The 72,089-nt window shown below is 46.4% G+C and overlaps 1 protein-coding gene and 2 pseudogenes across 1 annotated transcript; all 3 read left to right on the top strand.

Moving 5' to 3' along the window:
* Positions 1 to 4,294: 4,294 nt before the first annotated feature.
* On the top strand, positions 4,295 to 5,312 carry LOC123062682 (gamma-hordein-3). Its single transcript, XM_044486350.1, has one exon. The coding sequence runs from the start codon at positions 4,528 to 4,530 to the stop codon at positions 5,146 to 5,148; it is 621 nt and encodes a 206-aa protein (XP_044342285.1). The 5' UTR covers positions 4,295 to 4,527; the 3' UTR covers positions 5,149 to 5,312.
* Positions 5,313 to 22,844: 17,532 nt separating this feature from the next.
* On the top strand, positions 22,845 to 23,736 carry LOC123062760 (gamma-hordein-3-like; annotated as a pseudogene).
* Positions 23,737 to 31,196: 7,460 nt separating this feature from the next.
* LOC123071444 (uncharacterized) lies at positions 31,197 to 42,029 on the top strand (annotated as a pseudogene).
* Positions 42,030 to 72,089: the final 30,060 nt, after the last annotated feature.

The following is a 72,089-nucleotide window of genomic DNA, read 5'->3' on the forward strand; positions in this document are numbered from 1 at the left end:
CGGATGAGCCAGGGCCACCCCGCCCCCCGCCGGCGGCCTCTGACCAACAGCCGGCACTGGCGGCAAAGCCGGCCCGCCCCTTCCTGCAGAATTGGTATTCGGTGGAGGCGGCGGCGCAGCCCCGCGGCCTGCCATCGCAGAGAGCGGCCGGATCCTTCTCGCCCGCCCGGCGCCATAGACCGGGAATCCTCTCTTCCCTAGCCTGCGAACCCTAGAACCCTTGAGAGACGGCGCAGTACAGGAAACATGAATGCCCTCGTACGTGCATGGCGTATTGCTATGGGCAGAAGGTCGGCCTGGTACAGCGTGGGCCTCATACCCACCTGACCCCGGCCCAACACTTCGCGGATCCATCCGAACCGGCCCAGCCGACCCCAAGAGCTGATTCAAACGAAGCTCTCTCGCCTTCGAGATTTCGGCCGCCGACACGGCCATCGTGGACGCCACCGGCGCCTGACGAGGGACACTCCGCCTCGCATTCTTTCTCTTCTTCACAGTAACCCAAGACTCCGGTTGAATCATATCGAATAACGTAAGGTTTGGGAGACTCACCTTAGGTATAGGACCTTTCCAAGGCCGTATCGCCGACGCCGCCGTCTTGCGATGAACGACTCGCCGGAGCATCTCGATCTTCTCGCCCGCGTGTAGACCGATCCGTGCCGGATCCTCCAGCGGCAGGACTCGATCGATCGTAGTGGCCACCTCATCTTCGCTATAACCTGACTGCAAAAAATCGCAGATGATGTCTGAAGGAGTTGGAGATATCGGCGACTCCACCAGTGATGCATCTACATCGTCGTCCGCTTCCTCCTCGTCGGATTCGGCGAGAGCCGAAAAACGCCCGCCGACTCGCCGGCGACCACCGTTTATGGATGGCACCACCGCGGTCGGGCGCATGATCGCCCGCCCAGTCGCCCGTCCCGTTGCCATAGCGATTCCAGTGCGCTGCTCCAGTTTAATCTTCCCCAAAGGCGAGGTCGCGTGTGGCTGAGCCACCGACTGCACTGGGCATTCTTCATCCGGATCTTCTTTCGCCGGTGTTACCTCAACGCCCGCATCAGCCAAAACAGAAACTCATCCCCCGAATTGCGGTTGTGATCGCTTGGGATCATCCGTGAGATCGATGACCTCGGTATGATCATGCGTCTCCGGATCTTCCTGCAAGAATGAACAAATGGTAACATCGAAATAATCAATCAACAAACGCGTACCTTCAGAGATCTCCTCTTCCTCGTTCAGGTAGCGGCCGCCTAGGATATCATCGTCCAGGTCGCGCAGCACCATCCATCTCGATGGGTAGTACGTAAATAGGATTCCCTCCGATCGGAGACCGATTGCCTGAACATCCTCGAAGAGAATTCTCCATTTTGCAGGATGCAGGAAACCCCCGATCTGCGACGTCGACTCCGGATCTCGTGAATCGCCACAGTCCGGCGATCGCGCCGGCAACTCTATCGCCGGCGATCCCTCGAGGGCTTCCGTCGTTGGCCTAGATCGCTCCCCGGGGCCACCCTGGCCCCCGCCCCTCGGCGGATGAGCCCTCATGGACCTCATGGACTGACCGACTGAACAAGGGCTTCCATACATCATGTTGTTTTTATTGTTGATTTTCATATCCAGCCTCATAGTCAAAGGAGAAGCAAGAATTTATAAAGTCGCCCCGCAAGCAAAAGCCAGATTTCTTTTCTTTTCAGAGTTCACATACAGCCAAGCAATTGTTTCTTAACCAAGAATTGCAGGGACAGAATAAACTGCCCTTGTAGTCTGATGCAACGTCATTAATTAGAATATTTCAAGATAAAACGTTGTTTGTTGTCAGTAGAAAAAATCAAGATAGTCACTGTGGGAATTGAAGATCAATGTTACAGATTAGTAAGAAGCTTGGCGTTACTAATGCACATCCAATTTCTATGGTTACTGATGTTAGAACTCGCGAGGCTTGGAATGGAGCAGCGACGAATGTGCCTTGTTGAGGAGGTCGATGACGGTCTGCAAATCCTGGGCATCGAGCCAAGCCTGACCGCGACCGCCTTGCCTTATCATGCAGCAGGTAAGCCATGAGGCGGCAGCCGCTTGGCTGCCACCCCTCTTCCAACAAAAGGTCGCCAGTTATGATTACCGTTTGTTATATGCATGCATGAGCTGTGCGTCTACAAACAATTGTATCTAATAACATCCAAATACTCCTTTTTGACAATATGTGTTATGTTGTTGGAAGGCAAACCACGCCAGGCTCTTCCTTGCCTTCCGAGAGAGAATCGCCAAATGTGCCACATGCTTCTTGAAATGTATCAGAATTGCAGTTTGTATGTACCATTTTGTTGTATTAACGTACATGTGATCTCACTTTTAGAATCGTCCGTGGAATAATCCTTCGGTCACTTAGTCCAACCCCAACTAGCGATGCATTCGTCCGATTTTCTCCATTTGGGTCCGTGCGGACAAAAACCGTGGCCCAACAGAAAGACCCATTCCCATTTTTGTTGAGTCCTTCCGGACCAATTTCCGTCCCAAATTTTCTCGTCATTTGGGTTCAAAGCGGACCCAAACCGGACGTTCTTTGTGTCCTCCGCGTCCGGATGTGTCCGCTGCTTCCAGGCCCTGGCCGGTCTGTCATCGAAACAAGGGGGACCCACCCCACCCATCTATCCTCCTTCTCTCTCTCTCCCCAACGACGCGATGGGCGTGGCGGCTCCAATGGCGACTCGTCAGCGCAAGGTAAGGCGGGGCGGAGACACGACGGCGCAGAAAGGCAAGGCTGGTTGGCGGCGTGGGCGCTCGGGGCCACTCCGTCGCCCAGCTCCATGGCACTGCCAGCGCACACGTGGCAACGAGCGGGCAGTCGGCGACAGACGCAGCTGAAGTGAGGGAGATGAGCTCTGCGCCATTGGCACGAGCGCGGGCAGCTTGTCGGAGGCAGCATACTTGGAGAGTAGCACAAGGGCAGCGAGCCAGCGACTGCTTGAGGCCAGGATCCGGTACAGCGTGGGGTGATCTGAACGGTGGTGCGGTTGAGGAGGCCGGCGTCAACAGCGATGGTTTCAGCCGTTGGCGGCGTACTACGGTGGCGGCGGTGCTCCTTCCTTCTCGAGAAGAGAAGAGAGAGGGAGGTGAGATGAGGAAGAGAAAGAGGGAAGCAAGCAGAGCAGAAGAGAGCAGGCGGCTGCAACCTGGTGCTGTTGTGGGTCACCGGAGGAGCCAAAGGCGACCGTGCCGAGTGGCTCGGGCTGTTCTCGGGCGCGTGGAGGTGGTTTGCCGGCATGGCCGCGGTGCTCCTCTCGGAAAGTGATACCGAGGCTTCAACAAAACCGTGTCTGTTTCAATTGGGTCTTCCGCGTTTGGTACATCGGTGGTGTCCGGCTGTCCGGCCGCATCCGGTTTCCGTTTTAGCGACCCAAAATCCGTGTTTGTTTGGGTCGCTGCATTGAAGTTGGCCTTGTGCTATTCGACAATATGCTCAGCGCACTCTATAACTCACATAGCATGCTATTACATGTGTCATTGTATTTGGTACACCGTGTGCAATATGTTTTTTCTGGTGACTATATATCTACTATCTAACCAAGTATAAAGCTTCTTCAAAAGGTTTAATCATGTGCATGGTGTTCCCGTGGAAATGGATGGGAATCATCTTAGTGTCTATTAACAACTCATACGATATTACTAACATTTACAAGAAAAAACATAATTGATGAGTCATGTATGCTTGTTCATCTTACCATCATATTACACAAAACTACGAAGTTAGTTTAGAAAGAAGCAGTCTAGAACAATCTTCACATTAATAGCATGATCTGTCTTAACAACGCCAAGCAAGACTACAAACTTAGTTCCCCACAAGCTATGCCAACCTGGATGTGCCTAACAACTTGTAGAACATTATGAACTTAGTTTTAGAAAGGGGATGTAATCTAGATAAGTGTTTTGCATGTAAAATGAATATGATGAGTCATTTGGATTATCAAGCTTTCCTGACACTCCATGGATGTGTGCTACCAGAAAGCAACTTTGGCGATCAATCCAAAAATTACACTTGTAAGTAGCGCCACCGAACAAAACATACCAAAGAATCAGTTTGATACGAGTAGAGGAACTTTACAAGAAAGCAAATGTGAAGACGAAGAGAAATCATTTCATGGCCGCTATAAATAGCCATACACCATGAAGACCCCCTCCCATCCTCCATCCTTCACACATTTGGAGCACAAACATTCACACTAAACAATCAAGAGTAACCAAAAATCCACCATGAAGATCTTCTTGGTCTTTGCCCTCCTCGTTGTATCAACGATCATCACCACCGCGACCGCGCAGCTCGACCCTAGCATCCATGTACAAGAAAGGCCACAACAATCGTTTCCGCAGCAGCAACCACTTACCCAACAACAACCATTCCCGCTGCAAGAGCCACAACAACCACTATTCCAGCAACAACAACCGTATCCACAACAGTCACTTCGCCAACAACAACTTCCCCAGCAACATTTATTTCCGCAGCAACCGCCGCAACAACAATTTCCATAGTAGATGCCACTTCCGCATCAACAACAAATATTCCCGCAACAACAACAACCCCCACAACAACAACCATTTTACCAATATCAACAACCATTAACACAACAACCATACACGCGAGAGCAACCATTGCCACAACAACAACCTTCTGTGGAGGAAAACCAACAATTGAACTTGTGCAAGGAGTTCCTGCTGCAGCAGTGCAACCCGGAGGAGAAAGTGTCATTACTGCAGTCAATGATCCCGTTCCTCCGACCAAAGACCTCGCAACAGAACAACTGCCAGTTGAAGCGGCAACAATGTTGTCGACAACTTGCACATATCAGCGAGCCGTCCCGATGTCCGGCCATCCACAACATTGTGCACGCCATCATCATGCAACAACAACAACAACATGTGGATAGAGGTTTCGTCCAGCCTCAACCACAACAGTTGGGCCAGGGAATGCCCATGCAGCCTCAACATCAATTGGGCCAGGGCTTAAGCCTACCTCAACAACTAGCCCAGTTCAAGTTGGTTAGGTTACTTGTGATTCAGACCTTGCCTATGTTATGCAATGTGCATGTCCCATCTGATTGCTACACCATTAGTGCACCATTTGGTGGCATCACTGCCTACAACGGTGGACAATGAAATCACAAGAGTTGTACTACTATATAGATGGAACTTCATTGTTTACTCGATTGGACGATCGATGTAGCAATGGAAAAATAAAATGTCATGCACCATCATATGCGTGACTGACACCAATACAAGTTCAAATTTGGGAATAAAGGCAAACAAAATATTGCACGTCATGCCCATCTAATTCAATAGGAACTGCAATCCATCAATTCCATATCAATATTTCACAAGTATATCAACTCAGGCTCAGCGTGCAATGTGAAAAAAGGAGCCTCTTGATCCGGAAAATTTAGTTCAGGGATCTCGCGCCCCTAATCACCCCCAGCCACCAAAGTCCATCGACGGCTGCCAGGAGGTATGATCTCAGGGTCATGTCCTGGGTCGATGAGTTGTACCAGCATGTGTCGCCGTGTGACCTTTTCCAAAAAATGTGTCCGTGTGTGGGTTCATTGTATAGGAATGGGTCCCAGAGGGCGGTGTGTGTGCGAATGGCTTTAAAGGCCAGGACCATCTGCTTCGAGAGGCATGTCAATGAATGAATGTTCTGAATCCCATCTGTGTTCTTTTGGTCCTCACCTCCTTTCTCTGATTCCTCACTCCAATTCTCTCAAAATATCCCAAATCTATCCAAATACCGAGCTCATTTGTGCGATCTCGATCAACGACCGGGTCGTGACACTCAGCGATGGAGCGGAGGGACACGTCCGAGGGAGGAGGCGTTGCTCATAGGGTGGCATGAGGCTCACACTGGCTCGATCGCGGATTTGTGGTGGAGGGCGTGGTCATGGCCACGGCGTCATCATGTGCGTCCATGTATGGGCACGAGGCTGAGCCGTTCCTCCTCAGTACTGGCTGTTGCGCTAGCCTGGGCACCTCCTCGTTCCCAACCCATCCTCACCCATGCAGCCATCGGCATGGCCGCCCGTAATTGCAGTGGTGAGCGGCGCCGGGAGTAGGGGTCATGTCGTAGGGCGTCTTGTTGGGACCTACCCGGACGAACCTCTCTCTTTCTCTCTCTCTCTCTCTCTCTCTCTCTCTCTCTCTCTCTCTCTCTCTCTCTCTCTCTCTATCGGACGGAGATGGAAGATGAAGAGGACACTGGATTTTTCTCCGGCGACCAACGCCATGCCGCACGAACGGGCCCAATCGGCTTACTGCTGGCCGATAGGCGCCATTTTTCTTTTTCTGTTTTTGCTTTTAGTTGTTGTTTTCTATTTATTCTAGCTATCAAATGAATTTGGTTTGTGTTGAAACTTTTTACATAAATTACAAGCAATATTAACAAGCCACATGTAAATTTTCATAATTTTTGGAAGATCATATATTTACAATTGTATTTGATAGCTTCTGGTGAATATAGATAGGATTTAAATTTATTTATCCTAATTGATTTTTTTTATTTTTATAAAGTTAAAATATTGAGGAGAATGGTTTACACATTTTTGTGAAACAATTTGAGAAAACTTTTTTGGCTTTTGCATTTGAACTTGAGCCAAGTTCAAATGCAAAAGCCAAAAAAGTTTTCTCAAATTGTTTCACAAAAATGTGTAAACTATTCTCCTCGATATTTTAACATTTATAAAAAAATAATCAATTTGGATAAATAAATTTAAACCCTATCTATATTCACCAGGAGCTATCAAATAAAATTGTAAATATGTGATGTTCCAAAAATTAGGAAAATTTATATGTGGCTTGTTAATATTGCTAATAATTTATGCAAAAAGTTTCAACACAAACCAAATTCATTTGATAGCTAGAATAAATTGAATACAACAACTAAAACCAAAAACAATAAAAAAAAATGGGCACATGCACCTATCGGCCAGCAGTAAGCCGACTGGGACTCTGGCTGACTAGATCTTGACGGTCCCAAATCGGCCATCTGGTAGCCGACAGGGCACTTATCGGCTTCCTCCTGGCCGATTGGACCCAGTTGGCTACCAGATGGCCGACTATGTATTATTTTAAAAATAATAATTTTAGAGTAATATTTCTTAAAATTAATTAAAAATGTATTATTTTTAGAAAATTAGCTCTTTCTTAGAGCTCAAACTCTGGCACACATACATGGAGACCGCCATATGGTGAGCACACATACGCTCCCAGGGGCGACATCTCTCTCCCTGGCTCCTATACCCTCTACACAACAATACATGGGTTATATAGCCGGACTCGCACCAGGTGTTAGAGCATCTTCAGCCGTTCGGCCCCCCAGAACGTCGAAAAAGCGTTGTCTAGGGCTGAACCAACGTATCTTTTAGGTGTGGGGGGGATTGTGTTTCCAGTCGCCGCCCCCAAGTCGCCCCCCAAATTGGCGCAAACAGGGCGCAAAGTCAGCGATTTGATACAAATTTACACAAACACAGCATAAACTCGGTGATTTTCATTCAGATTTGAACAAAAAAATAGAGAAGAACTACACCTACCCTAGCCTAGCCTACTACACCGTTGCTGCCTTCTACATCCTGAGAAGCCTGTAGAAACGGGTGTAGTCGCCGCCGCCGTCGTTGTCGTCATCGCGCGCCCTGCTGGACGGCCCTGCTGCACCCCTGGCCAGGGTCGCCGACACGCGGTGGGGCGCTGGACGGCCCGGCCTCGTCCTCCTCGTCGCTGTCGAGGACGATGACGCCGCCCTCCTCGCGCTCACGGCGCCGGGCCTGGAGCTCCTTGTATGCTCGGCGCTGGTGGCACACCAGCTCACGGAGGTAGTCCTCCTTTGCCTATTTTAGAGCGGTCTCGTCGTTGCGGGCTCCCACGCCGACGTGCTCCGGCTGCAGGCCCGGTGTCGGTGTCAAAACCGGCGGATCTCGGGTAGGGGGTCCCGAACTGTGCGTCTAAGGTGGATGGTAACAGGAGGCAGGGGACACGATGTTTTACCCAGGTTCGGGCCCTCTTGATGGAGGTAAAACCTACGTCCTGCTTGATTTATTCTTGATGATATGAGTATTACAAGAGTTGATCTACCACGAGATCGAAGAGGCTAAACCCTAGAAGCTAGCCTATGGTATGATTGTATGTTGTCCTATGGACTAAAACCCTCCGATTTATATAGACACCGGAGGGGGCTAGGGTTACACAAGGTCGGTTACAAGGGAGAAGATATACATATCCGTATTGCCTAAGCTTGCGTTCCACGCCAAGTAGAGTCCCATCCAGACACGAGACGAAGTCTTCAATCTTGTATCTTTATAGTCCAACAGTCCGGCCAAAGGATATAATCCGGCTGTCCGGAGACCCCCTAATCCAAGACTCGCTCAGTAGCCCCCGAACCAGACTTCAATGACGATGAGTCCGGCACGCAGTGTTGTCTTCGGCATTGCAAGGCGGGTTCTTATCCAATTTTCAAGTGTTCGTAAGCAGTGTCCGGCTCCATAAATGTTGAACCTCTTGGCTTCTGTGCCCAACAAGGGCTTTCTCCCACGCGTCGAATGAATACGAGGCACCAGGGCATTTTTACATTCGCCCCCCTAACCGGATAAATAAATTGTCTATTAAAGGGATGGGGATTCTTAGATCCGATCCATACCATCCTCCCCCAGCAAGAATCCATCAGAGCGCGTTTCGGAAAGATCCATTCCAGCATGGCCGACCTCCGCAGCTCCTCCTCCCGCCCCCGTAGCCCTAAGCCCGGTGATTGGGAGAGGTGTTCAGTCCCGTACAGTCGATTAGTCGAACTGCAGACTAAGGGATTTCGCCCTCCGGTGTATATGGTGCCCGTTTGAGCCGGGCTTGCCACCTACAATGGCGGGGAGCAAGCGGAGAGCTTTTCATGTCCCTCCATGGGGGAACGGGTTTGCCTTGTTCCTTATTTACTAAGGGGACTCGGATTTCCAATTCATCCGTTTCTCCGCGGGCTCCTGGAGTTCTATGGACTCCAATTACACAATCTCACCCCTGCGTCCATTCTACATGTCGTCGGCTATGTTACTCTCTACGAGTTGTTCCTGGGATGCGAGGCTCACTTCGAGCTGTGGAAAAGGCTATTTTGCCTCGTCCCTCGCATACCGGATACCTGTCCAGTACCCCGAAGAAGTCTCCGAAGACTGGGCTTTAGAATGGTTTTATATGGAGGACGTTCCTGTTCCGGACCCTGTTCGGCGGGATCTTCCTAAGTTCAACAATGCTCCTCTGAAGAAGCGCCGAAGTTGGCGCCCACGGAGCCCCCAGGCAGAAGACAACGGAGAAGTCCTCTATCTGATGAACCGAATCAAAGCACTGGCTCAATCAGGATCGACAATAATCGAAGTTATGTCGATTTGCATAATGCGGGGAGTGCAGCCGATTCAATATCGTGGGCACCCCTTGTGGTGTTATAACGGGGCGGATGACGCCACCCGCTGCGGGCGTAAGGGTCCGGACAATGCTGCCGCTCTAGCGAAAATTCTGTCCGAACTGTTCAAGGGTGAGGAAGAGGAGTTCACCCGCATCAAGCCACGAGATGGATTCTCCATGTACAATCCTCCAAGCTAGGTAAGTTATATCTCCCTGCTCCCATTTTCCCCGCATTCTTTATCGTAAGTATTCACCTTGACACTTTGCGGCACGAACTGCGAAAAGCCATAAAGGAGGTCAGCAGCCCTTCTCCACAACCAGAGGACCCTGACCGGGCCCTCGACTCCGAACTTGAAGAAGATTCGGTTATATTCGTGGAGTTGATAGACCTGCAGTTCTATCAGTTAAGCTGCAACGATGCCATGGTGGCCATTACGGCCGACTATCCCGGACTGCTCCCTGCGTCACAAGTAAGAAAAACCAAAAATCCCAACTCCAAAACTAGGATCCCCGTTTAGACACTTCACCCACCATATACACATGGCATTTTACAGGGAAGGCATTCGGGATGCCCTGCCGAACCCACGTCAACGCGCCAACAGGAGGCATTGAGGCCGGGTAGGCCAAAAAGGAAGGCGGTCGGGACGGAGCCGCGGGCGCAAAGGTATAACAAACCCCGCTCCGTGGTTGTCGTCTTTCTCGAAATGTAATGACGCCCGTGTTTCTTTAACAGAAAAAACGCTCGCCGGAATATGTCCGGCGATATTGCCAATCACGCTTCCACCAGTCGGGCGCCAGGACCGGACATGGAGGCAGAAGCCGATATGGGGCAGGCGCCGGATAATCCCCCTACAGAGGATGCAGATAGATTATCTGCTACAAACTCGGAAGTGGAAAGCGCCATGAATCATAGGCGCCGCCGGGCCGTACTCCGTGACGCTTGTTTCTCACCAGATGCGTTTGACGCCTTCAATTCTGGAGAGGCGTACCTCCGTGCTGCTCAAGATGGTCTAGCCAGAGACACGGATCAGTATGTAAAGGATGTACGGGTGAGTAAATCTGACGATTTATATATATCAGTAGCCCCTAAGACTTGAAACAGATAGCAGAACTGATTTAAGGATCATCTTTATTGTGCAGGTTCTTACAGAGAAGAATACTAGGCTGTCACAGGAGGTGGAGGAATGCAAGACCCAACTGCGGCCTGCTGTGGCCGCATTGCAGGAACCGAAAAAGTCACCTGCTGGTAATATTTCCTTTAAAGAATGATGGTTACCATATAACGTGTGGCATGACTGCAGATCTAACAACAGATGTTGCAGATGAATCCGGAGAGAATCCGGCGGACCAGCATGTTATGCGGCAGCTAGAGGCTGGCAAACGCGTGCTGACTGAGGTTAGGCGGGAGAAAAACAATCTCCAAGATGCCAATATTAAGCTGAGCGTGGAACTAAAAGACGTTCGGGGCCAGCTTGCAGACTCCGAGAAAGAGAATAAGCGGCTTCGGCACGGCATTTTCAGTAAGTGCTTGAACAAATCCTTTTAAAGGAGTTCGGCGAAGAAGCCGACTAACAGCGTTATGTCTGTAGGTATGCTGACGGGTCGTCCCGCAGAGGAAATGCCCGGGTCTGCGGGTGATCTTCTGTCCGAGCTGTCACATCTGCACGAACAAGTTCGGCAGGTGATGCAGGGTGTTGCCCAGGCCTTGTGGCCGTCCGTCTCCCTGCCAGAGGGTGTTGTCGAGCTTGCGGAGAAGCTCAAGGGAGCACGGTGGCGCTTCCGATTATGGAAGATATCAGCCTGCCGACAGGGTGCCAGAGAAGCCTGGGCCATGGTGAAGACGCGGTATACCAAGGCAGACCCAAATCACATGGCCGAGGTCGGACCTGTGGGGCCCGACGGAAAAGAGATCCCCATTAGCTTAGTTTATGGGCAAGTAGAATTAGCCGCAAAGTATTCTCAACAGGATTATAAGCTAGACCGCTTGTTGGATGGTATAGAAGAGGAATTCAGTCAGTCTGCATGACTATGTAATTAAAGTGACATGTATAATGCCTTTTAGCCGGATTGTAGATCATTTGTCGTTGCGGACCTTTTCGCTTCAACCTCCGGGCCCAATAGTCCGGAGTGTATCCGAATACCCGCTCAGTTATATAAGAACCGGGGTATGTGTGGAGACCAGGCGTAGGGGTCATTAGCGCTTTATCAGACAAGTGCCCAACTAGTTATGTTATATTACATGGGTAGTAAGAAACATCTTCCAGGGAGAATAGTTCCGTTAAGGGTTCCTTTCCCTGGGTAAGCATGCCCTAAAGTGCATGTCCGGATTGCGATAGGAAACACAGGAAAAACATCTGGGGGCAGATATGGATAATAAATAAAAATCATCTTTTGTTCACCGACCAAATATTCCCTTAAGAACGCTAGATTTCGGCTTCACCCAGTCTGAGGTACACATCCGGCTGACCCGGCAGTAACAATCGCAGAGGTGCTCCCCTTATGCCCTAGCCGAATGAACGGGAATATAGGGCATAAATACAAGAGCCAGGCAACCTAGCTTGGCCAAAACTTAAATCATATCGATGCATATAATGGTGAAAAAGGTACATGCGGAAGTATAACACATGTGTGGGGCATGAGGCCCAGATAAATAATTTAAGCTTCTGTGAAAGAAGCCCCCATGTATGAAGAGTGCGGCTAGCGCATCTGTAATGTGCCAGCGAGGCACAAGGTGACCCTTGAAGGCCTAGAGAAATAATAAAAGAAAGAAAGAAATAAAGAGAAACAAGACAGATAATGTATATGTGAAAATGGACAAAGGGAGGGGACTAACATAGAGTACGGTGCTAGACGTAGAATCTTCGGAGCTTGGCCACGTTCCATGGGTTCGGCTCGAGTCGACTAGTCGATGCATCCCGCATTCGGTACGCTCCACCGGTCAGAACTTGGTCAATAATGAAGGGACCTTCCCATTTGGGCTTGAGCTTGTTCTTTTTCTTATCCGACAGGTGTAGAACTACTTCACCAACGTTATAAGTTTTGGCCCGTACTTCTCTGCTTTGGTATCTGCGAGCCTGTTGCTGATAAAATGCGGAACGGGCTTTTGCTACATCGCGCTCCTCCTCCAGGGTGTCCAAACTGTCCTGCCGATCGAGGTTGGCTTCTCTTTCTTCGTACATGCGCACTCAAGGTGAGTCATGAATTATGTCACAGGGCAAGACCGCCTCTGCGCCGTACAGCATAAAGAAGGGTGTATGTCCGGTACTATGATTCGGCGTGGTCTGCAGCCCCCAGAGTACAGAGTCGAGCTCCTTTACCTAGTGCGTGTTAGACTCCGTTAAGGAGCGCACTAATCTGGGTTTAATGCCGCTCATTATAAGAACATTTGCTCGCTCGACTTGACCGTTGGTTTGTGGGTGATAGACTGAGGCATAATCGAGCTTGATGCCCATTTTGCTGCACCAGAGTTTTACCTCGTCGGCCATGAAGTTCGTGCCATTATCAGTAATGATGCTGTGGGGAACGCCATAACGGTGTACAACCCCGGATATGAAGTCTATCACCGGTCCAGATTCGGCTGTTTTAACAGGTTTGGCCTCTATCCATTTGGTGAATTTATCCACCATGACCAATAAGTATTTTTTCTTGTGGGTTCCCCATTTAAGGGGTCCAACCATGTCAAGCCCCCAGACCGCAAAGGGCCATGTAATGGGGATTGTTTGGAGGCCGGTAGGTGGCATGTGACTTTGATTTGCAAAGAGCTGGCAACCGGCGCAGCGTTGGACCAAGTCTTGTGCATCTGCCCGGGCCGTTGGCCAATAAAATCCTGTACGGAAGGCCTTGCTTACAAGAGCCCGGGCTGCGGCGTGATGACCGCCGAGTCCGGCGTGAATTTCTGCCAAAAGATTCCGCCCTTCCTCTTCGGAGATGCACCTTTGAAGGACTCCGGTAGTGCTTTTTTGTACAATTCTCCCTCATGGACCCTGTAGGCCTTGGATCGCCGCACTATGCAGCGTGCCTCATTTTGGTCCTCCGGGAGTTCCTGTCTAGTTAGGTAGGCCAGGAATGGTTTTGTCCACGGGGAAATAATGGTCATTATTTCGTGGGCTGAAGGTGTTATTTCGGTGGCGGAGCCTCCGATTGTGTCAGAAGTTCGGTATCGGGTATTTTGGCCGGGTCCGGACTGTTGTTACCGGTGTCCCCTTCCCATACTACAGATGGCTTGAACAACCTTTCCAAAAATATGTTAGGGGGACCACATCACGCTTTGCACCGATGCGGGCGAGGATATCCGCCGCCTGATTGTTTTCCCGAGCCACATGGTGAAATTCGAGCCCCTCGAACCGAGCTGACATTTTTAGGATGGCGTTTCGATAGGCCGCCATTTTCGGATCCTTGGCGTCGAAGTCTCCATTTATTTGGGATATTGCGAGGTTTGAATCCCCACGCACCTCCAGGCATTGAATGCCCATGGAGACTGCCATCCAAAGACCATGCAACAGAGCTTCGTATTCCGCTGCATTGTTGGAGTCTGTATACAATATTTGCAATACGTACTGAACGATATCTCCGGTTGGGGACGTCAGGACGACGCCAGCCCCTAGACCAGCCAGCATTTTAGAACCGTCAAAGTGCATGATCCAATTGGAGTATGCGCCGTACTCTTTAGGGAGTTCGGCCTCCGTCCATTCGGCAACGAAGTCGGCCAATACCTGCGACTTAATGGCTCGTCGAGGTTTGTATGTTATGTCGAACGGGAGGAGCTCAATGGCCCATTTGGCAATCCGGCCCGTAGCGTCGCGGTTGTTTATAATATCATTAAGTGGCACTTCCGAGACTACTGTAATCGAACACTCTTGAAAGTAGTGTCACAGCTTCCGTGATGCCATGAATACCGCATATGCTATCTTTTGGTAGTGTGGGTACCATGATTTGCATGGAGTGAGGACAGTGGATACATAGTATACCGGCTTTTGAAGAGGGAATTTATGCCCGTCTGCTTCCAGTTCGAAAACGAGCACCGCGCTTACAACTTGATGAGTTGTCGCAATATACAATAGCATTGGTTCACCGATGTTTGGCGCGGCCAGGATTGGGTTGGTTGCCAAGATGGTCTTTATTTCTTCCAATCCGGCTGTGGCCGCATCCGTCCACTCGAAGTGTTCGGTGTGCCGAAGGAGGCGATAAAGGGGTAAAGCCTTTTCTCCTAAGAGGGAGATAAAGCGGCTTAGAGCTGCCACGCATCCAGTTAACTTCTGGATTTGTTTGAGGTCTGTTGGGGTAGCCAACTATGATAAAGCTCGGATTTTGGCTGGATTAGCTTCAATACCTCTACTGGAGAAATGAAACCCAGGAGCTTTCCGACTGGTACGCCGAAAACGCATTTTTCCGGATTGAGCTTGATGTCGTATGTTCGGAGGTTGTCGAATGTGAGCCTCAAGTCGTCTATCAAAGAGTCGACGTGTTTGGTTTTGACGACCACATCGTCTACGTATGCCTCTACTGTTTTGCCGATTTGTTTCTCCAGACATGTCTGAATCATGCGCTGATATGTTGCGCCGGCGTTTTTGATCTCAAAAGGCATTGTGTTAAACTAGAAGGGACCGTATGGTGTGATGAATGCCGTTGCGGCTTGGTCGGACTCCGCCATCTTGATTTGGTGGTAACCGTAGTATGCGTCGAGGAAACACAATGACTCGTCTCCTGCGGTAGCATCAATGATTTGATCGATGCGTGGGAGGGGGAAGGGATCCTTTGGGCAAGCTTTATTGAGGTCTTTGAAATTGACACAAAGGCGCCAGGATTTGTTCTTCTTTGATACCATCACCAGGTTTGCTAGCCAGTCTGGGTGTTTTATTTCTCTGATGAATCTGGCCTCCAATAACTTGGCTAGTTCCTCTCCCATGGCCTGTCTCTTAAATTCGGAGAAACGCTGAAGAGCTTGCTTGACCGGCTTAAATCCCTTTAGGATATTGAGGCTATGCTCGGCCAGCCTACGTGGGATTCCTGTCATGTCTGAGGGATGTCAGGCGAATATGTCCCAGTTCTCGCGCAGGAACTCTCATAATGGGGTGTCCACATCGGAGTTTAACTGTGCCCCGATAGAGGCTGTTTTTGTATGGTCCGTTGGGTGGACTTGGAATTTGACTATTTCATCTGCTGGTTTAAAAGAGGTGGACTTCGATCTCTTGTCGAGTATCACGTCGTCCCTGTCCACCGTGGATCGTAGCGTGGTTAATTCCTTGGCCGAGAGAGCTTCGGATAATGCCTCGAGGGCCAATGCGGCTATTTTGTTTTCGGCATGGAGCGCTGTGTCCGGATCACTGGCGAGAGTGATGATTCCGTTGGGCCCGGGCATTTTAAGCTTCATGTACCCGTAATGGGGTACGGCTTGAAAGATTGTAAATGCCTCCTATCCTAAAAGAGCGTGATAGCCACTGCTGAATGGGGCCACTTGGAATGTTATTTCTTTGGACCTGTAGTTATACGGCGTGCCGAATACCACGTCTAGTGTGATTTTCCCAGCACAACGTGCTTCTCAACTGGGGATAATTCCTCTAAAGGTTGTGCTACTTTGCTAGATGTGGTTCCAATCTATTTCCATCTTTTGAAGAGTTTCCTCATAAATGAGGTTTAGTTCGCTGCCGCCGTCCATGAGTACTTTGGTGAGTCGAAAGCCGTCCACGATTGGACTGAGGACCAGTGCGCCTGGTGCTCGGGCTGTTCAGAATTTAGGTTCGTCACTGGCATTGAAGGTAATAGCCGTGTCACTCCATGGATTTATTACTACTACGTGGCAGATTTCGGCCATGCCGCGGAGTGTTCGCTTGTGCCTATTATTTGACGCGAAGGTCTCAAACACTGTTAACACCGTATTGTTATCCACGGGATGGTGGTCTGTGGTATTTGGGATAAGAAGATCCTCACCACTTTTTGCCACCTGCCGGAGTATCCAACATGCTCTGAGGCTGTGCGTTGGTATTATATCCGCTGTACTATGAATTTTGCAGGGTTCGTTGAGCCATCCCTCTAGTACGGTTCCATGCCCTGTAGAGGGTTTTTGTTTCTTTACAACTGGCTCGGGGTGTCTTATGATAGTGCACCCTTTTACTTCAGACTGGGTGTATATTCAGAGCCGGATTATCCCAAAATTTCGTTTCGGTTTTCCAGGCGCTTTCCATCTCACAGTACTTTCGTACTATGGACGCCAAGTCAGCGAAGCGTGATATGTCACGGCGACTTAGGGCGTTAAGGATTCCCTTGTCCGTGCAATTATTGCAGAAAAGTGAGACTGCATCTTCCAGGTGACAGTCCTTAACCTTGTTCAATAGAACGAGGAATCTGGCCCAGTAATGATGTACTGTTTCATGGGGCTCTTGCCTGATGTGGGAAAGATCGTTTATGTTTGGGTGGGTGCGTGGAATTGAATTCTAACCCTTACCCGATCTGGGATCCAGGGGCCGAGGAGTTCCTAATTTTGGAAGTTCCGGTTCTGGGGTGCTACCCGATAATCCTGGCCCGCTGCCTGACTCTAAGTTCAGGGATTGGATGTTGTCCTCCCGCGAACGGGCGTCCAGCTCGGAGAGCTCGGGAATCCGGACATAGTTGGTCCTCAAGATAGAGGAAAGGTCGCCGCATTGTTCCTCCATCACCGCAATATGATGGGTGACCGTTGGAGAGTTAATCTCCCTTTGATCGGGTTTAAACCCAATCCGGTCATAGTCCGTAGCGACTCCCAAGGCGGCGATGCGATCCAAGAGCTCGTTTAAGGAGGCGAGCTCCACTGGATCCATCTGTTCGGCGAGTGCCGATTTGACGTGGAGGCTGTTTTTGATGACCCGAGAAGCCATCGTCGGCGCGGCGGCCGAACAGGCGGTCATGATGAAACCGCCTAGCCGGAGAGTTTGGCCGACAGCCAAAGCTCCCCTAACAGTAGTACCGTCTTTAAAGACGAGACCAGAAATCCTTCCTTCTGGCGACGGCACAGAGGAACTCTCAATGAAAGCACCAATGTCGGTGTCAAAACCGGCGGATCTCGGGTAGGGGGTCCCGAACTGTGCGTCTAAACCGGATGGTAATAGGAGGCAGGGGACACGATGTTTTCCCCAGGTTCGGGCCCTCTTGATGGAGGTAAAACCCTACGTCCTGCTTGATTTATTCTTGATGATATGAGTATTACAAGAGTTGATCTACCACGAGATCGAAGAGGCTAAACCCTAGAAGCTAGCCTATGGTATGATTGTATGTTGTCCTACGGACTAAAACCCTCCGGCTTATAGACACCGGAGGGGGCTAGGGTTACACAAGGTCTGTTATAAGGGAGAAAATATACATATCCGTATTGCCTAAGCTTGCCTTCCACGCCAAGTAGAGTCCCATCCGGACACGAGACGAAGTCTTCAATCTTGTATCTTCATAGTCCAACAGTCCGGCCAAAGAATATAATCCAGCTGTCCGGAGACCCCCTAATCCAGGACTCCCTCACCCGGCTCGGGGTTCGTCCGGACTAGGCAGAGGGAGCGTGGGGAGGGACGGGAACCCTCGTTGATGACAAGGGCGCCGCTGCGGGTGCGGCGCCGGAGCATCGTCTCCTCCGGCTCCGGCTTGACGGGGCAGAGTGCCGGTGAGCCGGAGCAGACGGAGTCGGAGCCCGACGACGAGGACGCCCCTGGCTCCATTCGCCGTGGCGTCCAGGAGCTGCCACGGTGGCGAGAGAAGGACGGGCGAGGCGGGTACTCGAGGCGCGGCAGTTGGCGGTCTCGATGTAGTCGAGGACGGCCTCGAGCGTGCGGCCTAGCACGCCCCACCACTCGCGCCGCCCGTCGGCGTTAATGTGACCGCAGGGGATGACGCCGTTGGTGGAGGCGATCTGTTCTTCACGGTGGCGCGCGAAGTACATGGTCCACATCGTGTGGTTGTCGGCGGCGTACCTTGACTTGTTCCGCTGCTCCGGCGGCAGGGACGAGCGGATGCGGGCGATCTCGGCCCGCCGTGCCGCCCTTCGGGCACCGGTGGCACCGGGACGCCGGCGGCGCTCAGCCTCCACGTACCCGGCACACGCATGTTCGGGGGCGCCGGATACTCGGCCTCGTAGAGGAGGCACGCCTCTGGCTCTTGGAGATGGCGGCGGACGAAGCCGTTCGTCGCCGCGCCGTCGCTAGGGAACCTCTCAACCATGTGCTCGTCGCTACGATTGCGCGAGGACATATTTCCCTTCTTGAAAACACTGCTGCCGAAGAAGTCGACTTAGTTTTATTTCATATCTTGTAATGGTTTGACCATGGTTGCCTTTGTTTTATATTCTACTGAATAATTAATAAATATGGTTGTGTGCATCACAATGATGCAGAGGTTAACCTACGTTTAAATAAAATCAACCTAGTGTCTAGCAGTATTCTCCAACAGAAACTACAATCCATCATTTTTCTTTTGCACATCTTCCCCATCTAATTTCCGTGTTGATGATTGTACTAGTTGATTTTACTCTACACTTGTCAGCCTGTATAACTAGTTGATATTATTGCACGCAATAGGAAGGAATGTAGTGCATATAGGTAAGTCTGTAGCAATCCTTTTCTAATAAATATTGTACTACTAAAGTAAGTTGTGAAGACTAATTGCTATTCAACACTTTGATGGCAATGCTAAGGAGTTGTGTGAAAATCTTGAATGATCTGCTTCTTGTATCTGATTCTAAATAAATAGTATACGTTAGATTTTATTGTAAAGATCAGCTGCTTCTATCCTTATACTCCAGCATCTTCCTTTCTGAAAGTGTGTTCAATAAATATTTCTCCACGAAAATGAACTTAAGTGGACAGAAAATATTTTGCAGCTGTTCACTACAAAGGATATTGTGCAACTATCCATTCAGAAGAAAAAATATGTTCTACAAAACATAACTCTGTCTAAATTTAGCCAGTTAAGATCCCATCTGAGATGGTTAAGTACAACAGCCAAAATTGCGTTGCTTGTACGATCCTGGTTACTTTAGCCATTATTAGGGTACATGGAGTATAACTAGACAGTTTCAGCGCCTCTTCTTGTCTGCTTTTGCATCACCAGATTTCGATGGGCTTGCGACCAGGTAGATAAACACGCCAACAAAGGAAACAACAGATGCCAACGTCCCATATTTCCCAACAATGCTCTGCAGATGAATGGTTGATCCGTCAGTCGCTAAATGACGGTTGATTCAGGCTTCCTATTTGGATGTAATACTAGATAAGTTGGTCCAAGAACAGAGTATAGTGAAACTACCTTAGCCTGAAATGTTCCATGTGCCAAATTAAGGTGGATACCAATGAGTGAAGTGTCAGCACCAAAGATATAGCATATCCAAATATTAGAATCATGAAAGGTTTCGTTTTGAACTGAATGCAGCGATATGATAACTAACCAATTCAAATTTCTGCTGCGGAGGTTTCTCAGCAAGAATATCAAATGGAAGGACGGGCGTAGAATATGCCTCCTTCAATAAAGAAAAAGAAGCTATTAAGTTCAGGGAACATAATATTAGAAAATAGCACAGCACATAATGAGAATTAGCAGAAAATATTCAGCTTCTCACCAGTCACATGTTCTACTAACATATAAAACAATCAGAATCCTGATTGATTTTTGGTACAGTGTGACCAATTATCTGAACATGCCAGTTGAGTTTTCTAGTCAGACATAAAGCTTTCACCGCATAAGTCGCATAAACTGGAACAAAGCTAGATTGCAGCCTTCATGACTCAAGATGGCAACGGGGACGAAACCCATCGGGTTTTGCCTTCCCAAACCCATCCCCACGAAAAAATCATAAACTCGTCCCCGTCCCCATCACCGTGTGCGGGGCTAGTTTTCTGCCCGTCCCCTAAACCCATCGGGTTTCAGGGAACCCACGGGGAACCCACGATAAAATCAAAATATTTAAACAAACATAGTGGTGACAAAGAATAACACTTTAGCAGCAAAACAGGCACATTTCAGCAGCATAAATTGAGTAAATTTCAACAAAAAACAATAGTAGATGGTTCAACAGCTATATAAGTTCTGAAATAGAACTTTTAGTTCACAAATCACTTTAAAGTTGGAATCATTATGGCATCTTTCACATCTCCAAGCCTCCAAACAATCATCTTCAAATCTTCCAATGCCAAATCAAAGTGCCAAGTACTAGAGAAGATCAAAACTCGCTCAAGCTAAAGTTAAACATGAGAAAAATATGCAGATTAGTATATGAAATTTGCAAGTACTTGTACTTCAGCTGCATTCCCTCTTGAATGTCTTGAAGACAACTTCAAAAGCTTTGTCCTTATTCATTGTCAGCATATATGAGAATCATATAAGTAGTAATGAACATCTTATGAAACATTGCAGCAAGATAATGATAAACTTTATGATGATATGTAAAGAAAGACACACCTTTATATTTGTTTCTTATCCAATCTTGTGAACACATCAAGGCCTCTTAGATTTCGGGGGTAAGATGACTACGGTGATAATAAAAATAATGTAATTTCGCGGGTATTGCCGGGTTTCGGCTTCGAGGACTACCGAAACGGGTGTAAACCCACGAAACGTGTCGGGTTGTATAATGTGCCCAACAACAGCCCCGCGGGGATGAAAAGATGCCCATCCCCGTCCCCTAATAAGGTAAAAACAAATGGAGACGCGGGTTTCGGGGCCCCATTGCCATCTTGAACCACCTCCGTCGAGAGCCGCTTGACGGCCACCTCCGAACGCGCGGCTGCAGCCCATCCATGGTGTCCGTCTAGAGCCTTACGATGGCCACCGTCAAGCCGGGAGCACGGGATCCACACCTCCGACGGGCAACGAGCAGTGCCAACCCTCCTCGTAGTCTGATGAGCCACCGTGGGTTCACTGGCCACAGTCCTGTGGCTCCCGGTTGATCGGGGGATGAGCCAGCTAGCCCGAGGTGAACTGGACGATGCGTGCACGCCAAGTGACCACAGCACCGGCTGGTCTCTTAGGCCAACTACCACGCGTGCAGGCAGTGCCGTTTCACCATGTGTCCGCCGCGGCTGTTGATGACCTCCCGCATCAATCTGCCGGTCGGCTGGATACGGCGACCCTGCGATGCACACATTGGGAGGAGGTGAGCGGGCCGTGGTGGGGAGCAGGAGCAGCTGTGGTGTGAAAGGATTGCCGCTTCCAACGCAAATCACACCAAAATCCCTCAGATGAGCTTAACGCAGTTCACTTCGCCATTCTTTTGCAATGTTTTTTGATGATTCTGTGATCCTGACCAACCACTTCTGTTTAATTCGATACAGTCCTACAAGACTCAAGATGGCAACGAGGACGAAACCCATCGGATTTTGCCTTCTTAAACCCATCCCCACGAGAAAATCGTAAACCCGTCCCCGTCCCCATCACTGTGTGCGGGGATAGTTTCCCGCCCGTCCCCTAAACCCATCGGGTTTCAGGGAACCCACGGGGAACCCACGAGAAAATCAAAATATTTAAACAAACATAGTAGCGACAAAGAATAACATTTCAGCAGCAAAACAAGTATATTTCAGCAGCATAACTTGAGGAAATTTCAACAAAAAACAATAGTAGATGGTTCGACAACTATATAGAGTGTATTTCAGCAGCATGATACCACATTTCAGCAACAAAGATGATTAGATTACAGCAACAAGGATGATCGTATTTCAGCCATACATGGTTCAACAACATGTGCAATTACACAAGTTCTAAAATAGAATTCTTGGTTCACAAATCACGAGCACAAACGAGACGGAGCAAGCGATACTGGCCACCCAGCGAGGGGTTGGTTTGGCCTTCTATGTTGGGGGTGGGGGCTCGGTAGCTTTGGGTTGGGCCGCGTAGGATCAGATCTTGGTAAAAAAATGTATTTTGTCGGGTTTGCTGGGTTTCGGGTTCGGAGACTACCGAAACGGGTGCAAACCCACGAAACGTGTCGGGTTGTATAATGTACCCAACAACAGCCCCGCGGGGATGAAAAGACGCCCATCCCCGTCCCCTAATAGGGTAAAAACCCACGGGGAAGTGGGTTTCGGGGCCCCATTGCCATCTTGATTCATGACAACACGGCATTTGATAACTGCGGGAGAACCCTGAAACTTGCCCTGCGCTTTGGTCTCCACTCTCCAAGACAGTTGTGGGATGTCGTTGAACCGCTGGCCATACAAACAGAAGGTACATACCAAAGCGACTTTGCCGCTCAATCCAAAATTACACTTGCAAGTAACTCCACCAAACAAAACATACCAAGGGATTAGTTTCATAAGAGTATTAGAACTTTAGAAGAAAGCAAATGTAAAGATGAAAATATATCATTTCATGTCAGCTATAAATAGCCATACATCATGAAGACCCCCTTCCATCATCCATCCTTCACATATTTAGAGCGCAAGCATCCAAACTAAACAGTCAAGCGTAACCACAAATCCACCATGAAGATCTTCTTGGTCTTTGCCCTCCTGGTTGCCACAACGATCAGCATCACCGCCACTGCGCAGCTCGACCCTAGCGTCCATGACTTAGAAAGGCCACACCAATCATTTCCACAACAGCAGCCACTTCCCCCGCTACAACCATTCCCGCCGCAAGAGCCATAACAACCATTTCCGTTGCAGCAACCACAACACCTGCAACAACAACCACTTCCCCAACAACATCTATTTCCGCAGCAACCGCCACAACAACAATTTCCACAGCAACAACAAACATTCCCGCAACCTCATCAACAACCACAATTCCCGAAACAACAACCATTTTACCAATATCAACAACCATTTACACAACAACCATAACCGAAAGAGCAACCATTGGCACAACAACAACCTTGTGTAGAGGAAAGACAACGACTGAACTTGTGCAAGGAATTCCTCTTGCAGCAGTGCAACCCGGAGGAGAAGGTGTCGTCACTCCATTCGATGATCCCGTTCCTCTGACCAAAGACCTCGCAACAGAATAGCTGCCAGTTGAAGCGACAAGAATGCTGTCGCCAACTTGCACATATCCATGAGCAGTCTTGATGCCTGGCCATCCAAAGCCCTGTGCATGCCATCATCGTGCAACAACAACAACGACGACAACAACAACAGGTTGATAGAGGTTTTGGCCAGCCTCAACCCACCACAATTGGGCCAGGGAATGCCCATGCAACCTCAATAGCCACTGGGCCAGGGCTTTATCCTACCTCAGCAACTAGCCCAGTTTAAGTTGGTTAGGTCACTTGCGATTCAGATCCTGCCTATGTTATGCAACGTGCATGTCCCGTCTGATTGCTACACCATTACTGCATATTTTGGTAGCATGACTGCCTGCAGCTGTGGACAATGAAATGACAAGAGTTGTACTACCACACAGGTGGACCTTCATTGTTTACTCGATTGGACAATCGGTGTAGCAATGAAAAAAAAATGTTGTGCACCATCATATGTGCGACTCCAACCAGTACAAGTTCAAACTTTGGAATAAAGGCAAACAAAATTATTGTTTGCACAACATTGCTTGTTCATTGTGACTTTCATGGGATGTTTAGCTGTTCAATCCTAACCACAACCTCAATCATCTATATTAACTACTTGTTCATGTAGAATTAACAAGTGTGAAACTTGAGTTCAACTGAAGTACCAGTAAAGTGAGGCTTAAGGAGTTATGGCTAATTGCACCATGTGTGGTTAACCTTGGCATGGATGTTCACTTTAGTAGCTACAATTGCAAACAGATAAGCAGTTCCAAAACTTGGCACCAAGCTTGCAAATATGGTGCTAGCCACGACGGAACGGGATGGCTTGCATAGATGTGGCCAGTGGGTCACACCCAGGCCCGGCCCTGAGGGGGGGCAGGGGGCGGCCACCCCGGGCCCCCAACGTCCAGGGGCCCCTCCCCAAGTGTGCTGCCTACAGGTTAGTAAGAAACTATGGGCCGTGGCCCAGTCAATGGCAAACATAGCGATTCTTCCTATTCCTTGACGAAGCAATCCCAGATCCTACGCCGTTCTTTTCGCGATAATAAATACGGCAACAGCATCATGTTCCTTTTCTCGTAATGTCATTCCTAATTCTGATCCCTAGCTCGCCGTCTCGTCGATGCCGATTTCTGTTCCTGGGGCCGGTTCAGTACTCGGTACGCGAAGCCGCTTTGCTCTCTCGCCTTCAAGCACTGAGCATGCAGACACACACATCGCTGATTCGCCGATTGCTACAGCCAGATGCGAGTCCACATCGCGTCATCGGCTCATCGCTGAAGGCCCTACAACCAAAGCTGATTGGATCCATCCAAGGTAGTACGCTATATTATTACTGTTCCCCAGTCTCTGCTCCCTGTATGTTTAGTACTCCCCCCGTAAAGAAATATAAGAGCGTTTAGATCACTAAAATAGTAATCTAAACACTCTTATATTTGTTTACAGAGGGAGTACTTACTATTACGTAATTTATTCTTCGGATATATGATGCATAGTTGGCACCGATCAACCTTTCATTCCATTAGTGTGTGGATGACTTGATACAGTCAGAGATGTGCTCTTGATAAAATTTTCAAGAGTAATACTAGTGCTTCATTGAACTCAGATGGTGAATTACAATAGTTGTTGTGGAGTAAGAGGAACAAATTGATGGGAATTCTGAATCAGAACAGGAGGAAATGTTGACATCAATACCGGTGATAAAAATGTAAGTTCTCCTGGGATTACAGTTATTTCAACAGGTGCACATATATACACAATCTGCTAGTGTTGATGCACATCCAGTTTTGCTTTTTTAACTAAAGATTATGAAATTCGCTTTCTCAGATGGTGCAATGTATACTATTGTGTTTTTCTAGCACACGAGGGAAGTCAATTTTTATCCTAATGCTTCTATAATCTAAAGCTTATCATCTTATTTACAATAAAGTTAAAATTATTGAAGAACTATTTGAGATCAACGATGACTCAAGAGATTTTAAATAGTTTGCTAACACTATGCATCAGCACGAATTTACTGGAAGAGATTGACGTCGACCCCTTCATAAGTGACTTTGCATTGAAGACTGTCATAATTTTTAAAAGGCAACATGTATAATTATCTGATATATTAGAACAAAATGTATTTTTTATATGTATATTGTTTGGATGCATTTAAGCGTTTATTCATAAAATTTCATATACATACATAGTCATTATTATTACAATATTGTTTATACTAAGGGCCCCAAGTTTTGGTTTCGCCCTGGGCCCCCAAAATCTCAAGACTGGCCCTGGTCACACCTGTTAGTAGAAAGGTAAAATTGACAAAACAAAAGTGGTACTGGAACAGGAGACCCCAATATAGCCAACACGACAAGGAAGCCATTGCCCCAATTCACGTTTTGATGTATATAAAGTAATGATAAAAGGGTAAATTGTGACATAAAGGAACATGCCCGCGGGGTTTAAATGGCACATAGTAAGTGCGGCCCATTTTACACATGTTATTGTTTTTTTTTGTAAAAAGTACGTAAAATATAATGACAATAATACAAACAAAGTTCAAATATTTGTGTGCTACAAATATTATACAAAGACATAAGATAACTTATTTAGAAAATATTGGGGTAACTTTTAAAAATGTTCATCTATTATTTAAATATCATATAATTAATATAATATTGACAAAATATGAAAATGTTTGTATAATTTAGAATAAAAATAAATTTAATATTTAATATTAATGAATGTTATTTTTATTACACAAACATTTGAATAATTATATACACTTATAAATTATAGTTATGTTACCAAGAAAATGTTTATATAATTATAATTTTTTATAATTATTCAGAATTTTTATTTTTACTTTTTTATAATATTCACTCGTGGCTTATATTTAGATTACATAAACACTGTGAATATCTTGTATAATTTAAATACAAGCATGAACAGTTAAAATTATTAATATCGAATAAATTGAATATAACCCACAAGTGTATAAAATGTCTAAAAAATGTAAATTCTTGTATTCACAGAAAATTTTAAGAGCTTGTATTTAGTAGACGTTTCTTAATATAATTGATATGTGAATAATGAATGTTTTTAAAAATTACATGATTTTAAAAAATATTTTATTTTCTTGGATGATATTTATAACACATGAATATTTGAACTTTATTTTTTATTTTTGTCATTATAATTAATGTACTTTTTACAAATTTCAAAAAACAATCAAGAAACTAAGATGTGCAAAAGGGCTGGGATGACTGCAGCTCATTTAAACTCCACGAGAATGGAGAGCAGCGATTCAGTGCCCAGGCTCATCTGCACCCTCGATAAAGAAAAAAAATTCAAAACAAATAGTAGAAAATTTTAAATTTTCTGTTTTTTGCATGGTAGATAATTTGGTGCGTGAGATGCGCTCCAAATTTAGATCATTTGAACATCTGAGTTGCTCTCAGAAAAAATATAAATTTGGGATATGTATTTTTTTTTTTACTATTGATGCATTGTTCTGACTCAATTTGTCGTTTTTGCTAAGAGCTACTAATATGTCCAAATGATCTAAAATTCGGAGCGCACCTCACACACCAAATTATCTAACGTGCATAATTTTTGTATTTTCTTGAATTATTTATGAAATGTTTTGTTGACCGGGTGTAGATGAGCCTTGGCTCAAGAATGGATTTTTTTTCCGAAAAGGGGGTATCGCCCCAGCCTCTGCATCGGAATGATGCATACGGCCAATATAATTAATAAGCAAAAGGTTCAACAAAAGTCTTCAAGTCTCGAACAAAGAAATACAAAAAAGGCTCACGAAGAGCAAAGCAGAAAAAAGAAAGGCCACAACCGGCTGGCAAAAGGTAGGAGCACTACATGCCTATCCTATTACACGGCCGTCATCCAAACCGATTGAAAATATCCCGTGCTACCATCTCCCATCGGGTAGACCTAGTAACCAAACGCTCCATGGCCACCATCGTTGTGAGTAGCGACCACATACGGATCAACGCAGTGGTTCTGAAGATAACCTGCAAAAAATGAATGTTTGTTGTTCTGTTAAAGACCAAATCATTTCTGCAGTTCCAAACTGCCCACAATAAAGCACATACTCCCACACGAATGTGTCTCGCTGTAGCAGTATCTATCCCATCAAGCCACGTCCCAAATAACGTGTTGATAGAAGTCAGTGGAGTAATGTTGAAAGTTATGTGAACCGACCGCCACCTAATTTTTGCCAGAGGACAGTCAAGAAAGAGGTGTTTGACTGATTCATGTTGGTCACAGAAACTACATCTTGTAGATCCTGTCCAATTGCATTTTACCAAATTATCCTTTGTTAAAATAACTTGTTTATGCACAAACCACATAAACACTTTGATTTTCAAAGGTACTTTAACTTTCCAAACATGTTTCGATCTAGGAATCACGCTAGAGTTAATCACATCCAAATACATGGATTTAACCGAGAACTCTCCATTCTTAGTTAGTTTCCAGTATAATTTATCGGGTTGTTGAGACAACTGGATGTCCATCAATCTTCTCACAAGATTAAGCCAGGCTTCCCACTGGTTACCCACTAGCGTCCTCCGAAATTGAATATTGAGTGGAGTGGATTGAAGTAATGTTGCGATGTAAGCATCTTTATGCTAAACCGTAAGCGTCTTTATGCTGAACAATGTTATACAAAGAAGGATATTGGAGTGCTAGGGGCGTCTCCCCCAGCCACGTATCCTCCCAGAACCTCATAGCAGTACCGCTTCTAACGATGAACCTTGTCCTATTGAAAAAGAGTGACTTAACTCTCATCAGTCCTTTCCAAAAAGGCGAATCAGTCGGCCTCACTGTCACTTGGGCCAAGGTTCTAGAGTGGAGGTATTTGTTTCACAAAATCTGAGCCCATGTGGCCTCTGTCTCGACAGAAAGCTTAAACAGCCACTTGCTAAGGAGACATATGTTCTTCACTTCCAGGTTCTCAATACCTAGACCCCCTTGGTCTTTCGGCCTACAAATGATATCCCATTTAGCAAGTCTGTATTTTCGCTTCAGTTCATCACTCTGCCAGAAGGAGCGTGATCGATAAAAGTCTAACCTCTTCCGGATTCCAACCGGTACTTCGAAAAAAGAGAGAAGAAACATGGGCATACTCGTGAGGACCGAATTATTAAGAATTAGGTGTCCTCCGTATGACATCAGTTTGCCTTTCCAGCAACTCAATTTCTTCTCAAAACGGTCCTCAATGCACTTCCATTCTCTGTTGGTCAGCTTACGATGGTGAATTGGTATACCTAGATACGTGAAAGGTAAAGCCCCCAATTCACAGCCAAACAATTGTTTGTATGCATCTTGGTCATCATTAGCTCTCCTGAAACAGAACAATTCGCTCTTATGGAAATTAATCTTTAACCATGTCAATTGTTTGAATAAGCATAACAGTAGCTTCATGTTTCACGCTTTTGCTAAATCGTGCTCCATGAAGATGATAGTATCATCGGCATACTGTAGAATGGATACACCTCCGTCAACTAAGTGCGGGACGAGGCCACCTACCTGACCCGCATCCTTTGCCCTTCCTATGAGAATTGTCAACATATCGACCACTATGTTGAATAGGATAGGTGACATCGCATCTTCTTGCCTCAGCCCTTTGTGTGTTTGGAAATAGTGACCTATATCATCATTCACTTTAATCCCAACACTCCCTTTTTGCGTAAAAGAGTCAACCTGGTGTCTCTAGGCCCGATCAAAACCTTTCATATGCAAAGCCTGTTGAAGGAAGGGCCATTTAACCTTATCGTATGCTTTCTCAAAGTCCACTTTGAAAACAACTCCGTCCAGTTTTTTTGTGTGGATTTCATGGAGCGTTTCCTGCAGGACAACAGCCCCTTCTAGGATGTTTCTGTCTGGCATGAAAGCGGTTTGGGACGGCTGCACTACAGAGTGCGCAACTTGCGTAAGCCTATTCTTCCCAACCTTGGTGAAATTTTTGAAACTGACATTAAGAAGACAGATAGGCCTGCACTGCTCAATACGAACGACCTCTATTTTCTTAGCGAGTAGATTTATCGTTCCAAAATTAAGTTGAAACAACTGAAGTTGTCCAGAGAATAGATCATGGAACATCAGAAGCAAATCCCCTTTGATAATATGCCAACATTTTTTGTAAAACTCCGCCGAAAAACCATCCGGCCCTGGAGCCTTATTGTTTTTCATTTGTGAAATGGCCTCAAACACCTCTTTCTCCGTAAATGGGGTAGACAAAATATCATTCTCGTCTGACGCAAAGTTGAGGGACATCCTCAACCCTGGACTCATCTAAGGACACAAAGTTATCCTCCAAAGGCCCAAACAACTGCTTATAGTAATTGGTGATATACACTTTCAGATTCTCTTGTCCTAAAATTGTCCCTTCGTCCTGCTCTAGCTGAAATATCCTCTTCTTGTGGTGTTTTCCATTTGTAATCATATGGAAGAACTAAGTGTTATCATCCCCTTGGACGATTTTGCAAACCTTAGCTCGCAGCGCCCACTTCAATTCCTCCTCCCGAAGTTCTTTCAGTCTCAACTCCGCCTCCACCTTAGTGTCCAGCTCTCCGGTATCTAAGATAGTGGACTCGGCTTTTAAATCTAGGGATTGAATAAGAAAAAGGAGCCTTTCCTTCTCAGCCTTATAAATCCCATGCGTATGTTTAGCCCATCCACGAAGGAATCTTCACAGGTGCCTAATCTTATTCTGCCACCTTTCAACAGGCGACCTTCCTCCTGAATTTTTTGCCCATTCTCTAGCAATCAAATCAAGGAACCCTTCTCTATCAAACCACGATAATTCGAAAGAAAAGGTGTCCTTATTTCCCACATGGGTCGGATCGCCAGAGTCAACAAGCAACGGGGTGTGGTCCGAAATTGCGCGTGATAACGCCTGGACTGTTATGAGTGGGAACTTCTGTTCCCATTCGATGCTAGCCAGGACACGGTCCAACTTCTCAAAAGTCAGATTAGTTAACAAATTGGCCCAAGTGAATTTCCTACCAAACAGCTTGATCTCTCGAAGATCCAAGCTTTCGATTATAGTATTGAACATAAATGACCATCTGCCATCAAAATTCTCATTATTCTTCTCCACCTTCCTTCGAATAATGTTGAAATCGCCCCCAACGAGGATAGGGAGCTGTTCGCTACCACAGATGCGGACAAGATCGGCCAAACAATCTGGCTTAAGTTCGGCTGCGCGACACCATATACCGCCACTAAAGCCCGGTTAAACCCATCTGCCTTTGATCTGACCCAAAACTTAAGCGCAAACTCTCCCATGACCACACTCCAAACTTCCAACGAGTCACACTTAACCCCAAGTAGAACCCCTCCTAACCTTCCTCTCGGAGGTAAGCAGTGCCAGTCGAAGTCAATACCCCCCGATAACGTGCTAAGAAATTGGGGGGGGGGGGGTGAAATTATCCCTTCTAGTCTCGGACAGGGCAATAAAATGCAGTTGATATTCAATAGATGCTTCCGCGAGAAACCTTCTTTTAGCCAAATCTTTAAGACCTCCACTATTCCAAAAAATTCCTCTCATATTTCATCATGAAATTTTTTAGAGGTACGGATCCTAGAACTTCTACGCACAGCCGAAACTGGATAAACCTTCCGTTTCCATTTCCGCTTAGGCTTATTCTGATCCTCCCGCCACTCCTCAGAACCGGGCTCTGGGGAGGTAACCTCCGGAATATCAACATGGATCGAGGCCGTAGGGGACCTGACTCCCTCTAATTCTTCTGTCTCAGGAAGTGAAGGGGCAAGTGCTACCTCTTAAGCACTGCGTTGGTTTTCCCTTGAAGAGGAAAGGGTGATGGAGTAAAGCAGTGTACACTACTAGGAAAACCCTTATAAATAGACATTTAGTAGTAGCGTGAGTTATTTGACCCGCGCTATTGCTACTTAGTAGTAGCGCGGGCAAAAAACGCGCTACTGGTATGGCATAGTAGTAGCGCGGGCACAAAAAACCTACGCTGCTACTAAATGATTTCCACCCTGACTCCTCAACAGACAATAGTCATAGCGTGGGGTATAAAACCTACGCTACTACTAGATGAATAGTTGTAGCGCAGGTGAGACACACCGCGCTATTGCTATGCCACAAACCGTCCACTCCCACGCCACCCACCCGGATCCAGATCTAGATCGAGACCCCCTCCACCGGCGGCCTCCCGTCCCCCCTTGCTCAACCTCATCTCCTCTGTCAGAGCAACTGTTCCACTCTTTGAGATCTCAGCTCCCCATCCCCCTCCTCCTCCACCCCCGTCTTGCCGCTGCTAATCCTCCTCCTGCTGCTGCTGCTGCTCGTGCAGGGGATAGGAGGCCACGACGCCATCACCATCGCCACCCTGGACATGGACGTAGACATGGGGGTGGAGGCGGCGCAGATGGGCGCGGAATCGGTGGCGCACAGGCGGCTGCTGTCGGCGACCGGAGGGGTGCCCTACTACAACTGCCGCATCAGCACGACCGCCAACCCCTACACCCACGGCTGTGAGTCCATCACCCACTGCCACGATGACGACCCTTCCTAGGTAACTACAATAGTAACTGATTGCCAAAGCTGCTGGATCCAGCGGGCGTCCGCTGCTCGTTTCGTGTGTGTTTTGCTTGCTGGGTCAGTATAGGATTGGTGCTCTTGGGTTTGTGTTTCACACAATTGTGTCGGTCTTTGGCCTATTGTAATTTACAAAGATGTTTGCTGTCTGCTGACGCATAGGTTCATTTTCTTGATGCCTGAAAATTCACGAATTTTTTCTGGCACGCATCATGCTGGAAATTCACTAGTTTCGTTTTGATGAACAGTCAATAGTCTGGTCTCCTAATTCATGAGCAACCATTTTCAGGTTGTAAACAGAATCCAGAAATTACGGAAGACTGCTCAGCTTGAACCTACAGACTTAATTGATGTTTACTACGAGTCTGTAGACAACAGCAGCAATACACTTGAAGAAATTTTGCAGTCATAGGTCTATCGAATTGTTTCAGAAAAAGTTTCCTGTTTCAGAGTCTGGAAGTTTTTTTTTTACGAAAGCTATTATTATTGTGTGCAGGATCAGTGTATTAGGGACGTGCTTGCCAATTCACTAGTTCCAAAGGCAGCGGCAACATCAGATATGGTGAGCTTGGATTTTCAACCTTTAAAACCTATATCAGTCATCATCAAATGATTTTAAATTGCACATCCTACTAAACCACTTTAAATCGTTAATACGTTTTTTTGTTGAAGTATCTCAATAGTTTACTGTACACTGAAGTTATATACTTTCTTCTTTGGCAGACTCTGGTAATTGGCCTAATTAAATATTAAGTTTCACATCATAATAAACACCAAAGTTGGCCAGAGGTTGTATTGTTGGCCAACCTGAGAGCATAAGGAGCTGGGGCAGTGTTTGTGCTGTTACGTTTTGATCCTATCCTGTCACTACTAGGAAATAGCTTATAGATAGACGCTTACTAGTAGCGCGCTATATTGACCCATGCTACTGCTAATTACTAGTAGCGCGCTGTATTGTCCCCTCGCTACTAATAAATATTACTGGTAGTATATGGCAAAAAATACACGCTATTAGTAATATCTCCCATGGTCAAGACGTAATAGTAGCGCATGTAGTAAAACCTGCGCTATTACTAGATGAAAAGCTATAACGCAGGTGATACATCCCACGCTACTGCTACCCCAATCCACTCCCACCCCACCGAACTCTCTTGTGAATCTATACTACTTATAAAAGAGCAAACATTATCTTCTCTAAGTGCATCCCACAAAACGTACACGAATACATTACCACCGTATGATTAGTCTCACTAAACTCAATCTAACGGCTAGCCTTAACCGAATCTGTTCTCTGTGTGCACTTAGCAATTTACATTGACTGACCGTACTCCACCGCGGAGGAAAATATGAAAGTTCATGACTGGTCAATTAGGAAACTATAATCACGGACACATCCTATTAAGAAACTAATCACGGGAACATCTAATTATTAGGAAACTAATCACAAACCCATCCTATTATTAGGAAAAAAATCACGCGCTCATCCTATTATTAGGAAAATAATTACGAGCCATCCTATTAGAAAATTAATCACGGACGCATCTAATTATTGGGAAACTAATCATGGATGCATCCTATTAGATAACTAATCATGAACGCATCTAATTATTAGGAAACTAATCGCCATCGCATCCTATCGTCTCCTATCAGGGAATCGTGATCGCGAGTCGCCAGCCGTCACCAGCCCACCACCCATGCGAGCCACAATGGGAGACACGCGAGAAGGAGGTGCAGCTTCCTCCGAACACACTTCTACTGACTGCAATGACTTCGTCCACATCCTGGGCATGCTCTCGGGAACCATCGGCATCCGCGTCGACTTCAGCTCCATCCACAACACCCATGCTGACAACCACCCACCGTCGAGGTCCTTCAAATGGGGGCAACGCTGAGTATCTTGGATCAGTATAAGCGGGCCAAAAAAATCTGCCCCCACAGCCATGCATGTAGATTCGCCTGATCGCCAACCATCATCGTCCCCAGGGCGGTGCAGGTCTCGACCACTGTGCAGCAGGTGAAGCTAATCACGGCCCAATCTCACTCGCCCGAAGCCACCGCCGACTCCCTCAGCTCTAACGCGTGCTGCTCCGTTGGACACGCTTGTCCGGTACTCGCGCGTGGACGACGTCGTCCAAAGCTAATCCCGGTGCGTGGAGGCCGCCGCCTCAAAGCTGGACGATTGACTCACGTGCGTCAACAATGCCGCCCAGCTGGTGAGAGGACAAGGTCGCCGCGGCCGCTCGTAGGCCTGAACGATGGAGACGCTTGCCTTCACGCGAACGCACCACACGCACGCATTAATCAAGTAAGTATCGAGTGCTGTTTTTTTACTGTCATCGCTACCTCGCCGGTGGTGACACATCTAGAAGTACAGGAACTAGAGATGAGGCAATGAGAAACAGAGGAGCGTTGGAGCACACACAGAGACGTTCGCCTTCTTTCTTTCTTTATTTTTTCACTGATTTTCGCGTACCTGCAACAGACATCCCTGTTTTTTTAAGTACTGACTACCGGTTATTACATGGCAACTCACAACTACATAGTGAACTCACAGACAAATTTGCTGAACCAAGACCTTACTTGCAGTCATGAAATTACGTTTCACTGAAAAAACCCAGAAGTTTGCATAAGTTTTAATGAAAAAAACTAAAGTTCGCATAAGTTTTACTAAAAAACCTGAAGTTTGCATAAATGTATTTGTTTGTTCAACAGATACATGGCAATTGTAATTTTACATGAGCATTTTTAGACCGTCCTTATCTACAGTTGTGTTAACATGTTTTCTTGATAGAAAACTTGGACTACATACAAGAGAAGCAAAAACTGCATGTTGATTATGATGATGATGAAAGTAGGATATTTTATGGTCATGGTAAATTTCATATCATTTAGTACATAAATAATATTCACAATTTTATTTTATTACCATCAATTGTGTTGAGTTTCTTTCATATATATGTATTGACCCTCTTCTTTAAATTAGATGTGACAGATGCGGAATGAACTCATACCACATGATCGCACACGAGCAATTCAAGAGGAATTGGCGGGATTCTTTCTTGACCATGTCATACATAAAGACGGAGAATGCCATGTGGAAGTTGAAATTGATTTTAGATGTTAGGGATTATAAGAGATGGTATATTGTATATATGTAGTAGTGTCGGATAGATATATATAAAAACTTGTTGTTCGATCAATCTCGGAGAAAGAGAGGTCACTTCTCTCTGTATATGTTCATGACGATCTTGTGTAATTCTTGACTGGAATTTGTTGGCACTGAAACGGTTCCTTAGCTTGTCCTAAGTGACATTTTCATGTGTGACTATACTTGCATAAATGTGTGCATATGAAGAATCATGATGAATCTTCTAAATAATTTTGAATTTTATACATTGAAAAAAATGGGGGTGGTCTTTTAATACAGGAGACATGTTGATTAAGGAGAAATGATATTTCAAATTATTTGTACGAGTTGGAAATAAGAGATCGTGTACTTTATAGGGAAATTTCAAATTTATGAATAAATTGTCTTGTATTAAGTTTAGTATAATATGTTAATCCAAATAGATGCGTATTGTGTGTGGACATTTATTAGTTCAAATAGACGTGCATTGCGCGTGCACACTTACTAGTCCTAAAAAAACTCTTGCGAACCTCACCCCCACCCCTTGGTCGACCTCTCCTCTCCCGCACGATCTCTTCCCCGCCGCCGCCACCCACGCCGGCCGGTTCCAGCGAGCTCCGGCCGCGCGCAACACGCCCCCAAGCTCCACCCCTCCCTCCCCCTCGTCCAGATCCGTGCCTCAAGGCCTGCATCCTTGCCCGCGGCTAGGGTTTCAGGCGCCTCCTGTGTTCTTGCCGGAATCCACCACAATCGGCGATGGCAAGGCCGGCGCTTGCGGGATCCGTCACCGGCGTTGCCCAGGTAGGCCATTCCCCTCCTTCCTTGGTCGGATCCGCCCTCTCCTCAAGGATGTACTGTAGCTTGCAAGTCGAACCAGCATCCCTGTTTCCATGCACGCCCCAAGGATGTACTGTAGCTTACAAGTCAGTAACTCTAGAGACAAACCCAGTCACCATTGCCAAGTGATACAATTGGATGTCAAAGGCTCGAGGCATTGGTTATGTAGACAAAGGCTCAAGACATTGGTTATGCAGTAAAATCTTGAATATATTTTACTTTCTGTTGTTTGATTTTGCCTGCCAGGTGCAGTGGGCGTGGTAAGATTCGCACCACCATGGAAGGAGACGAAAACTCAAGGTTCTTCCACGCCTCCGCCTCCGCCCGTTGGCGAAAAAACAAAATCAATGTGCTCGCGGTAAATAGCTCCGAATTATTTGCGCACAACAAGTCCGACATCCTCTCGGATTACTACGCGTCCCTCCTCGGAACCACCTTCCAGCCCACTTGGTCCTTCTCTCTTTTGGATCTCTACCCCTCTCCCATCCCTCAGCTAAGATCTCTTGACGCCCCCTTCACCGACGATGAGATTGCCACTGCGTTCCTCTCTATGAATCAAAACGCTAGTCCTGGACCGGATGGCTTTGGACCTGGGTTCTATCGGAAATTCTGGCCCATCGTCAAAGGCAAGATAAAAGACTTCTTCCTCGACTTCCATTCTCACCAAGCTGATATTTCCTGCCTTAACAGAGCTCATATAATTCTTCTCCCTAAGCACAACGAAGCTCGCTCCCCCTCTGACTTCCGACCCATTTCCCTCCAAAACTGCCCGGTAAAAGGGGTGGCCAAGCTGCTGACCAATAGGCTAAAACCCCTCATTCCCCTCCTGGTCCATGCTGATCAAACCGGCTTCCTCGCCGGGCGAAACATCTCGGAAAATTTTCTTTACGCAGCGGACATCCTTCACTGTTGTGCTAAAAGAAAAGCTCCCACTCTCGTTGTTAAGCTTGATTTTCGGAAGGCCTTTGACTTGGTCTGCTGGACCTCCCTCCTTTCTACCATGCGGACTCGCGGTTTCCCCGACCGCTGGAGCGAATGGGTCAGTTCCCTCCTCTCCTCTGGACTCACGGCGGTCATGCTAAATGGTGTGCCGGGCCGTTGGATCCAATGCAAAAGTGGACTCCGTCAAGGCGACCCCCTTTCCCCTTACCTCTTCATCATCTTGGCCGACATCCTCCAGCGGATGATTATCAAGGACAATATTGACGGTCTCCTTCTCCACCCCCTTATCTCCCACCTCCCCTGCCCGGTTCTCCAATACGCGGATGACACGCTTATTATCGCGAAGGCCACTCCCACGGCAGCAAAGCACCTAAAAAATATTTTGGATCAGTTTGCTGACGCAAAATGGTCTTACGATCAATTTCACCAAAACCACTTTCATCCCCCTCAACGTTGATCCCTCAGATGCTAATGCTATGGCCACTGATCTTGCAACCAACATCTCATCCTTCCCCCAAACCTACCTCGGGCTCCCCCTCTCTCCTCACAAACTACCACCCTCCGCCTTCCAACCAGTTATTGATCGCTGTGACATGTACCTTGCTGGTTGGTGTGCGCTTCTCCTTTCCCGTGGTGGCAAACTTGTCCTACTCTCGGCGGTACTCGACAACCTCCCCACCTACTTCATGTTGTGTTTCTCCCTCCCTATCCAGGTTCTCGAAGCTATAGACAAGCGTAGACATACCTTTTTTTGGTCCAAAGATGATACCTGCTCGGGAGCTAAATGCCTGGTTGCTTGGGATAAAGTCTGTACCCCAAAGGAAGCCGGCGGTCTAGGTGTGAAAAACCTTCGCGCGCAAAATTTTTGTCTACTGCTGAAATTTTCCCATAAATTTTTACACTCCACCTCCCTTCCTTGGAAAGACTGGGTTCTCCACCACTCCCCTCTCCAAATTGGGTTTGGAAAGAATAGCTCCTTCCTCGCCAAGACCATTTTTAAACACCTACAGAGCCTAAGAGAGATTTCCCAGTGCGCCATCGGTGATGGTCACTCCACCTTCTTTTGGTTAGATCGTCGGCTAATGCTAGAACCCCTGGCCTTAGTTTACCCAGCTCTTTTTTCCCACCACACCAACCAAAATGCCATGGTTCATACAATTTTGCAGGATGGGATCAAACTTGCTCTTCGTAATCGGCTAACCTCTACTGCGACTGCAGAACTTGTCTCTCTTAACTCTCGGTTGCAGGTTGTTACTCTCTCCCAGGTGCCTGACTCGCGGACACTACTCAATGGTGCGGCCTTCTCCGCACGTGGGGCTTATGTGGCTCTTACCACCCAACTCTCCGACCCTGTGCTCACCGTCGTTTGGGATTCCAGGGTCCCAAAGAAGGTGATGATCTTCGGCTGGCTGCTTTACCTCGATAGACTCAACACGCGGAAGAACTTGCACAAGAAAAAAGTTCTGGACACAGATATTTGCCCTCGTTGTAATAATGCTGTTGAGGACAGCGCCCAGCTTTTCTTTACCTGCCCCGCGGCGCGCAGGATCTGGCAGGCCATTGGCATCAGGCCAATTTCCACCTCGCTTGGGGATGTTTTTCACACTCAGCTCCCAGGCTCACTCTCATCCTCTGTTAGTCCCTTCATGTTTCTCCTCTTCCTATGGAAAATCTGGGATGCGAGGAACAAGAAGGTCTTCCAAAATCTGGAGGTAGATGCTAGCTTTACTATTAAGTGTATTCTAGATGACCTAGTTGTTTGGACTCATCGGCTAAAGACCGCTGCTCTAAAAGAGGACGCCGGCTTGTGGCGCGACTTCCTCTCATCCCGTAACCTGTAACCCTTACTCTTCGTTACATTTGAAATATATTCAGGTGGGGAGCCTTTCCCCCCTGGTGACCATTTCAAAAAAAAAGATGAAGAGGATGAAGCGGGCGACTATGAAGAGGTATTGTGGTGGAGGCAAGATGCAAGGATATGTATGTTCTTCTGAACTTTCTTTGGTACCAGAATTTCATAACGTTGTTGTTACCATGTCCATGGTGAATTGTGTTTTCTGTTTTCTTTCACAAGAATTGAGATTTTAGTTGGTTACAAGGGCCAAAAAGGATAGAAATAGGGCATGATGAATCTGAACTGTCCATCAGAGAGCTTTGCAACCAAAGTGACACTCTTACATATGCAGTTAGAATGCAGAAAATGTATTTGAACAATCCATGGTTCCATGTTTGGCATTTATTGGATAATGGACGAACAGTTCTGAATTCTGAAGCTGCTTTATTATTCAGCTAGACTGAAAAAACATTCAACTATTAATTAATTAAGCACAGCAAAGATGGTATTTTACATGTAATTAAGCTAAGTCTGGCATCAGGTGCTAGACGGAGGAGAGATTCAGTGACCCCAAGCATGGACCAAACAGCAGCAGCAGCATCACAGTAGAACAGTAGAAGCAGCAGCCGCCGCGTTGCTACCACCGCCGCCACTGCTTGGATTCCGCCGAGGCCATCTGGACTCGCCTCGCTGCCGCCGCCTGTTGGCCGTCACCAGCAAGGTATCCCCCCGGCCCTTCCCAATCTCTGCTCTCTTCTCTATTCCGGTGGTGTTTGGTCCTCCCGCTCTTGCTGGCTTGCTGCGTGCTGATTATGTGTGTGCTTGCTACGGCGTGCGTGCGTTCGTGCTCGGTGTGTCCGTCTGCATACTTGTTCTGTAATTGTGTGCTTGCTTGCTAACTACTGCTGAGCACTGGGTATTGGCCTCTGTTGTATCAACTATGATTTGCTGCTGACCTGCTGAGGTTGCGGCTAGTGCTAGGGAGTGAAATACTGACAATGTCATCTGCAGGCCAATCTTCAGTTGAGATTGGAAGCATCAATCATGTATTATTGGGTAAGCAAGCTACAAGCCAACGTCTTTACTGTTATAGGCTTTTAATGCACAAGTGTTATGTTTAGTTCAAGTTCTAATATTAGCATATGATGTATTTTGCAAGCAGTATGAGGATTCAGTAAATTGATGATCATTCAGTCATGGAGACGACTTGATGAAAAGAGGCATGAATGCAACTTATGGGGCAGTATTTTGATCTCATCTCATGCATTTAATTATTCTTTGTATTTATAACATGCAATTTTACTAATTATTCATATATACTTGCCGTATCGCCGTATTGCTGTTTCTGGAAATTGCCGTATCCCGTATCGCCGTATCCGTGTCGCCGGTGCTACGTAGGTTGATAGCTTAGTCTTTTTGGATGGTCCTCTATCTGTATAGCATTACAAGCAACAACCACTGAGCCATGACAGTCTTTCTAGATGGTATTCTATCTACATACTCTTACAAGAAACATGCCACGAGTTATGACGCACGCACGCACGCACGCACCGTACTGATATTTATATTTTTGATATAATATAAGGGCACCTGCTCATACTTTTCAATAAAATCACTACGTTGATTTGAAAGTAGAAACTCCTCATTTATTTCCAATTTAAGACCGCATTAGATAATATACATAACACATCTATTTGATTGGTGTTACAAATTTGCAAGTGCAGCAGCTTAACTGTCACTAATATATGAAATGTTGCTCTAAGTCTCTTATGTCACATGAATGAATGTTATTACAAAATTTGCTTATAAATATAGTAATAAACGGGAAGTTGTCATGTCGACTATAATGAACAATGATATTTATAATGACCAATTGTTGTTACTGCTGATGATTACTAGTAATACAACAATAATACATCTGCAACCAAGGGTTAAATTGAAATGACCTGACAGTAAAGGGTACAATGTTGGTAATAATATGCTATTGCTGATGCCTTCTTGCTTGCTTGCTTGCGAATGACCTGGGAATTACTCCTACTTGGTGCACAAACTTTGCTTGTTGCAATTTGCCACTAGAAACAAACTGTCACTAGTTTCCAGTTTGATGCTGAATTATAAATGAATGCCTACATAAAGTTGGATTTCGTGTTGCTTACCGACTGTTTCTTGGGCCCTTCACGTGGCGTCGTCTCTTCCTTTCACGAAGTTTGTTGTTTACGTATTCTGACTAGTGGTTTACTATCTCTCTAGATAGTTTCTTAGATGAAAACCTCACAGAGTAGTTAGTGTGCAGCCAGAGTCCAGTATGATATCTCAATCTTGAATAAAGCATTTGAATTTAAGCTAGTAGATATTGAGCTCTGTGATTGAAGTGTTTGTTGAATACATCTAATCTGAACAATTTCACATTTGCTTCTCTGATAAGTAAGGTCTGTTTTCATTTACAGGTAGAAGATAGCGACAGAGTTTGAAGGTATGTGCAAAGATCTTCTCCTCCGTCTCCGCGACAAAGCTGTTGGGTGCATCCGTCCATCATCTTTAGATCTGAGTGAAGAGGGCATCCGTCCATCTCAAAAGGTATAATTTTTGTACCAGCTAATTAACTTGTCTTTTCATCAGTTCCTCGAGTAATTGGAAAGGGAATTATATTAGACTGCTAGCTGATTCTTGGTGAAAATTGATTTGCCTGTATGTATGTAGAGAGTCTTGTAGCAATTATTCTTAGAGTAAACCAGAGCAGTATTTGATGATATATTGCGAGTCACTGAAAATGTATACTGTTTTTCTTCAGGATATGGATGACCATCTGAAGGTATGCAGGTTTCTTCCCAAATGTATTCTGAGTGAAGAATGCGAACTAACATGTTTTCACTTTCCCAACGTGGGCACAGAGGTGATCGACGCAGACTACCGCGACCCGATGGGCGTCGTGCTCTTCAACAACTCGGAGGCGGACTTTGCTGTGAAGCCCGGCGACCGCATCACACAGATGATTGTCCAGGTGATTGTGATGCCGGAGCTCGCCGAGGTGGAGGACCTTGACGTCACTGTCTGGAGGTCGTCGAGGTGGAGGACCTCGACGCCACCGTCTCGAGGTTGCCGAGGTGGAGGACCTCGACGCCACCGTCTCGAGGTTGCCAAGGTGAAGGACCTCGACGCCTTGGTAGATACATCTAGAGTAGTGGTCATGTTAGGTTGGTGGTGGAACGCTAGGGAAGGTACCCACCTTTCGGTGACGGTTGTGTGCGTCTGATGTATAAATGGTATCTCGTGATCTCTTTGAGTTGAGATGTTCAATGTTGTATCCATGAATGTTGCAAGTGCTAAGATGGTTCTGTGACCTTTTATTTTGCCTTGGATGTGTCTTGTTTTCCATCCATGAATATTGAATGTAATTTCAAAAAAAATTCTAATTACTTAGCAGTAGCGTGGGGTAAGAATGGCATGCTTCTAGTACTTAGAATAGTAGTAGCGTGGGGAAGAATGGCACGCTACTAGTACTTAGAATAGTAGTAGCATGGGGGAAGAATGACACGCTACTAGTAGTTAGGAGTAGCTGTAGCGCGGGGTAAAAATGCGCTACTGCTAAAATTTAGTTGTAGCGTCGTAGCAGTAGCGCGGGCACCAGCGCTACTGATAGTCAAAAACCCCACGCTACTAGTAGCCCTTTTCCTAGTAGTGGTAAGTATTTCCCTCAGTTTTTTAGAATGAAGGTATCAATTCATTAGGAGATCACGCGCGAGTCACCTCGTACCTACACAAACAAATAAGAACCTCGCAACCAACGTGATAAAGGGGTTGTCAATCCCTTCATGGCCACTTGCAAGAGTGAGATCTGATAGAGATAATAATAATAAGATAAATATTTTTGGTATTTTTATGATATAGATTGAAAGTAAAGATTGCAAAATAAAGTAGATGGAAACTTGTATGATGGAGAATAGACCCGGGGGCCATAGGTTTCACTAGTGGCTTCTCTCAAGATAGCATAAGTATTACGGTGGGTGAACAAATTACTGTCGAGCAATTGATAGAAAAGCGAATAATTATGATGATATCTAGGCATGATCATGTATATAGCCATCACGTCTGAGACAAGTAGACCGAAACGATTCTGCATCTACTACTACTATTACTCCACACATCGACCGCTATCCAGCATGCATCTAGAGTATTAAGTTCGTAAGAACAGAGTAACACCTTAAGCAAGATGACATGATGTAGAGGGATAAACTCATGCAATATGATCTACACCTCATATTTTTATCCTCGATGGCAACAATACAATATGTGTCGTTTACCTTTCTATCACTGGGATCAAGCACCGCAATATTGAACCCAAAGCTAAGCACTTCCCCCATTGCAAAAAAGATCAATCTAGTAGGCCAAACCAAAATGATAATTCAAAGAGACTTGCAAAGATGAATCAATCATACATAAAAGAATTCAGAAAAGATTCAAATATTGTTCATAGATAAACTTGATCATAAACTCACAATTCATCGGATCTCGACAAACACATCACAAAAGAAGATTACATCGAATAGATCTCCAAGAGAAAGGAGGAGAACTTTGTATTGAGATCCAAAGAGAGAGAAGAAGCCATCTAGCTACTAGCTATGGACCCGAAGGTCTGAAGTAAACTACTCATACATCATCGGAGGGGCCATAGAGTTGATGTAGAGGCCCTCCGTGATTAATGCCCCCTCCAGCGTAGCTCCGAAAAAGGCCCCAAGATGGGATCTCTTGGCTACAGAAGGTTGCGGCGGTGGAAATAGGGTTTCGTGGTGCTCCTGGATGTTGTCGGGGTATATGGATATATATAGGAGGAAGAAGTACGTCGGTGGAGCAATGAGGGGCCCACGAGGGTGGAGGACGCAACCAGGGGGTGGGCGCGCCCCCTGCCTCGTGGCATCCTCGATTATTTGTCGACGTCTACTCCAAGTCTCGTGGATCATGTGTGTTCCAAAAATAACGCTCCCGAAGGTTTTATTCCATTTGGACTCCGTTTGATATTCCTTTTCGGTGAAACACTAAAATAGGCAAAAAAACAGCAATTTGGGTTGGGCCTCCGGTTAATAGGTTAGTCCCAAAAATAATATAAAAGTGTAAAAACAAGCCCATTAACATCCAAAATAGATAATATAATAGCATGGAGCAATCAAAAATTATAGATACATTGGAGACATATCAGCAAGATCCGCACAAAAACTATCAAGAGCCCTGACCCCAACGCATCAGTCTCAGCATCATTCATGGGTTTAACAGCTGCTATGTTGCCAATCATTTCCAAAGCGCGCTCCGCTTCGAGATCAAGAATATCATTAACTGATTTCACTACCATTATTACCTACCGAAACCCTTAATTGATTTGCATTGTGAATAATCTCGTCATTGGAAAATGAAGAATGGAATTTGATGTATTGACTGACATACCAGTAGTGACCTCAATGTACGGAGCTTGGCTGCCCGCATAGCGCACCTTAGCTACATGGCATCCACATCCGGCTGCTCCTGGAGACGACTACTCACACGCCGCCCCTCAGAAATAGGATCCGGTATCCCTCCATAAGCAATGACCTCCTCCCTCGTAGCCCTATTTGGGGTAGGGCCTCCTGCCCGGCCCCCAACCGAGCTCAACTGAACTGGAGCAACCGACGAGTCACCAAGAGGCCTCGAAGCCTCCCGTGGCATCGGCCGATGCCCAGATCCCTGGGCTGCCACAGGAACCCCACCAACCACGGGCGCAACCGAAGCGGCTGAAACGTAGGGCGAGCAGGGCCCCTGGCTGGCAACCCCAGGCAACCCTCCTGCCAGGGCTGCCGTCACCGGTACTGGCGCCACTAGCAGCGTCAGCAGGCGCATCGCCTGAGGGGTAGAAAGGGGTGCGCAGGCCTCCTGCCCGCATGCCCCTCCGAGGTCGTCCGGTCCCCCACGGGAACCCATGGTCGCCGATCCTTCCTTGGGCCCCTTCAGCGGAGATGAAGAAGTTGAGGAAGAGGGCCGGGCCATCTGCCCGCCTCCTCCCGCCATGGCGTCCAAAGTAGCCGCGACCTCCATCATACACAACGGTGAAGAGGGGGCAATGGCGTCCTCCTGTCCATCGACTCCAGCATGTCCATCCATCACAAACAAAGACTCAGACCCCACAATCACCGGTGTAAGATGTTCCGCCGGATCGTCCAAATCAACTCGATCACTCCAAAGACGAGGAGGCGCAAAGAACGCCCCCAAGGATCCTAGCTAAAACATGTTGGTCAGAGCAGAAACCAAAGACTTGTCATTAGCCGGCTCTCTTGCTTTAGACGAAGTGGAAGGCCCTCTGGCCTTGTCAACATTGTTCTGTGCATTATCCTCCTGGTTCCCGGAGTCATCTCCACCCCCAGAAGTATCCATTTGTTGAACCTCTTCAAAGTCCTAAAACAAATTAAGATCCTCATACTCAACATCCAACAAGTGCACCATGCCCTCATGAGTCCATCTTACCACATTTGGCAAGAACCCAATGTTAGCCACACTAACAAGCACACATGCCACCCCATGAGCGCGTGTGAAGGGCATATCCACCTGTTCCATCTTGCCAAGCAGGGATCCCAGGCTCCATGTGACAAAGAAATTATCCAGTGGTTCCGATGGCGCCCCCGAGAAACGAACCCAAATCCGAGTCAACGGCGTACCCTGAGGCTCCTTATTTTTCCACTCATCAAATTGCAACACAAAACTTGTTCCAGTGACTTTAAACATGCCAAATTTGAGGATTCTCAACTGATCCTCTTTAGAAGGAAACTCCACTTTGTAAGTCTGGTCTGATAACTGCAGCACAGACCACTAAAAATTACCCGGTGCCAACTCCCGTAGCTGCTGAATAATCTGAGCTTCAGTCAGAGGGCATGAACCACTTTCACCACACCTGGGAAGGAGGTTTCAATCACGGGCGTGACAGGAGCCACATTAGGTGACTCGAAGAATATCAACTCTGAGCAACAGACCCCATAGATAGTAACCGAGGGCTTGGGCCCTAAAAGAAGCGGACACTCAGCCACTGTATGCTTCGGTTTCCGGCATAAGCCACATAACTCAGCAGAGCATTCATCCATAATGTGTCCCGATTCACCGCGACGAAAAAAAGTAAACTTTTTCTTCTTAACCGCCCACTTGGACGGTTTGTCACCATCGGATTTTTTCGTACCTTTGTCAGACGCAGTATCACCATGCTGAATGGGCTCCGGCACCGTCATGTCGACCAAGGCCCAAACAGTCTCCACTGCAACCGTGAGTAATACCGCACCATTAGCACGTCTCTCCTCTAGGCTCGTCTCTGAACCTATAGCAACGGGCGGAAGACGCGGAGGAGGCCGGCGCAGGTAGCCGCCACGACCTCCGTGGAAGCGGCCCCGGAAACAGTTATTGGGGCCAACCGCTCCCTCCACAAAGTTTCCCGGCGGTCCTTGAAAATCTCTACCGGCAGCCCCGCGATCTGTCCAAGCATAGCCGCGCCCACCACCGGTAGACGACGAACCTCGATGAAGGCCTTCTCCATAGGCATTAAAACCATCGTGACCCCACTGACCACGAGGAGTATTGAGGCCGTCTCCCGCAAAAGCTCCCGTACCTCGGCCACCCGCGCCATGATTAGAACCACCCCATGAAGGAAATATGCCCTAGAGGCAATAATAAAGTTATTATTTATTTCCTTATTTCATGATAAATGTTTATTATTCATGCTATAATTGTATTAACCGGAAACATAATACATGTGTGAATACATAGACAAACAGAGTGTCACTAGTATGCCTCTACTTGACTAGCTCGTTAATCAAAGATGGTTATGTTTCCTAACCATAGACAAGGAGTTGTTATTTGCATACATCATTAGGTGAATGATCTGATTGACATGACCCATTCCATTAGCTTAGCACCCGATCGTTTAGTATGTTTCTATTGCTTTCTTCATGACTTATACATGTTCCTATGACTATGAGATTATGCAACTCCTGTTTGCCGGAGGAACACTTTGTGTGCTACCAAACGTCACAACGTAAATGGGTGATTATAAAGGAGCTCTACAAGTGTCTCCAAAGGTAAATATTGGGTTGGCATATTTCGAGATTAGGATTTGTCACTCCGATTGTCGGAGAGGTAACTCTGGGCCCTCTCGGTAATGCACATCACTTAAGCCTTGCAAGCATTGCAACTAATGAGTTAGTTGCGAGATGATGTATTACGGAACGAGTAAAGAGACTTGCCGATAACGAGATTGAACTAGGTATTGGAATACCGACGATCGAATCTCGGGCAAGTAACATACCGATGACAAAGGGAACAACGTATGTTGTTATGCGGTCTGACCGATAAAGATCTTCGTAGAATATGTAGGAGTCAATATGAGCATCCAGGTTTCGCTATTAGTTATTGACCCAAGACACGTCTCGGTCATGTCTACATTGTTCTCGATCCCGTAGGGTCCGCACGCTTAAGGTTACGATGACAGTTGTATTATGAGTTTATGTATTTTGATGTACCGAAGCTTGTTCGGAGTCCCGGATGTGATCCCGGACATGACAAGGAGTCTCTAAATGGTCGAGACATAAAGATTGATATATTGGAAGCCTATGTTTGGATATCAGAAGTGTTCTGGGTGAAATCGGGATTTTACCGGAGTACCGGGAGGTCACCGGAACCCCCCGGGAGCTATATGGGCCATGATGGGCCTTAGTGGAAAAGAGAGGAGGCAGCCCTACATGGGCTGCGCGCCCCTCCCCTCCCTTGGTCCGAATAGGACAAGGAGAGGGGGCCGTCCCCTCTCTCTCTTTTCCCCCCTCCGCGAATCCTATTCCAACTAGGATTGGGTTGGGGGGGGGGATCTTACTCCCAGAGGGAGTAGGACTCTCCTGGTGCGCCCTCCTTGGCCGGCCGCCTCCCCCCCTTTAGTCCTTTATATACAGAGGCAGGGGCACCCCAGAGAGACACAAGTTGATCCACGTGATCATATTCTTAGCCGTGTGCGGGGCCCCCATCCATCATAGTTCTCGATAATATTGTAGCGGAGTTTAGGCGAAGCCCTGCTGCAGTAGTACGTCAAGATCGTCACCACGCCGTCGTGCTGACGGAACTCTTCCCCGACACTTTGCTGGATCAGAGTCCGGGGATTGTCATCGAGCTGAACGTGTGCTAGAACTCGGAGGTGCCGTAGTTTCGGTGCTTGATCGGTCGGATCGTGGAGACGTACGACTACATCAACCAAACGCTTCCGTTGTCGATCTACCAGGTATGTAGATCATACTCCCCCTCTCGTTGCTATGCATCACCATGATCTTGCGTGTGCATAGGAATTTTTTTGAAATTACTACGAAACCCAACAGTGGCATCAGATCCAGGTTTTATATGTTGATGTTATATGCACGAGTAGAACACAAGTGAGTTGTGGGTGATATAAGTCATACTGCTTACCGACATGTCATACTTTGGTTCGGCGGTATTGTTGGATGAAGCGGCCCGGACCGACATTACGCGTACGCTTACGCGAGACCGGTTCTCCCGACGTGCTTTGCACAGAGGTGGCTTGCGGGTGACAGTTTCTCCAACTTTAGTTGAATCGAGTGTGGCTACGCCCGATCCTTGCGAAGGTTAAAACAGCACCAACTTGACAAACTATCGTTGTGGTTTTGATGCGTAGGTAAGATTAGTTCTTGCTTAAGCCCGTAGCAACCACGTAAAACTTGCAACAACAAAGTAGAGGACGTCTAACTTGTTTTTGCAGGGCATGTTGTGATGTGATATGGTCAAGACATGATGCTGATTTTTTGTATGAGATGATCATGTTTTGTAACCGAGTTATCGGCAACTGGCAGGAGCCATATGGTTGTCGTTTTATTGTATGCAATGCAATCACAATGTAATGCTTTACTTTATCACTAAACGGTAGCGATAGTCGTGGAAGCACAAGCTTGGCGCGACGACAACGATGCTACGATGGAGATCAAGGTGTCGCGCTGGTGACGATGGTGATCACGACGGTGCTTTGGAGATGGATATCACAAGCACAAGATGATGATGGCCATATCATATCACTTATATTGATTGCATGTGATGTTTATCTTTTGTGCATCTTATCTTGCTTTGATTGACGGTAGCATTATAAGATGATCTCTCACTAATTATCAAGAAGTGTTCTCCCTGAGTATGCACCGTTGCGAAAGTTCTTCGTGCTGAGACACCACGTGATGATCGGGTGTGATAGGTTCTACGTTCAAATACAACGGGTGCAAAACAGTTGCACACGCGGAATACTCAGGTTATACTTGACGAGCCAAGCATATACAGATATGGCCTCGGAACACGGAGACCGAAAGGTCGAGCATGAATCATATAGTAGATATGATCAACATAGTGATGTTCACCAATGAAACTACTCCATCTCATGTGATGATCGGACATGGTTTAGTTGATTTGGATCACGTGATCACTTAAAGGATTAGAGGGATGTCTATCTAAGTGGGAGTTCTTAAGTAATATGATTAAATTGAACTTAAATTTATCATGAACTTAGTCCTGGTAGTATTTTGCAAATTATGTTGTAGATCAATAGCTCGTGTTGTTGCTTCCCTGTGTTTATTTTGATATGTTCCTAGAGAAAATTGTGTTGAAAGATGTTAGTAGCCATGACGCGGATTGGATCCGTAATCTGAGATTTATCCTCATTGCTGCACAGAAGAATTATGTCCTTGATGCACCGCTGGGTGACAGACCTATTGCAGGAGTAGATGCAGATGTTATGAACGTTTGGCTAGCTCAATATGATGACTACATGATAGTTTAGTGCACCATGCTTAATGGCTTAGAATCGGGACTTCAAAGACGTTTTGAACATCATGGAGCATATGAGATGTTCCAGGAGTTGAAGTTAATATTTCAAGCAAATACCTGAGTTGAGAGATATGAAGTCTCCAACAAGTTCTATAGCTAAAAGATGGAGGAGAATCGCTCAACTAGTGAGCATGTGCCCAGATTGTCTGAGTACTACAATCGCTTGAATCAAGTGGGAGTTAATCTTCCAGATAAGATAGTGATTGATAGAATTCTCTAGTCACCATCACCAAGTTAGTAGAACTTCGTGATGAACTATAATATGCAAGGGATGACAAAAATAATTCCAAGCTCCTCGTGATGCTGAAATCGACGAAGCTAGAAATCAAGAAAAACATCAAGTGTTGATGGTTAACAAGACCACTAGTTTCAAGAAAAGGGCAAAGGGAAGAAGGGGAACTTCAAGAAGAACGGCAAGCAAGTTGCTGCTCAAGTGAAGAAGCCCAAGTCTGGTCCTAAGCCTGAGACTAAGTGCTTCTACTGCAAATGGACTGGTCACTAGAAGCGGAACTACCCCAAGTGATTGGCGGATAAGAAGGATGGCAAAGTGAACATAAGTATATTTGATATACATCTTATTGATGTGTACTTTACTAGTGTTTATAGCAACCCCTCAGTATTTGATACTAGTTCAGTTGCTAAGATTAGTAACTCGAAATGGAAGTTGCAGAATAAACAGAGACTAGTTAAGGGTGAAGTGACGATGTGTGTTGGAAGTGTTCCAAGATTGATATGATCATCATCGCACACTCCCTATAATTTCGGGATTAGTGTTGAACCTAAATAAGTGTTATTTGGTGTTTGCGTTCAGCATGAATATGATTTGATCATGTTTATTGTAATACGGTTATTCATTTAAGTAAGAGAATAAATTGTTGTTCTGTTTACATGAATAAAACCTTATATGGTTACACACCCAATGAAAATAGTTCATTGGATCTCGATCGTAGTGATACACATAATCATAATATTGAAACCAAAAGATGCAAAGTTAATAATGATAGTGCAAATTATTTGTGGCACTGCTGTTTAGGTCATATTGGTGTAAAGCGCATGAAGAAACTCCATGCTGATAGGCTTTTGGAATCACTTGATTATGAATCAGTTGATGCTTGCGAACCATGCCTCATGGGCAAGATGACTAAGACTCCGTTCTTCGGAACAATGGAGCGAGCAACAGATTTGTTGGAAATCATACATACTGATGTATGTGGTCCGATGAATATTGAGGCTCGCGACAGGTATCATTATTTTCTGATCTTCACAGATGATTTGAGCAGATATGATTATATCTACTTGATGAAACATAAGTCTGAAACATTTGAAAAGTTCAAAGAATTTCAGAGTGAAGTGAAAAATCATCGTAACAAGAAAATAAAGTTTCTACGATCTCATCGTAGAGAAGAGTATTTGAGTTACGAGTTTGGCTTTCAGTTAAAAACAATGTGAAATAGTTTCACTACTCACGCCACCTGGAACACCACAATGTAATGGTGTGTCCGAACGTCATAACCGTACTTTATTAGATATGGTGCGATCTATGATGTCTCTTACCGATCTACCACTATCGTTTTGGGGTTATGCATTAGAGACAGCTGCATTCACGTTAAATAGGGCACCATCTAAATCCGTTGAGACGACACCGTATGAACTATGGTTTGGCAAGAAACCTAAGCTGTTATTTCTTAAAGTTTGAGGTTGCAATGCTTATGTGAAAAAATTTCAACCTGATAAGCTCAAACTCAAATCGGAGAAATGTATCTTCATAGGATATCCAAAGGAAACTATTGGATACACCTTCTATCACAGATCAGAAGGCAAGACTTTTGTTGCTAAATTCGGAAACTTTCTAGAGAAGGAGTTTCTCTCGAAAGAAGTGAGTGGGAGGAAAGTAGAAATCTTGATAAGGTAATTGTACCTTCTCCCTTATTGGAAAGTAGTTCATCACAGAAATCTGTTCTTGTGACTACTACACCAATTAGTGAGGAAGATAATGATGATGATCATGTAACTTCAGATCAAGTTACTACCGAATCTCGTAGGTAAACCAGAGTAAGATCCGCACCAGAGTGGTACGGTAATCCAGTTCTGGAAGTCATGTTACTAGACCATGACGAACTTGCGAACTATGAGGAAGCGATGATGAGCCCAGATTCCACGAAATGGTTTGAGGCCATGAAATCTGAGATATGATCCATGTATGAGAATAAAGTATGGACTTTGATGGATTTGCCCGATGATCGGCAAGCCATAAAAATAAATGGATCTTCAAGAGGAAGACGGACACTGATAGTCGTGTTATTATCTACAAAGCTAGAATTGTCGCAAAAGGTTTTTTGACAAGTTCAAGGTGTTGACTACGATGAGAGATTCTCACTCGTATCTATGCTTAAGTCTGTTCGAATCATGTTAGCAATTGCCACATTTTATGAAATCTGGCAAATGGATAAACAAAGCTGAATTCCTTAATGGATTTATTGAAGAAAAGTTGTATACGTTGCAACTAGAAGGTTTTGTCAATCCGAAAGGTACTAACAAAATGTGCAAGCTCCAGCGATCCATCTGTGAACTGGTGCAAGCATATCGGAGTTGGAATATACGCTTTGATGAGTTGATCAAAGCATATAGTTTTATACAGACTTGCGGTGAAGCCTGTATTTGCAAGAAAGTGAGTGGGAGCACTACGGTATTTCTGATAAGTATATGTGAATGACATATTGTTGATCGGAAATAATGTACAATTATTCTGTAAAGCATAAAGGAGTGTTTGAAAGGAGTTTTTCAAAGAAAGACTTCGGTGAAGCTGCTTACATATTGAGCTTCAAGATCTATAGAGATAGATCAAGACGCTTGATAAGTTTTTCCAATGAGTACATACCTTGACAAGATTTTGAAGTAATTCAAAATGGAGCAGTCAAAGAAAGTGTTCTTGCCTGTATTACAAGGTGTGAAGTTGAGTAAGACTCAAAGCCCGACCACGGCAGAAGATAGAAAGACAATGAAAGTCATTCCCTATGCCTTGGTCATAGGTTCTATAAAGTATGTCATGCTGTGTACCAGATCTATTGTATACCCTGCACTGATTTGGCAAGGGAGTACAATAGTGATCTAGGAGTAGATCACTGGACAGCGGTCAGAATTATCCTTAGTAAAATAAGGATATGTTTCTCGATTATGGACGTGACAAAAAAGGTTCGTCGTAAAGGGTTACGTCGATGCAAGTTTTTGACACTGATCTAGAAGACTCTAAGTCTCAGTCTAGATACATATTGAAAATGGGAGCAATTAGCTAGAGTAGCTCCAAGCAGAGCATTGTTGACATAGAAATTTGCAAAATACATGCGGATCTGAATGTGGCAGACTCGTTGACTAAGATTCTCTCACAAGCAAAACATGATCACACCTTAGTACTCTTTGGGTGTTAATCACATAGCAATATGAACTAGATTACAGAATCTAGTAAACCCTTTGGTTATTGGTCACATGGCGATGTGAACTATGGGTGTTAATCACATGATGATGTGAACTATCGAAGTTAATCACATGGTGATGTGATCTAGATTATTGACTCTAGTGCAAGTGGGAGACTGAAGGAAATATGCCCTAAAGGCAATAATAAAGTTATTATTTATTTCCTTATTTCATGATAAATGTTTATTATTCATGCTATAATTGTATTAACCGGAAACATAATACATGTGTGAATACATAGACAAACAGAGTGTCACTAGTATGCCTCTACTTGACTAGCTCGTTAATCAAAGATGGTTATGTTTTCTAACCATAGACAAAGAGTTGTTATTTGAATACATCATTAGGTGAATGATCTGATTGACATGACCCATTCCATTAGCTTAGCACCCGATCGTTTAGTATGTTGCTATTGCTTTCTTCATGACTTATACATGTTCCTATGACTATGAGATTATGCAACTCCCGTTTGCCCGAGGAACACTTTGTGTGCTACCAAACGTCACAACGTAAATGGGTGATTATAAAGGAGCTCTACAGGTGTCTCCAAAGGTAAATGTTGGGTTGGCGTATTTCGAGATTAGGATTTGTCACTCCGATTGTCGGAGAGGTATCTCTGGGCCCTCTCGGGAATGCACATCACTTAAGCCTTGCAAGCATTGCAACTAATGAGTTAGTTGCGAGATGATGTATAACGAAACGAGTAAAGAGACTTGCCGATAACGAGATTGAACTAGGTATTGGAATACCGACGATCGAATCTCGGGCAAGTAACATACCGATGACAAAGGGAACAACGTATGTTGTTATGCGGTCTGACCAATAAAGATCTTCGTAGAATATGTAGGAGCCAATATGATCATCCAGGTTCCGCTATTGGTTATTGACCGGAGACATGTCTCGGTCATGTCTACATTGTTCTCGAACCCGTAGGGTCCGCACGCTTAAGGTTACGATGATAGTTATATTATGAGTTTATGTATTTTGATGTACCGAAGCTTGTTCGGAGTCCCGGATGTGATCCCGGACATGACGAGGAGTCTCGAAATGGTCGAGACATAAAGATTGATATATTGGAAGCCTATGTTTGGATATCGGAAGTGTTCCGGGTGAAATCGGGATTTTACCGGAGTACCGGGAGGTTACCGGAACCCCCCGGGAGCTATATGGGCCATGATGGGCCTTAGTGGAAAAGAGAAGAGGCAACCCTACATCGGCTGCGCGCCCCTCCCCTCCCTTGGTCCGAATAGGACAAGGAGAGGGGGGCGGCCCCTCTCTCTCTTTTTCCCCCTCCGCGAATCCTATTCTAACTAGGATTGGGGGGGGGGGAATCCTACTCCCAGAGGGAGTAGGACTCTCCTGGCGCGCCCTCCTTGGCCGGCCGCCTCCCCCCCCTTTAGTCCTTTATATACGGAGGCAGGGGCACCCCAGAGAGACACAAGTTGATCCACGTGATCATATTCTTAGCCGTGTGCGGTGCCCCCATCCACCATAGTCCTCGATAATATTGTAGCGGAGTTTAGGCGAAGCCCTGCTGCAGTAGTACGTCAAGATTGTCACCACACCGTCGTGCTGACGGAACTCTTCCCCGACACTTTGCTGGATCGGAGTTCGGGGATCGTCATCGAGCTGAACGTGTGCTAGAACTCGGAGGTGCCGTAGTTTCGGTGCTTGATCGCTCGGATCGTGGAGACGTACGACTACATCAACCAAACGCTTCCGTTGTCGATCTATCAGGTATGTAGATCATACTCCCCCTCTCGTTGCTATGCATCACCATGATCTTGCGTGTGCGTAGAAATTTTTTTAAAATTACTACGAAACCCAACACCACACCCACCGGCCATCTGCCTAGACCAAGTGCGTTGCGGAGGGGGGTGCAACCCTGGGCGGTGGCGGCGGCGCAGCCCTGGCAGTAGGTGCCGTGGCAGTAGGCACCGCAGCCCGCGCTTGCGCCGGCGCGGCTGGAGCCGAAGCATGCACCGGAGCAGCCGCCACAACCCTGGCAGCAGGCACCGCGGCCCACACGGGCACCGGCGCGGCCGGGCCATGCACGGGAGCAGCTCCAGCAGCCCCCGAGGCCGTCTTCGTCACAGGCGCAGTCTTCGCCGGTGGCGCAGCTTTTGGCGGCATCACGACCCCGCCGACCGGCAACACCGCAGACTCGCCGGACGGGCCAGGAATCTTCCTCACGCGCCCAACGGCAATGGCAGGGAAGCCTTGTCTCCCGCGGCGGCGAACCCTGGAAACAGCACCACAACAGGATAGACGAGGCGCACGTGCATGCGACTGGATTCGATCCGATACCTCGTCATGCACGTTGGTCTCCTCAGGCAGATCGCAGGGAGCTGGTTTTGCCTGGGCCACATGCCCCGCTAATCCCAGCCTCCCGCCAACAACTCTCCCAGGCCCGACGGCCCTAGCGCAGGCACAACCACGCTGCGGCCCGCCGCTTCCAGCCCATTAGAGCCCAGCAGCATATTCAAACGCGTGATCCGCTCCGCTCGAATCACGCCCGATCGGTCTATCGCCGGCGCCGGCGCCTGCACAGCCGACGGCCGCCGTTGCTTTTTCCTCTTCACTATCTTCCACGACCCTTCCGTAATGAAATCTGATAAAATCGGTTTGGTAGACTCACCTTGGGAAGAGGTCCCTTCCAGGGCTGGATCGCCGTCGCCGCCGTCTATCGATGAACCACGCGTCTGACGATTTCGATCTTGTCCTCTGCCCGCAAGCCACTCCTCGCCGGATCGTCGGACGGAATCGGCATGTCCACCAACAGAGCCACCTCTTCCTCAGGATATCCCACCGCAGGTCTTCGCAAATCGCATCAGATGGGGTGGGGGACGAAGGCGCCCTAAGGCCCGCCATCCGAATCGCCATCGTCGTCGTCGGAGTCGCCGGTGCCAACCACAGCCAGCGCCCAAAACCGGCCCCCACGAGCCTCTCGCTGGCGGAGTCAGCAGCGGCGATCCCCCGAGTCAGCCCCGAGGTCACCCCTCGAGTTTCTGCCGAGTCGCCATATGTTCAACAAAAAGGAGGCTTATTGGGCCGTCGGGGGAGAGGGGCGGTTCCCCCAAGGCTAAAAACCTCCATTGTTGTCTGCCATGCATCCTCTCTAACGCTAGCGTCCCCGCCTCTCCACCTGATACATCAACATCTCCGTCATCATCTTGACTATTAGTCTGACCTATCTAATACAAACATTGTAGTAATTTGTTGGCAAATATGACACTCTGTGCTATGAGTTGTTTCTACATGACTGGTTGCATCTGCACATCTGTGTTGAGTAGTTATTTGGTTTACGGCATTAATTAGTGAAATAGTATAAAGATTGGTTGTTCATATCTGTGTTAAATTTTGTGCTACCATTTGTAGCATTTGTACGATTGCACACATTAAGGTAACACATAGGACTTGCAATTACAAAACAGTAAAATGCAGCTAGCTAGGAGCCTTCACACTGATTTGAAGTCCTCAACTGTCAGATCACTTTGATAGACGTCTAGGATTTTCGCTCGGTCATCCCCTAGCTTCTTTATGCTAATTAATCCTTTCACATGGTACACGGGCCGCTGCTCCGCCGAGCGAGCGGCCAGTCACATGGTTAATCGGGCCATGAAGAGGTCCCATCAATTGGAAAACCTTTCTAGCCTGATTCCTTCGCTCCCGCGTGGCAGTTCGTCTCGAATTTTAATCTCTAGCCCTATCGCGGGTTGCTCCCTGTCACTCGATGCTGCGCCGCCGCCGTCGTGCGTCACGTCGGTGAGATTACACTACACGCGTGCCTCGTCATTTGTCCTCTACTGTTCATCCGCGGCCCCCACGACAGATCCCTTCTTTCCTTTACATTTCCCTGTTGCGTTCTTCCATGGGGGCTGCGGTGGCCGCACGAGTCATCGGTGTTAGAGTTGTGTCGAATATTATTGTACGAGGTAGGTTACAGTTGGACTTGGTTTTGGACTGTGTGTAGATAGGGTAGGATTTGTGTCCTAATAGGACACTTTTATCGTAGGCCTCTCATATATATCGGGGATAGACAGATGATGTAACCTATGCCAACATAATAGCACGGGCACGCGGGGAGCCGGCGGCGTGTGCCGGCGCCCGGGCGGCCGGGGTGTGCGGTATTGTGACGGTGTCACGGGGAGGAGCGCCCGTAGTCATGCCCCGGAGATGTAGCCATGATAGTGAACCTCGTTAACAAATCTCGGTGTCGTGCTTGTGTAGTTGCTTAGTCCTTGGTAGATCGACGGAGCACCTCGGATTTATTCTAACAAGTGGTATCATGAAAAAGGTTCGAGAAGGTCGCCGATTGTTGATCTGGAGGATGGATCGTCGTCATGTTTCGGGACAAAGACGATGTGCGGAAGTGATGTTCCGCGGAGGTCGTCTGGTGCTCTCTCGACGAGATCGGAAAAAGCAACCCGCGTGCGGCGGCAGGAGTCTTACGTCTCGGAGCGGCTGTACTAGGGCAGGCGCGTGGCTCTGGCCGAGGCGGACCGAACAAGGGCTAGGCCAAGGCGTGGTTGCCTAAGTGTGCACTGGGTTCCAGGACCAGCGTGACGCGAAGACGGACAGGGCTGCCAAGGATAACGCAAGATTTTGTTGCTGGAAAAAAGAGTAACCTGCACACGGTGATGGAGTTTACGTGGCATGGATAGCAGCATGAAAGATAATGACATTGGGAGTTGTGGCACATGCTTGGTGCACCACGGAGGCTACCTGAAAGTTATTTTTTCTTTTGGATGTGTTGCTAATTACAACGTGTTTCTATCATGTTGATGGCAGGACTACGACATGCGCATAAGGCTTGGAGAAGTCTAGAGTGCGTTATGCAGATCATGCAAACACATGGTGTCAAGCAATGCATGGAGAAGTGCTGGGCGGACACGACGTAGGGTGGAACATGATTGCAGTCGGATAATTTCGTCTGGGTCGGACTGGATAGTCTGATGGATCGACGGGGATGTTGGTCAAAGTAGAAGACGGCGGTGATTTCAGCGACGACGACATAGGAGCGTGATGCTGATGGTGTCCAACTTCTGGGGCGTGGAAACACGTGGTGCAGGCCTGAGGGCTTGTGCGGTTTCGACAGACTATGGCACGGGATTGATTCAAGACGGTGCACATAAGAACTTGAAGTCGCAGGGCGCGGGAGGGTGGCACGTACAACCACCATGAAGTCATATTGAAGGTGGAGCTGGGGTCTTATGGACGACTTCACTCTGTGCTGATGGAGGGGCTACAGCGTAAATGCATGGAGAGTCGAAGCCTATTTCAGCGGGATAGTGAGAGACACGTGGATCGGACTGGGGCCCAATGGTCTGATGGAGACATGATACTCGGCATCGGTCGGTGATGATCGATGGTTCTCTGCAGTGGGGGGGGTTGAGGCAGTGTGGGCTAGCTACCCGAGAGACTCGACTAGGACAGCAGAGACTCGACACCGTGATAGCGGCGAGGCGTGCGGTAAGCACGGGACACAGCGACAGGCCAAGGCATTGGTCATCAGAGATGTGGTCAGATAAAGTGTGCAGAGGGTGCTGAAGCAGTGTTGACGAGTACCGGATTCAAGTTGGTGACTAGGTCTACCGGTGCCGGTTGATGGACAGGAGTTGACCATGGAGAATCTGATAAAGTGGCGGAAAGTCTGAAATTGTCAAAGAAGAGAGAGTACATGGCCGTATATTCTGTGATGCTCGGTGCACATGGCAAGGTGCGGATGACAAGACAGAAGGAGGTGGAGTGCTATAGCTGTGGGGACATGCCAGAGACTATCCAGGAAAAAAAAGGATGAGACAACTGCGAATTTGACTCAGGATGACACAGGGTGACGGTGAAATTCCTTCAACTTTCAGACAGACGGTTAAGAAAGAGCAGTGATGTTGAGTTCGGGTAACTCTTATATGTGGCATCCAATATGTGAGTTGTTCATTTTCACGCAGACAGTGATCGGTGTGTGATGTCGTTGAACGGATACTCTGGAAGTTGGAAGCACAAGGTAGAGTAATGAGGAACTTAATTTTGCTCGAGTGTTGACTGTGAAGAAGATGAGAAGGGACTACAGTTGCAGGTGGAGTCACGTGAAGTCTGGGAGTAGCAGCGGTGCTCATGACGTATCTCAAGTCCAATGTACGTGGAGGTTTGACGCACGGACGAATTCAAGGTGGTGGAGAATATTCGCCAAGGTGGAGTTTGTTAGAGTTGTGGCGAATATTATTGTACGAGGTAGGTGACAGTTGGACTTGGTTTTGGATTGTGTGTAGACAGGGTAGGAGTTGTGTCCTAATAGGACACATGCATCCTAGGCCTCTCATATATATCAGGGGTAGACACACGATGTAACCTATGCCAACATAATAGCACGGGCACGCGGGGGAGCCGGCGGCGTGTGCCGGCGCCCGGGCGGCCGGGGTGTGCGGTATTGTGACGGTGTCACGAGGAGGAGCGCCCGTAATCATGCCTCGGGGATATAGTCATGATGATGAACCTTATTAACAAATTTTGGTGTCGTGTTTGTGTGGTTGCTTGGTCTTTGGTAAATCGACGGAGCGCCTCAGATTTATTGTAACAGTCGGCATCCATCCCAGGCTATCCTCCGTGGGCGTTCGTCTCCGTTCTCTTAGCAGCTGTAACACCACGCCCATGTCCGCGTGTGCTTTCCTATACGCCAGGTCTGCCATCCACGTTGCTTAGTTTCGATCTTGCCGACCTTCTATCTCCATGCAATTGGTGTGATGCTGAGCTGGGGAAAGAAATTCGCTACCCTGTGCCACGGTTACCACACGGAAGCTGGCAGATCTCATATCTGTTTTGTGCTCGTGCTTCAAAAATTTTATTTGAGGTAAGATTTACTAGATGAGGTTCTGTTTGTGCGCGCATTTTATTCAGCGTCTGGTCATTCTGTTTGATGCTTAGATCCAAATGCCCTATAGGGTTTGAGGAATGGTGTGCCTCTCCTCTCAGATTGCAATTATTTATGAATTGTTTTGTTGACCAGGTGCAGATAAGCCTTGGCTCATGAATGGATATTCGACGAGGATGTTTCTTTACTACACATTAAACATTGTTATGTGTGTTAGATATTAAAAAGTGGAGGGTGTATTGACTAGCGCGGCATGTTGCCTAGCTCGAGGTCACTTGTTCGAGTCCCATTTTCCCTTTGTACTGATAGGTGGGACCAACCGGTCATAGACTACAACATTAGAAGAAGTCCCAATAAGAAAGGAGGGCGAGAGGGGCGGTTCCCCCAAGGCTAAAAACCTCCATTGCTGTCTGACATGCATCCTCTCTAACGCTAACGTCCCCGCCTCTCCACCGGATACATCAGCATCTCCGTCATCATATTGACTATTAGTTCGACCTGTCTAATACAAAAATTGTAGTAATTTGTTGGCAAATATGACACTCTGTGCTATGAGTTGTTTCTACATGACTCGTTGCATCTGCACATCTGTGTTGAGTAGTTATTTGGTTTATGGCATTAATTAGTGAAATAGTATAAAGATTGGTTGTACATATCTGTGTTAAATTTTGTGCTACCATTTGTGGCATTTGTACGATTGCACACATTAAGGTAACACATAGGACTTGCAATTACAAAACAGTAAAATGCAGCTAGCTAGGAGCCCTCACACTGATTTGAAGTCCTCAACTGTCAGATCACTTTGATAGACGTCTAGGATTTTCGCTCGGTCATCCCCTAGCTTCTTTATGCTAATTAATCCTTTCACATGGTACACGGGCCGCTGCTCCGCCGAGCGAGCGGCCAGTCACATGGTTAATCGGGCCATGAAGAGGTCCGGTCAATTGGAAAACCTTTCTAGCCTGATTCCTTCGCTCCCGCGTGGCAGTTCGTCTCGAATTTTAATCTCCAGCCCTATCGCGGGTTGCTCCCTGTTACTCGATGCTGCGCCGCCGCCGTCGTGCGTCACGTCGGTGAGATTACACTACATGTGTGCCTCGTCATTTGTCCTCTACTGTTCATCCGCGGCCCCCCACGACGGATCCCTTCTTTCCTTTACATTTCCTTGTTGCGTTCTTCCATGGGGGCTGCGGTGGCCGCACGCGTCGTTGGCATCCATCCCAGGCTATCCTCCGTGGGCGTTCGTCTCCGTGCTCTTAGCAGCTGTAACGCCACGCCCATGTCCGCGTGCTTTCCTATACGCCGGGTCTGCCATCCATGTTGCTTAGTTTCGATCTTGCCGACCTTCTATCTCCATGTAATTGGTGTGATGCTGAGCTGGGGAAAGAAACTCGCTACACTGTGCCACGGTTACCACAGGGAAGCTGGTAGATCTCATGTCTGTTTTGTGCTCGTGCTTCAAAGTTTTCATTCGAGGTAAGATTTACTAGATGAGGTTCTGTTTGTGCGCGCATTTTATTAAGCGTCTGGTCATTCTGTTTGATGCTTAGATCCAAATGCCCTATTGGGTTTGAGGAATGGTGTGCCTCCTCTCAGATTGCAATTTACAAACCTGGCTAATTCTATATAAAATTTAATGTTCCGAAATTTTTAGAGGCCAGGACTGAACAATTCAAGATGTTTTGATTGCAGGCCTATCCTGTGACACAACACCGTACCAATGAAAGTGCTCTATCAGACATTGTTATCTAAGGTACTATTTGTTTAGACAAAGTCGGTGTTGGATCCATGAACTTTGTTGATTAATTATAGATTGTTCTCTAACTGATGGATGTGATGTAATATGCCATCCTTTGTATAAGAAAATCAAATGATATGGTTTATTCAAATTCTAGAAGCATCAATAATATTCTGAAAGATGAGCGATGACGCACATGAGGGAGTACAAGCCAAGTCCTTGCAGGATAATATGCAGCCATCAGGGCGATTCGTTTCCTTATGCTAACACAATTTGTGCACATATAATTGTTTCAACTGCTTGATGAAACGAATTAACATGTGGTGCACTATGCAAACAACTGACAATCTGAGAACGCCCGTTAATATCACTAAGGTGCTTTTTTTTTTGAAAGAAAGGGGTTGCCCCCCCCCCCTGCCCCAATATTATATATCGAAGCAGAACAGACAACATCCAGTTTTGGACCGAAACTAAAAGTTACTACCAATGGGGGAACTACGCCACCCAACTCGACTGAGAGCAGAAGTTCTCTCACAGCTCACGGAAGCAGTACCATAAGAAACTCTATTCAGCAACTACTCTTTATTACAGGACCCATGAAAAACAACAGAAAGAGTGAAATCGAAGCCAGCCAACAGCTCCTTCCTCTCTCTCCTTCCTCCTGTTTTATCACGCGTCCCTCCCCTGCTTCAGCTCCAGGCAATTCGCATCAGCTCCCCACGCCGCTTGTCCAGCAACAGGATACATCTTTGGAGTAGAGTAGCTTGGGCATCGTCGCAGAGAACTTTCCATTGGTGCAAATAACAGCTTAGTTTTGCAAGAATGCAGTTTATATTTTTCCACTTTTGTCCCTAAAAACAGAAATTGTTTCTCAGTCTCCATAGACTCCACAAGGAAGCAGCAATTACCATATTCAGAATAGGTTTTTTCTTATGCATGTGCCAGAAGGCAAAGATATTTTCAAAATTGACTATTCTTTCTGTCTCAAAAAGTTCAGATAAAAAATCCCAAACATGGCGAGCAACCACACAATCAAAAAGCAAGTGTTGCACAGATTCAGGTTCGGTACAGAAGAGACAGGAAGGATCTTCCACATTTTTTCGTTTGGCAAGATTGTCTCTAGTCAGAATTTTGTTGTGCACACACAACCATAGGAACACATGAATCTTTTGAGGACAGAGGACCTTCCATAAATCATCTCTGATAGCAGAAGCTACCCCCCCAAAGTTAATATGATGGTAAAAGGATTTAACTGAATAAATGCCATTTGGTTCTAATGTCCAGATTGACATATCAGATTCAGTTGACAAAGTAAAATGTTTTACAGTACCCAGCAATAGGTTCCAGCGGGCTAAACCCTCTTTATCAACACATCTCCTGAATGTTAGTTTAAGGTTCACACCATCCCACACCTGAGCAACAGTGCATTCAGTTTGATTACATATGCAGAAAAGGTCCCAGAATTGTGTCTTCAAGGAACATTCCCCTACCCAGATATCATGCCAAAAGTTAATTAATTCACCATTGCCCAGTCTCCATTTGTAAAAGTTTTTGGTAGCAGACAAGGCCCAGGTGATGCTCTTCCAGAAGGTAGAGCCCCCATCACCTTTTGTCCAGAGAAGATTAGGAGAGTTCACCCTATATTTATGCAACAATTTTTTTTCCAATCTGAATCTGTGTCATCAAAGAACCTCTTACCCCAGGAAGCAAGTAGGGCCATGTTAAATTCTTTGATATTGGGTATCCCCAATCCCCCAAACTCTTTTTTCCTAGTAACAAGTCCCCAGTTAGCTAAATGATACTTGTGATGGTCTCCCTCATCCCCTCAAAAGAAATGTGCCATCTGAGAGTTGATGTCATTGATAGCCCACTTAGGAAACTTGATAACAGACATAAGATAAGCAGGAATGCTAATCAAACATGCACACAATAAGACAATCTTCCCTCTATATGTAAGATATCTCCCATGCCACCCAGAGATGCCTTTAATAATCCTGTCAATAATGGGTTGGATATCTTCTCTCCTCAAATTATCATAGTGCAGAGGAACTCCTAAATACTTAATTGGAAAAGATCCTTTCTTACAACAGAAAATCTGGGCAAATTCATTAGCAGCTGAGTCTTCCATATTAATAGTCATCAGCTCACTTTTATGAAAATTAAATTTCATTCCTGATAAAGCTTCAAAGCAGGACAAATACCATTTAAAATTTCTGGCTTTATGGACAGAGTTTTCCAAGAAGAGGATAGTGTCGTCTGCATATTGCAGACTCACCACCCCCCTTGGAATTATATTGGGCAGAAGCCCAGCAATCAAATCTTGTGAAGCAGCTTTTTTAAGCATTTTAGTAAAAACGGCGGCTACCAAGTTAAACAATAATGGGGAGTGTGGGTCCCCCTGTTTAAGCCCTTTCCCTCCAATGAAATAGTTCCCATTAGTGTCATTAATCCGTACCGCAAACGTACTATCAATTAAAGTACTTTTTATCCATGAAATCCACTTGGGGCAGAAACCCCTAGATTGCAGCATTTCAAATAAAAAATCCCAGTTGGCTCGATCGTAAGCCTTTTCATAATCCAGTTTAAGGACTAAACCCTGAGATCCAGATTTCTTAACCTCATGGATCACTTCATGAGCCATAACCCCGCTCTCCAAAATATATCTCCCCTTAATAAACGTTGTTTGGTTGGTGGAAATTAATCTACGACCCACAGGAGAGACCCTGTTAGTCATAGCTTTGGAGAAAATCTTTCACACCGCAATTACTAAGACTAATTGGCCTAAATTTCTTCATTTCCCTGGCATCAGCCTCTTTAGGAATAAGAACAATCAAAGCAAAGTTTAATCTCCACATGTCTAGTTTCCCATCTTCAAAGTCCCTGACTAACGCCATAAAATCATTTTTGATCACATCCCAGAAGGTTTGGTAGAAGAGAAAGGACAAACCATCCGGACCAGGAGCCCCATGTGCATAGGACCCAAAAATAGCTTCCTTAATTTCTTCTTCAGAAAAATTCCTTTGAAGAAGATCGTTCTCTTCATTAGTAACTAAATCGTCCTCCTCCCAGAAGGAAGGCCAAGGTGCACATTAAGTTTATCCTCTGTACCAAATAGGTTCTTATAAAAGGAAGTAGCTACATATAACATCTCCTTGGTAGTGTAAACAGGACCATTGTCTCCAATTAATTCAGTCAAATGATTTTTCCTATGCCTATGATTAGCCAATGCCTGAAAATATGCGTTGTTCTTGTCACCATCCACAATTCTACGATCTCTGGAATGCTGCCAAAAGGCAGTCTCTTCTTTGTTCCAGATATCCGTGAGTTCTTTCTTAATCTCCTCCATTATGGATCTGTCTACATCACTAATTTGATTCCTCTCGGAGAAGACATCAAGGATATCAAATTCGAGCAGAAGCTCTCTTTTCTTGTTTTTCATCCCAGCCTCTACATTGATACTCCAACCTCTCGCTTTTTTCCTAAATAATCTACACTTGTTCATCCAAATGTCAATGGCTGACTTGCCAGGAGCTGAACAGCTCCACGTTTTGATCACCATGGTTTTAAAATCCGGGTGGTCAAGCCACCATTTTTCAAATCGAAACAATTTTGGGGAGGTAACCCTCCGAGCTCCCGTGTCCAAAATAAGAGGCATATGATCACTTCCAATGCGTGGAAGTGCAGTTACCACCGAAAGAGGGAATTTAGTATCCCAGGTACCAGAAGTAAAAATTCTATCAATCGCAGCAAAGATAGGGTTGTTTTGATTATTACTCCAAGTAAACTTCCTATTAGCAATCTTGATCTCCATAAGGGACCACTTATTTATCCACTCATTAAAAAGGTAAGAAAATTGACTATTGATAATCCCATTGTTCTTATCATCAATTGATCTAACCAGGTTAAAATCTCCTCCCATCAAAACTGGGTATGTGAGATTATCCATAATATCATGCAATTCAGCAATGAACTCTAACTTATCTTCATTATAAGAAGTGCCATACACAGCCACTAGATGCCAAATGTACCCATCGCTCTTATTTTTAACAGTGGCAATAATGCAAATTTTTCTATTTATGAATCCTATGATTTCAAACAAATCATTCTTCAGACCCATAAGGATCCCCCCAGCAGTCTTCTCTGCAGGTAAGAGCTGCCAAACAAAATCCTCTCTACCAGAAATGTATTTGAGAATATGACTATCAATTTTCTCTTTTTTGGTTTCAAAGAAACACACAAAGTCCACATGGTTGTTATTAATAAAATCACCAAGGCACTGATTTTTCCCTGTTTGACCCATACCCCTAATATTCCAAAAGGCTCCGATCATTTGATCTTAAAAGGGTGTGATAAGCCACATGGCTTCTTCTTGGTGTTCAGAACAGGGTTTTTAATCAATGGTCCTGCAGTGCCCCCAGCACCATTGATGGCCGAGTTGTCGTTTACACCCTGGGTACTCTTATCATCTATATTTTCCAAATCTAAACTATCAGGGAGAACAATCTCCGGGTTATCATCCGCAAACTTGAGACCACGAGCTTTCACTGGTGGAAAAAGGGCCTTTGGTCGCGGTTCGCAACTACCATTAGTCGCGGTTGCGCAACCGCGACCAAACAGGCGCGACTAAAGGCCCCCCCCCTTTAGTCGCGGTTGCTTAAGAACCGCGACTAAAGGCCCGTCCACGTGGGCACCAGGCGGCCGTCGGGGCGGAGGACCTTTAGTCGCGGTTCTTCTGGCCAACCGCGACTAAAGGCCACCGCAGGTTTAGGGTTTTAGCCCCCCCCCCCCAAACCTGTTTTCTGTTTAATTTGTATTGTTTTATTTCTTTTGTGCTTTATTTTAATTTTGAAGGAGTTTCACATATTCTACGGTACTACATACATGCATATGAATGTACAATTTCAAACAAATTTGAAATTAGAACCAAAAAGAATTCAAGAGGAATATACAATATATATTCAATATCATCGGATGACCATATACAATTTTGAACAAATTTCCATACATAATTTAATGCATATAAAGTTCTACGTCCTCGTAATGGTGTTCTCCTTTAGGATGGAGGACTTCCCTCCTGAACCATCCAGCTAGTTCCTCTTGAAGTGGTCGGAAGCGAGCTTCTGGACTAAGCATCATCCGGAGGTTATTCCTCTGAGCATTGGTATCACTTGGAACCCGCCGCTCAGAGGTGTATCTCCGGATCATCTCACAGACATAGTATGCACATAGATTGGTCCCCGCTGGCTGAATATCCTCACCATTCTTTGCCTTTGACCTTTTGAATTCTAGCTCTTTTTTGAATTCACCGACCTTTGTATCTACGAACCGTCTCCAAACCCTACGAGGCAAAGAAAATTAAATGAACAAGAGAGTTATTAGTTACTTGATATTAGGAAATGAACGAAATAGGCTGATCGATATAGAGCGCAAATGAATGAAAATAATTACTTCTGCAGCATTCTTCTCATGCCGCCCCAAAGCTTTGGATCCTTATTTAGAGAGTCGTGGACGAGACATTCTGAGGTGTCAACTTTAATTACTAGCAGAATCCAGTGGAACCTGCGGACACGATACATGCACAGTACGTCATGCATAACTCATCGATTAGCCGGCCACATACCATGCATGGAGTAAACAAAAGAGAATGTGCTCAAGACAGAAACACTCACCCAAAATGGTAAGGAAATAGAATATCACTTTTGAGTTCCTGCTTTGTAAGAAACTGCCACAGGTCTGCCTCCATGTCGGCGGGGTGATGCTCCAACACATATCCATTAACGATGTGTGGGTCAATGAACCCAACATCATGGATGTTCCTTACTCTGCATTCCTTAATCTTCATTCTACATGTATAATAGCGGACACAACAATATAGTTAGGACATATATATAGTGCAGGCAATATGAACGAGATGGGTAGAAATAAATCACTTACAGAACGTAGCAACTGATGATAGATTTGTCGAGCTCGCGCAGATTGAAAAGCTGGAACAATTCACTCAGATGAATTTGTACATAGTAATGTTTGAAGTGATGCTCATATCTAACTTCCGCATAAATATATTCTTTGGCGTTTTTATTTTTTATGTAACCCTTGTACCATTTCAGTAGACCTTTCATTTGTGGAGGTAGATCCTCTTCCTGCGCAGGCTCGACGAGAGGCCCATTCTTCACATATGTAATTACTACCTCCTTCACTGGCGCCTCATCAAGGCCTAACAGTTCACGAAGAGTAATACCTAAGTTGGCCGCTTGTTCTCTGGCACTCGTTACAGTCAATCCATGTGCTGCCGCAGCTGCTATGATATCGGGGTCATCCGGACCGGCGGCTTTCACTATAAGCGGGGCAATCGATTGTTTACTTTGTTCCCCGAGCTGGGCAACTCGTTTCCCGCTTTTTTTACTTTCTAATTCCGTTTTCTCGGCCTCCTCCAAGGCTTTGTTCTCCTGGTTCTCCGCCCGCTCTTTCTTCTCCTTCAACATGAGTGCCTGCCTACGAAGTTCACGTGCATAGTCGTCAGGCAGATTCTTCGCGGCTTGGGACGGTGTGCTCAAAAATGACTTAGCCCACTTCTTTTGCTCATCAGAAAATACTGGCTTGGGCTCGGGCTCTCTTTTCTTCTTGCAGTCCGCCTTCCATTTCTCATGATCAGCAGCCGCGGCCGCGGCAGTTTCCTCGGCACTACGTTCCCAAGGCCTTGTGGGGAGAGGCTTCAGTGATGGCTCCGGTACCTTTGTGGTCTTAGGTACATAAGGGTCCGGGTTAATAATCCAGGACTGCTTCTGCTTCTTTGCCGGAGGTGAATTGGGGGGCGGCGTCTGATCACCCGCCGGACGAGGACTGGGGGGCGGCGTCTGATCACCCACCGGACGTTGTGGACTGGGGGGCGTCGGCTGACGTGACGGAGGTGTAGGTGAACCGCCACCACCGTAGGGGGGTGGACTTGTTGTCCTTGGCGCCTCGCCTGGAAACTTGATAAACTTCTTTTGCCATAGAATGAAATGGCGCTTGACATCTCCAAGTCTTTTCTCCCCTTCAGGTGTAGCAATGTCAATCTCCAGGTCCTCAAACCCTTGGACTATGTCCTCCACCGTGACACGAGCATAGCCATCTTGAATGGGGTTGTTGTGGTGGAGTGCTCCAGGTAAACATGGTAAAGCACTGCCGATGGCTACCTTCATGGACATGTTCCCGATAGGATAATACAGATGGCATTCTTTCATCTCCTTTATATCGTCCACGGGGTAGCGAGGAGGCTCCGGTGCAGTAATTTCGACCACCAGAGGCTCCGGTGCAGTAATTTCGATCGTCGGTGCATCTGCACCAGCCGGTGGGGCCTCCGTGGAAGCCACACTGCTTCTCCGCTGCTGGCTTCTGAGATTCGCTGGATGATCTTCATGCTGCGCCCGAGCTGCATCTCTTTCGGCTACTAGTACACTCACGGTTTTCTTCATCACATCCATTTCCGATGCCAACCGCGCCACAACATCTGCTTCCCGATCCATCTTTCTCTTCCGGCTTCTGTAACCGTACGGGTCATCGTTCTGGGGGAACCTTATTTTCCACGGAATGTGCCCCATGCCTCGTACACGTCCTCCGTGTTCAGGATTCCCGAGGGCTTTTGTCAGCGCGTCGTTCTCTCTGTTGAACTTGATCTTCCCCTCTTGAGCATCCCTCATTGCGTCAATAAGGGCTTGGGTGGGTTTAATTATTTTGCCCCGGTAAACACACTCCCCTGTCTCCGGGTTCAGCGTTCCCCCATGCCCGTACCACCAGCTTTTGGCCCTTGGGTCCCATCCCTCCGTACCTGGACGGATTCCTCGCGCCCTCAGCTCGTTCTCCATCTTCTCCCACCTAGGCCCCCAAAGGCGATACCCTCTTGGCCCCATAATATGATTGTACTCCTTCTTAGCCGCATTTTCCTTATTTTTTTTCGATATTTGAATGAACTGCTCCGATTTCTTTTGCTTCACAAATTCTGGCCAATCATGTTTCAGTTTCTCATATTGTCCTTTGAAATCCGGAGTCTTGTTCTGCTTGACAAAGTCATGGGCTAGATTTTGCTTGAATTTCCGGAATGCGTCGGCCATCTTATGAAGAGCGAACTGTTTGACTAGCCTCCTCCTCTCCTTGTTTTCCTCAATCTTGTTACCCTCCTCATCGAATTTGTTGTATTCCGGAGGTAGAACGAAATGTTCCATAAGTTTCTTGAAGCAATCTTTTTTTGTTCTCTTATCGACAAAAGTGAAACCAACAATTCGTGCCTTCTTTGGCTTATTCCACTCCTGGACGGTGATCGAGACGTTGTCTCTAACAATGGCTCCGCATTGGTTGACAAACTTGGTGGCGTTCTTGCGGGGCTCCAGCGGCCTGCTGGTTGCACTGTCGACAACCTCGATGGTGCATGTTTCTCCTTGTTTCATCGTCTTGGTTGCGCCACGCTTTGACGACGTACTCGATTGTTTCGACGATCCGGCCGAGGGCTAAAATAAGAAAGAGAGTCGCGCGCGTTAGTACACACATATTTATTCAAATCAGTTAGTTTGTATCACCAGAGGCTCAATGTATATATATACCTCGGCGCCGGAGGTGGTTGCTACTTCCATTTGAAGATCGTCGTTTATCGACGTTTGTTCGGCATCATCTTGCTGACGGCGCCCTTCATCTTCACCGTCAAGGTTCAGATAAGAAGAGATATCATCTTCTTCTTGTCTGGTCGGCACATATAGAATATCGCCGTTTATGATGCCGAACATATGTGCTTCACCGTCCGGATCATAGTTGTCCATAATCGGGTCAGCTCTATCGTCCGCCATTATGTCAGTCCTGAAAACATGTAGTAAAAACAAATTAATTAAGTGAAGAAGGGGGCGGTGGCGGTGGCGGTGGCGAAAGGGCGGTGGCAAAAGGAGGGGGCGAGGAAGGGGTGGGAGAGGGTGTCGCGGTAGAGCGCGAGACGGGGCGGCAGACGACGGCGTCACGGAGAGGGAGGCGAGGACAACACACATGTATAACCCTCACCGCCCCCTCTCGATCCCTAAAAAAACACCGCGCGCATCGCCGCCCCCCTCGCCGCCCCCTCTTCGTATATATGTTTTTTTGTTAATTATCAAATTTTAAGTTACTTTACCGTTTTTATTAAACTAATTAACTAGTTAAAATTAAAAAAACCAAAAAAAAAGAAAAAAAAAAGAAAAAAAAAGAAAAAAAATTCTCTCTCTCTCTCCACGATCTCGCTCTCTGTAGAGAGGGGCGCGCGGCAGCGAGGCCGGCCGGCGGCGTTGAGGGCGGGCGAGAGGCGGCGCGGTGGGCGAGGGAGGCCGGCGGGCGGCGTACGAGGGCGAGAGGGGGCGGCGGGGAAATCTTTCAAACCCGTAGTGAACTCGCGGGAGAGTCGGTTACCGTATAATATAAAATATATAATTAACCATCATGCATTTGTTAAACTAACTAGCTATAAACAATAGAAATTAAACAATGAACAACACACATGCATATTTTATCAATGACACACATGCATGAAAGGTTCAAGTTGCTAACCGCGATCGAGGAGGAAAAAATAACTGAGGAACCTCAAGTGTGGCTCCAACACTTCATATCATGTTTGTTTCACCCTCTTGGGGCATTTCATCAAACACCTTGTGTGCATAAGAGGAACCAAAAGCAAACCTACACCCCCTTGTGAAGCTTGTGAAGAGAAGTGGCACCAAATGGCTAAGTGAGCGTGCTGAACCGGTATATATAGGGGAGGAGCTTTAGTCGCGGTTGGCCTGGCCAACCGCGACTAAAGGCCTTTGGGCACCTTTAGTCGCGGTTGGTCTGGCCAACCGCGACTAAATCCCCTCACGTGCACGAGCTGGCCACCGAGCGCCCTGGGCCCAGGCCTTTGGTCGCGGTTCGTCCGCCGAACCGCGACTAAAGACTTCATTAGTCGCGGTTCCTACAGTTTCGCGACTAATGGGGCTGGACGGAAGCCTCTTTTTCTACCAGTGTTTCTCAACATCAACCATATGCATAATAATATCTTTTTGCTCTTGAGCATCCATACCAATGCATAAATCAACTTTACTAGTATTTAAAGCCAGAACTTCAGGATCAAGGTGCTTATTTGCTATATCATTTCTTCTATTCTGAATAAGTGATGTTTAATGGAGCCCTTGACATCTACCATGGATTTCAGACATTTGCATTGCCACTATATTATAAGTTAAGCAAGGTTTTAGTTACCGGACAAAATTTCAAGATTTCCCATAGTTACTACGTATTTTCATGCCCCTCGGTAAATCCCTGTACCGACCAAAAAATACCATTTTTTTAAATTTTTTTAATTTAAACACTCCATTTATATATCCTACTATTTGTTTCCCACACTTGTATTTCAAACTTTCCACTGGTTATGCTGATTTTCAGCTTTAACTATGCAAGACATGAGTACAATATTAAATTTGTTTTGGTCAAAACTATTT

The sequence above is a fragment of the Triticum aestivum genome, chromosome 1A (assembly GCF_018294505.1).
Source record: "Triticum aestivum cultivar Chinese Spring chromosome 1A, IWGSC CS RefSeq v2.1, whole genome shotgun sequence".
NCBI classification, from domain to species: Eukaryota; Viridiplantae; Streptophyta; class Magnoliopsida; order Poales; family Poaceae; genus Triticum; species Triticum aestivum.

Bases quoted from the DNA above. Each gene is read 5' to 3' on its own strand.
- LOC123062682 (XM_044486350.1), top strand. From the start codon at position 4,528: ATGCCACTTCCGCATCAACAACAAATATTCCCGCAACAACAACAACCC.